At 40.0% G+C, this 72,089-nt stretch overlaps 1 protein-coding gene across 3 annotated transcripts; it reads right to left on the bottom strand.

The window, feature by feature from the left end:
• Positions 1–12,264: 12,264 nt before the first annotated feature.
• Positions 12,265–58,721, bottom strand: ALDOC (aldolase, fructose-bisphosphate C). Of its 3 annotated transcripts, none has more exons than XM_053706199.1 (9): positions 58,703–58,721; positions 17,888–18,008; positions 17,575–17,786; positions 16,482–16,536; positions 15,511–15,671; positions 14,972–15,055; positions 14,717–14,891; positions 13,411–13,610; positions 12,265–12,982 (listed from the first exon to the last, which is right to left on the bottom strand). In XM_053706199.1, exons 2-9 carry the CDS (start codon positions 17,997–17,999, stop codon positions 12,887–12,889), a joined length of 1,095 nt encoding a protein of 364 aa, XP_053562174.1. In that variant the 5' UTR covers positions 18,000–18,008; positions 58,703–58,721; the 3' UTR covers positions 12,265–12,886. The 3 variants fall into 3 exon arrangements, with proteins under 3 accessions (XP_053562174.1, XP_053562173.1, XP_053562172.1); XM_053706198.1 differs by lacking the exon at positions 58,703–58,721 and adding an exon at positions 46,539–47,028; XM_053706197.1 differs by lacking the exon at positions 58,703–58,721 and adding an exon at positions 22,842–22,968.
• Positions 58,722–72,089: the final 13,368 nt, after the last annotated feature.

Below are 72,089 nucleotides of genomic sequence, written 5' to 3'. Positions count from 1 at the left end.
TCTTCCCTTTTACTATGGGGAGAACCCTTACGCATATTAGTATTATGGGGGCTATTTGGGTAGCTAGCTCCGCCCTCTGATTCAATATAATCACTATCCTCCCCCTCTGAAGTGTAGCAGTTCTCTGAGTTTATATCATGAGGTTACTGTCTATTTGGGAAATTTACTTCTGACTCAATACGGGTTCTTTGTTCAAATTCTTCCCTAAATTTCTGTAGTTCAGTCCGGATGTAATCTTTAAGAGATTCAGAATTATCTGTATTATCCTCATTGCTAATAGAGGGGTTTTCATTATAACAATAGTCTTTTAAAACCACTTAATTCTTTCTGGCTTTGTGCGAGTTCCTTATGCAAATCTTCTATCTGGGACACTAAATTGTGATTATATTTTTGTAAGGTGGCCATGTTTTGGGCAAACTCATCAATTTTACTTTCGGCTATATTTAAATTCTCTTTGCATCTGCGTGAGGAGCGAATACTATCTTCTAGCCCCTGTATTTGCAATTCCTTCTCTATGACGTATAGCGACATTTCGTCAACAATGCATATTATAAGGGGCCAAGATTTTAGTATTAGTTCGTGGCGTTTTTTGAGATTTTTGCATTGATTAATTTTTAATAATTCTTGGAATAATTTACTTTTTTCATTCCACCTTCCATCATCAATAGCAATATTTTTAGCCTTAATTTCAAGCATATCCATATAATCATTTAAATCACACGCAATATTACACCTCTTTTTAATGTGGCCTATAATGTCCATCTTAAGGACTTAGCCCTGAGTAAGGGTAATTTCGGGGAACAAATTTCAACACTATGTATAGAATTAATTGATTCACTTCTAGTAACAGACATTATTATATTGGCTTAGTATTTAGTTAAATTAAAAGGCTAATACAATTTTGGCCAATAAGAAGAAAAAAAATTTTTTTCAAAATATTAATTTTATTTTGAAATATGAAAAAATAATATTTTTATCAATTTTTCAAAAATTAATTTTTAATAATATTTTAAGATATTAATTTTAAAATATTTAATAACAAAAAAAAGATAACATTTTTTTAGATTCATTTTTTACAAAAAAAAATTCTTTTTTTTTCTTTTTAATAATTTCTATTTACTACAAATATATCATATGAATGTGATAAATATTAATAATATCTCAGCAGTGCCTCCAAATAATATGTCAGTATATGACCGGGTTATAATAAAATATATTTAATAATAATTCATTAAAATAAACCCCCAATAAAAATGCATATACAAAACAAAAAAATGTATGTAAATTCCTAAATTCTTTATATTAGTTAAAATTTATAGACACATTAAATGATATTTATAGAAAACCAGATATGAATCAAACTATACATGTTTAAACTATTATAATATGCTATGCAAAGATCATAAAAGTTACCTTATTTATTAACCTTATTCGCAATTGAATTTCAATAAAATACCACAATGAGATACCAAGATATGAGCCACTAACATTCAGACTGGTACAATTAAGTTATTTAACCCACAAATGATTCTATACAATGCTAATTAAAACACCAAAAGTATATATATATTCTTAATGTAAACAGCCAGATTATATGCCAATTTATCTAAGATGAAATAAATTCTTTAGCAGCAATAAGGTAAATTCTAAAATATATTTATATGGTTAAAGTTATAAATTACTTGGCAAACAAAAGATTAGTTTTAAACCACACAGAATTATGAATGCAAGCTAAAATACAAAGTACCTTTTTAAAATTACTAACTGCAATTTGATTATAGTCTTAGAATACCTTTGTCTAAAATATTAAAGATAAATAACAGTCATACATCACCCAATTAAACAATTAATGTTTCAACTTCCAGAGTTTCTCCAGTAAATCCAATTTCGCCTCATAAATTGAAAGAGGTAATTTTTGCAAGATGGATAAAAATATAGGCCCAGGTTGCTTTATAATAGACTGGATTGCAGCAATTTGTTTAGTCCAAAATTTTGACGCCAGAGTTCTCTTTTTCTCTCTTGCTTGGGATTATATTTTGCAATATAGTCCCACCCCTTTTTATTCTAATCATCGTGAAATTTGGATAATAGGCCCTTCGGAAGCTGATCTGTGATTCGCCCTTATAGAGCTGAGCATGGATTGGCCCTTCGAGTCAAAACATTTGATTGGCTACTTGGATTTGCATATGTTTTAAACAATCAATTTGTTTGGCTGTCATGCCATTTTAATCCCCTAGGGGGCAGCAAACAACCAGAAATGCAGTCTTATCATCAAAAGTTGTCACAGTTTAATATATCCTTATGAAGTGATTATTTAAACTACTTAACTTCCTTGTATTAATCATTTATAATTTTAATTATAGAAGGGATGATATGTAATTTTTCTGATTATTTTAATATGAAACATCAGTATTATTTCTAACATCATATTATTATCTTAAAATCCATTTAAAAATGCATTTGATTATTTCCTTATATTCATATAAAAACACAGCATATTACACATACAGTACACCTCTTTCTGATTGCGTAAAACATATTACACGATTTATGGGACGCCCACACGTGTATTTGTTAAATGCCTGAAAAATATAAAGAAATAGGTTATTAAAATTGGACATTTGAAATCCTTAATACATTCTATGTTTTGTTTTGTTTTTTAAAAAATACATAGGCTAAGACATGCTAAAATTTGGACTCTGAGGCCCCCAGCCTCCAATATTACCCTTCTTAGGCTTAGACAATCTCCCAGATTCATGTGTTTATATTTAATATGTTGTCTGAATATATATATATATATATATATATATATATATATATATATATATATATATATTCATTTGAGCATCTTACACTTACATGAAGATTAGGCACAATTTCTATATTTGAGATCTAATTTCTCATGTCAGTTGGTAACTTAAGGTCAAACATCCCAGGTGTATTTAGATCTCAGCAGGAATAATTTATCATGTAGATGGTAAATTACAATTATTTGAGCATGTTTGTGTATTCAACCATTCCCACAGACGGACCGTCTATAACTCACAGGGGGCCTGTGAGTTCATTATCCATCTTGGGCAGGAAGCCCATATATAGGCATACACTTCTGAGGCTCCATCATGCTAATAATTACTTTGAAGTAACTCTCTGATCTAAACTAGACCAAATGTCTTTTCTTTGTTCTCACCTGGATGCATTGTAATTTTGCATATTGAGTGGGGAGGGGAGGAAAAGTTCCTTTTGAATCCTGATGCAATCAGCAAGATCTCCCATGTCTGAACCTCAGACCTGCAACCCACAGAATCCACCCAGCAAATGGTGTTAAGCATGCTCAATCTTAATATTTTATCGATTGCATACTGATACATATCTTCTTATTTAGGATATGCATTGTCCACTGATATTTACAGGTACCCTGACACTTTAGAGAATACAAGAATGCCTAAAATCATAATTTTTAGTGAAACCTAGATCAATACCCTTAAATTAATACATAATTATCGATGGAACAGACCTATTGCCAATAGTTGATAATATCCCCCTCTATATTCATACCCAAGGGTCTACGGTTTCTAAGGGTAAATATCCAGAAGGCGTCCCTCTTGTACAGCTCCTGTAGTCACCTCTTGGTTTTTGTATTACCACATCAATTATCATCAAAGTAAAAGTATTCACTTTCTGTTTACGCTCAGAGTTTTGCTGCACCAGTACATGGGTCCCCTATTTCTATATCTCTCAGATGTTCCCTAATTCTAACCTGTGTCTCCCGTGAGGTATATCATATGCATTGTACTTTGCATTCTGTACAGGTAATCATATGCTGTTCTACAGTTTGTGCAATGGTTTATCTGAAAAAGCTTCTGCATGCTAATGGATTGGAAAATCTGGCTGATCTGTGTGAAATCACATTGTATAGATTGCCCAGTTCGTCAACAATAATGTCCCTTGCATTATAACCAGCTACTATTTGATTTTGGTTTCTTAAAGTGAATGTAAAGTTTAATGAATAAGTGCCCGGTATCTAAAAATAGGGGCACTTTCATTCATTAAACTTTACCATGGAGAACTTGCCCAAAATACCAGATAATTTTTAGCATTTTTGCTATCACTCCATTTAAACAGAAATAGGGCCTTGTTTTTTTGTTTTTTTTTATTTACCTGTTAAAATTATATATTTTTTGTTAAGTAGACAGCCTAAGGTATTTATCTTGGCCCAATTTTGTATATTTCACGCCACCATTTCACCGTCATATAAAAAAAATTGTTAACTTTATCACAAACTCTGAGTTTCTCACTGAAATGATTTACATACCGCTTGTGCAATCATGGCACAAGTGATTGTAAAAGCTTCTCTGGAATCCCCTTTTTTCAGAAATAGCAGACATATATGGCTTTGCCATTGCTTTTTGGTAATTAGAATGCCGCTAATTGCAGCTGTGAACCAGATTTCTATTATTCCCGGCAGTGAAGGACATTAATCAGGTAGCTTGTAAGGTTAATTTTAGCTTTAGTATAGCTTTAACCCTCCCACCCTGATCTCCCACACACACACTGGTCACCACCATATTAGGTACTGGCGGACAGTCTGCGAGTATGCAGTTTATTTATATTTTTTTTTCTCCAATGTAGTGGTCCTCTGCTGATCCCCCCCCCCCCAATAGCTCTCTAACCCTTCCCCCTCCTTGCAGCCATCTTTAGTATTACTGGCTGCCAGTACCAATTAAACACACTTTAAAAAAAATCTCTAGTGGTCCTCCCTCCTTTTTTCTGTAGTGTAGCTCACCATTTCTCCATCTCCATTTATTTTTATTCTCTGCAGTGTAGGGCCATCTCACTCCCTTCACTGCTGGACAGTGTAATTGTCTGGCATTCATATGGAACCGGAGCACCAATCGTGCTCTAGTTCTATATGAGGAAAGATGCCATGTGCTCAGGAACTCCAGCTCTCGCCTGTATCTAACAGTCGACGTGTATGTGTATGTATGTGTGTGTGTGTGTGTTGTGTGTGGTGTGGTACAATAAGCAAAATACAGCACAACCTTTTTTTTTTTAAATATATATATATATATATACACACATCGTATTGGCTAAGGGGATTGAGGAAAACAAAGTTTGCATTCGTACTACAAGTGGTACAAAAGTTATAGGGCATAGAAAATGGCAAATAGGATGATTAGTTCATAGACTATTTAAACACACTACATCTGGTTGCAGACAGACGCAGCAGGTTTGAACTGTTTTGCACAAAGCTTGCCTTGTCTGTTGAGGCATGCATCTGCTGGTTTGAACTTGTTACAGTAAATGCTTGCTTTGCAGTTTGGAGTGTAGACTGGCTCTCTCATAAAATGCACCAAAATGTTAAACGTGTTCTTGTGGCTATAAAAACAAAACCTTAAATCGCAAGGAACTTTTTAAAGTATGATGGTTTTTGAAATTACTGAGACGTGCATAATTTCAACTGTGAAAAGTGTCTTGGCATTGTAACAGGTTTGAGAAGGATGTCAACTTATTGATCTTGTCATTTCACTTGAAGCTCTTGTGTATAAGTTGTTAGAAAAGACTTGAAACAGCATCATTACACGAAAACATATAAACAAAATCAGAATATTAAATGCACAAAAAGAAAACCTAAAAGACTAGTACATAACCATGGGTGATTTCATGAAATCCAGTCTTACTACTGGATCAAGTATCAAGCTTCTCCTTTGTCAAGAATTTATCTCCACCCCTTTAGCACGTCAAAAAGGTAAAATAGAAAGTTAAAGCCATTGCATTTTTAGTAAAACTCTTTTTTTAGATTTTTTCCAGTATGTCGTCATCACACTGTGGCATAGTTAAATGCCTTTACTTTTTTGATGGCTCTGTAGCATTGTTTAAAGAAGAAGGGGGGGAACCCTTTATAAACCTTTGGCACCATAAAGCTGACATTGGTTTGAAAGCAGTATGGCACATCTTTGCCAATCCGTATGGCAAAGGTTTATGGGATGGTGTAGGTGGTAAAGTGAAGTAGTTGGTGGAAAAAGTCTGCAGCCTATAGTAACCCCTTTAGAAATGTATTATTGTCTGTCTTGTAAAATTTATTGAGCAAACTAGAACATTCCACAGTTTGGACCAAGAGTTAAACATAAAACTATTTTCCACCTCCCTGGCCCAGGAACTTCCTTCAAGCTGTCAACTAACGGCACTGTACACACCATCATAACTCTCTCCCCAGTGGAGCTCAAGACAGCTACAGGGCAAACACACATCAGTGCAAAAATGATGCAAACAAAAACACCTTGTCAGTTCTTTTGCAAGAAATCTGGTTCTTTAGATTAAAGGAGGTAATCAACATTACTTAGAAACCAATGTTACTAAATTATAATTAGCCATGTGCATCGATTCACATTTTGCTCTATAGATTTGTACCACTTGGTGTAATACCACAAACTTTTTCCTAAAAAAAAAAAATATATATAATATATATTTTATTAGCAGTCCGTCTCTGAATTTTGAAGGCCTAAATATGTAGAAAATTAAGATGTAATCATATTTAGATTAGCCTTATAGTTATTAAAGTTCAAGAAGGCAAAAAAAAAAGTCATGAGCTTTCTAAAACTACAAATGGGGATCTTTATAGCTCTTAAAGAGAAAAATATGCAGGCCATCAAAAAAAAACCATATAATTTATGTAAGAACTTACCTGATAAATTCATTTCTTTCATATTGGCAAGAGTCCATGAGCTAGTGACGTATAGTATATACATTCCTACCAGGAGGGGCAAAGTTTCCCAAACCTCAAAATGCCTATAAATACACCCCCACAATTCAGTTTAACAAATAGCCAAGAAGTGGGGTGATAAGAAAGGAGCAAAAGCATCAACAAGGAAATGGAATAATTGCTTTATAACAAAAAAAAAAATCATATCCATCACAAAAAAGGTGGGCCTCAAGGACTCCTGCCAATATGAAAGAAATCAGGTAAGTTCTTACATAAAGAATGTTTTCTTTCATGTAATTGGCAAGAGTCCATGAGCTAGTGACGTATGGACTAGCAAATACCCAAGATGTGGAACTCCACGCAAGGGTCACTAGAGAGGGAGTGATACAAATAGACAGCTAATTCCGCTGAAAAAATAATCCACAACCCAAATCAAAAAATTGATATTATAAGCAGAAGAATCAAACTAAAACAGCTGCCTGAAGAACTTTTCTACCAAAAACTGCTTCTAAAGAAGAAAAAAAAAAAAAACCACATCAAAATGGTAGAATTTAGTAAAAGTATGCAAAGAAGACCAAGTTGCAGCTTTGCAAAGCTGATCAACAGAAGCTTCATTCTTAAAAGCCCAGGAAGTAGAAACTGACCTAGTAGAATGAGCCGTAATCCTATGAGGCGGGGATTTACCCAACTTTACATAAGTATGATGAATCAAAAGCTTTAACCAAGAAGCCAAATAGCAGAAGCTTTCTGGCCTTTCCTAGGACCAGAAAAGATAACAAATAGACTAGAAGTCTTTCTGAAATCTAGAGTAGCTTCAACATAATATTTCAAAGCTCTTACCACATCCAAAGAATGTAAAGATCTTTCCAGAGAATTCTTAGGATTAGGACACAAAGAAGGGACAACAATTTCTCTACTAATGTTGTAGTAATTCACAACCTTAGGTAAAAATTTAAATGAAGTCCGCAAAACCGCCTTATCCTGATAAAAAAAAAAAATAAAAAAAAAAATCAAAATCAGAAAAGACTCACAAGAAAGCAGATAATTCAGAAACTCTTCTAGCAGAAGAGATAGCCAAAACAAACAATACTTTCCAAGAAAGTAGATTAATGTCCAGAGAATGCATAGGCTCAAAACGGAGGAGCCTGTAAAGCTCTCAAAACCAAATTAAGACTCCAAGGAGGAGAGATTGATTTAATGACAGGCTTGATACAAACCAAAGCCTGTACAAAACAACGAATGTCAGGAAGATTAGCAATTTTTCTGTGAAACAGAACGAGCAGAGATTTGTCCTTTCAAGGAACTTGCAGACAAACCCTTATCCAAACCATCCTGAAGAAACTGTAAAATTCTAAAAGAATGCCAAGAGAACGAGAGGAACACCATGAAATGTAAGTCTTCCAAACTCTAATAAATCTTTCTAAACACAGATTTATGAGCATGCAACATAGTATTGAACACTGTCAGAGAAACCTCTGACTAAGCGTTCAATCTCCATACCTTAAAATTTTATGATTTGAGATCCTGATGGAAAAACGATCCTCGAGATAGGTCTGACCTTAACGGAAGTGGCCAAGGTTGGTAACTGGACATCCGAACAAGATCCGCATACCAAAACCTGTGTGGCCATGCTGGAGCCACCAGCAGTACAAACTAACGCTCCATTATGATTTTGGAAATCATTCTTGGAAGAAGAACTAGAGGCGGAAAGATATAAGCAGGTTGATAATTCCAAGGAATTTGATGATCATTGAGGATCCCTGGATCTGGACAGATACCTGTGAAGTTTCCTGTTTAGATGAGAAGCCATAAGATCTATTTCTGGAAGCCCCCCATATCTGAAGAAACACATCTGGGTGAAGAGACCATTCTCCCGGATGTAACGTCTGGCGACTGAGATAATCCGCTTCCCAATTGTCTATACCTGGGATATGAACCGCAGAGATTAGACAGGAGCTGGATTTCGCCCATGCAAGTTTCCAAGATACTTCTTCCATAGCTTGAGGACTGCGAGTCCCACCTTGATGATTGGCATATGCCACGGTTGTGACATTGAAGAGCGAATAGTTTATTTTTCAGACAGACAAGGCCAAAACTGAAGAGCTCTGAAGAAAAAAAAAAAAAAATCGCATAGAGTTACAAAATATTGATTGGTAATCTTGAGATTTCCAAACCCCCTGCGCTGTCAGAGATCCCCAGACAGCTCCCCAACCTGAAAGACTCGCATCTGTTGTGATCACAGTCCAGGTTGGCCGAACAAAAGAGGCCCCTTGAACTAAATGCTGGTGATTTAACCACCAAGTCAGAGATAGTCGAGTATTGGGATTTAAGGATATCAATTGTGATATATTTGTATAATCCCTGCACAAAATGTTCAGCATACAAAGCTGAAGAGGTCTCATGTGAAAACGAGCAAAGGGGATCGCGTCCGATGCTGCAGTCATGAGACCTAAAACTTCCATGCACATAGCTACTGAAGGGAATGATTGAGACTGAAGGTTCCGACCAGCTGAAACCAATTTCAGACGTCTTTTGTCTGTTAGAGACAAAGTCATGGATACTGAATCTATTTGGAAACCTAAAAAGGTTACCCTTGTCTGAGGAATCAAGGAACTTTTTGGTAAATTGATCCTCCAACCATGTTCTTGAAGAAATAACACTAGTTGATTCATGTGAGATTCTGCAGAATGTAAAGACTGAGCAAGTACCAATATACCGTCCAAATAAGGAAACACTGCAATACCCCGCTCTGATTACAGAGAGAAGGGCACCGAGAACCTTTAAGATCCTTGGAGCTGTTGCTAGGCCAAAAAGAGCAACAAATTGGTAATGCTTGTCTAGAAAAGAGAATCTCAGGAACTGATAGTGATCTGGATGAATCAGAATATGAAGATAAGCATCCTGTAAATCTATTGTGGACATATAATGCCCTTGCTGAACAAAAGGCAGAATAGTCCTTATTGTCACCATTTTGAATGTTGGTATTCTTACATAACGATTCAAAATTTTTAGATCCAGAACTGGTCTGAAAGAATTCTTTGGTACAATGAACAGATTTGAATAAAACCCCAGACCCCGTTCCACATATGGAACTGGCACAATTACCCCAGATGACTCCAGGTCTGAAACACATTTCAGGAAAGCCTGAGCCTTTACTGGGTTCAATGGAATGAGTGAGGAAAAAAAAAAAAAAAACAAAAAAAAAAAAAAAAAAAAACAGGCGGTCTTACCTTGAGAAACAATGTTCTGAATCCAATGATTTTGAATTGATCCAAACATCTTTGAAAAATAGTAGTATGCTCCCTACCAGCTGTGCTGGAATGAGGGCCGCACCTTCATGCAGACTTGGGGGCTGGTTTTGATTTTCTAAAAGGCTTGGATTTATTCCAGACTGGAGAAGGCTTCCAATTGAAAGCTGTTCCTTTAGGGGAAGGGTCAGGCTTCTGTTCCTTATTCTGAACAAAGGAAAGAAAACCGTTAGCAGCCCTAAATTAACCCTTAGATTTTTTTATCCTGAGGCAAAAAAGCTCCCTTCCCCCCAATATCAAGAGGACTAGACTCTTCCATATCTAATACAATCAACACCTCTTTTAGTAAACAAATAAACTCCATCTTAAATAAATATGAAGATTTGTCAGTGTCAATATCTGAGGCAGAATCTTCTGAACCAGATAGATCCTCATCAGAGATAGATAAATCAGAATTTTGGCGTCTAATTTATGAGAAGTTTTTAAAGACCTTTTACGTTTATTAGAAGGTGGTATGACAGGGCCTTCTGAATAGAATTAGAAACAAATTCTTACATTACCAGGAATATCCTGAACATTAGATGTTCAAGGAACAGGTAATGGACTACTACTAATGGAAATATTGTCTGCTTTTGAAAGTTTATCATGACAACTAACACAAACTAGACGGAGGAACAGTTACCAAAAGTTTACAACAAATGCACTTAGCATTCCAGAAGTAGATTCTGATACAGGGTCAGATTGAGACATCTTGCAATATGTAATAGAAAAAAACAAAAACAAAGCAAAATTATCAAATTCCTTAAATGACAGTTTCAGGAATGGGAAAAAATGCAAACAGAATAAGCGTCTGGAAACCAGAAGCAAAAGATACAAAGACTTAAATAATGTCAAAAAAAAAAATTCATATGCATTTCCCAAAAATGAAACTGACAGTCTGTAAGAAGGAAATATACTGATTAACCTGAATTATGGCAAATATAAGTATAAAACATAGTTAGAACTTCACATATAAAAGTGCCAAACCATAGCCGAGAGTGTCATAAATAAAATAAGACATACTTACCAAAAGACACTCATCTACATATAGTAGATATGTAAACCAGTACTGAAACGAGAATCAGCAGAGGTAATGGTATGTAAGAGTATATCGTCGATCTGAAAAGGGAGGTAGGAGAAGAATCTCTACGACCGATAACAGAGAACCTATTAAATAGATCCGATAGGATGACCATAGCATTCAATAGGCAATACTCCTTTCACATCCCTCTGTCATTCACTGCACTGAGAGGAAAACCGGGCTTCAGCATGCTGCGAAGCGCATATCAACGTAGAAATCTAGCACAAACTTACTTCACCACCTCCATAGGAGGCAAAGTATGTAAAACTGAATTGTGGGTGTGGTGGGGTGTATTTATAGGCATTTTGAGCTTTGGGAAACTGCCCCTCCTGGTAGAATTGTATATCCCATACGTCACTAGCTCATGGACTCTTGCCAATTACATGAAAGAAAAAATTCCCTTAGAACAGAGATTTATTGCAGCAAGTAACCTATGTCTCAGGTGAAAAAAAAAAAATGCTCAAGGGTGATAGAAATCACTACCCAACTTTCAGAAGAATCAAAGTCTCTCTCTGGTCCTTTGTTATAAATTAGGTGTATGGCATTGCATGTGATTATAATTTGTTAACTTCCGTGAACCCCTCTGTTGCCTCTTGGCCTGCTATTCAGTTACACTCTGAGACATGTAGGGCCCTGCTTGCTCTGGCCTGACAGAAAGTCATAACCCAAAGTTTTTCCCTTTTCATGATAACACTTTCCAATTGATGCAGCAGTTTATGAGTGACCCCATTACAGTCCACAAATCAAGACTAGAAAAAAAAAAAAAATTAGATTTATATATTCTTGCTAATCTTTGATTTAAGCAAGTTGTGCATGTTTTATGCCCCTTTACAAGCTTTAAATACATTTGCATTCAAGCAATGCAAAATATTTACTTACAAGATAAATCTTTTATAAAGTTATTACAGCCACCAATTAGCAGCTAGCTCCCAGTAGTTGTCCTTTCTTCAAAAGGAAACCAAGAAAAAAAGTAGAGAGTTAAAATTGGATTGACGCATGTTTTATCTGAATCGTTAAAGTGGGGGGATTTAACAAATAAAAATAGTAATTTAGAACCACAGCTTGCTTTTTACCACTGAGTTAACTAAAATCACTCACAGCTGAATTTGGGTGAAAGCCACTGCATTTTAATTTTTCTTAGCTTAGAACACATGTAATGAAGCCAATCACCAGCAAGGTATTCTTCCACACCAATGTAAAGACAAAACAGACAATAGAGATTTATTAGATTTATATTTGGTACATTAGTTGCGTACGACAACACTAGATTTAACAAAAATGCACAGCAGTAAGTTACCTTCTTTCACAATTTCTAAGGTGCAGGACAAAATGACCTCAAAGGAATGTGTGGCTCAAAAGCACTAACACTACAGCAGAGTGCAAACCTTTCACAGAACAGGGCCTGGAGAATTCAATAGGTGTGCCTCAAGTCAGCTGGGCACAATCTGAGGATAAACCCATGCCTGAACTAGGTATATTACCTAAACATTTCATCTGTCCAACAGTACAGCTACCCTTAAAGTGTCAGTCACCACTACTTAAATTTTGCCTGCAACAGATCTAACAGTATGGCTGAATGAGGGACGCTAGTCTGGAATAAGATGTTATACCCTGAATAAAATCCAAGTACTTTTAGTAGCAACAACTCTATTTTGATTAACCATTAAGCACCACCACAGTTAGCTGCAATGACTAACAATAAGTGCTAAAACAAGATTGTGGGTTGTGACGATTCCAGGCTCTGACTGAAGTGATGTCCACATGGAGGCTGCTTACAGGTGGAGTGTAGCAGGTTGGAGGTTCTCTGCAAGTCAGTGATCAGTATGCATGATTAGCCACATACAGAGACTGACCGGCTGCCGATGATCCATCACCACTGTGCTCATACTTGCCACAAGCTGCGAGTCCATTTATCTGCAAGAAAGCATATTAGACATTGAGCAAGTTTATTTGCATTACACTCACTGAGTTAGTTATATTCCCTTTTTTTATATTTATTAGTGTATATTATTTTGGGTTCACCTATTTTGTGAATTACACCCATGCAGGATTTTTTAAATAACGTTTAACACCAATGCCATTATATAAATAGTTTACAAGGCCATGCCTTACTGACAATTCTTCATTATGAACATACAAAGCCCATGCCTGAAATCTCTGCAGCACGGTAAATAAGTCAGCTCTTGTACCATAAGAGAACACAATGGTGCCAATTTGTGTCAGATATGCTTTTATGTCAGTACAACCCTCAGTATAATAAAGTAAAGTTAGTTATTGCAGCTAGCTTTAAGTTTCTTTGCCATGCTAGCTTATAGGAGTGGTCCCTGACATTTGTTGTTTACCTCGGCACGCTTCAGGAACTCCTCAGAAGCTGCACTCTCATTCTCCTTCTTGCCATGCCAGGCATTGAGAGCTGAAGCCTGCAGTGCACGTCCATAGGAGAAAGTAAGAGCCCAAGGTCGGGCTAAGGGGCATTTATTAATTGCATTTAGGTTAATAGAAGCTTCCTCCTCACTTTGACCACCAGAGAGAAAGGTAACTCCTAAAAAAAAAAAAAAAAAATTTATATATACACATACACACACTACTTTGTGAGTGCAAAAAAAAAACCCATTTTGGTAATACCAAGACTAATTGTATTAAAACAATAGTTTGTTACAGGCTAGCTGCCAGGAGCATTGCTTGGTTGTCAGGGGATTAGGATACTGGCTTTCAAATAGCCCTGACCAACTAGTCAATAACAGAATGGAGCCGCAATAGTTTTGAATCAGTGCCCTAGTCTCCACAGCAAGGGACAAAGTGTATTTTACAAGGAGGGATCTCTTAACTGATTTCATTAATCCAATTAATTCCTACATTTTATGCAATGACAATTTTAAACTATACAATCCCATTCTGTTAGCTTAATGCCAGTTACTAGCCTTGTCTGCAGACTGACGCATGGATTGGCTTCTCCAAATAAGGCAAGTAGTGGGTGCAGTTTGGTTATTAAATAATTGCAGCAAACAAGGATATCCAAGAAAAAATAAATATATATAAAAAAAAAAAATTTAGATTAACATTTTATAGCATGACAGGAATCTTAATTACAATACACTTTAGTTGTCTTGCTATAGATCATACCAGTCAAGTCTTAATATTTTGAAGGACTAATTAACATCCTTTTTAGTGCAAATAATTTTTCAATAGCCAAACTTAATCTACCATCTGTTGTACTCGGAAGAGAATCTGGGCTTTAGTCTGCAGACAAGGCTGGCCACGGTCATATGATAGACTAAAGGACACCAAGTTAAAGCCAGGTAGTGAAAGATTGGTAGTAGGGTTAACCCAAGTGGGCAAAATAAATGGATATTGCAAAGATGTTTTATTCTTAACTAAACATTTTAAAAACCTCAAAAAGAGTGAGGCTGTCCTTTAAGAGGAGCAGGGGCTATCAACCCTCTAAGACTCAGAACTTGAGTTACACACCAACAACCCCATTAGTCTGGGTTACCCTATTAAAACACATAGCCCTACCTGTTTAAGGGTATAAATCCTTTATCAGGAGTCTAGTGGCAGATTCCATAGTTTAACTTTAAATTATAGCGGATTCTTTAATTCTTACTAGAAGAGACGTGTTCTTGTGTTTTGTTTAATTTAAAGTGTTACCTGGCACAGCTGGTGGCACAGTGCGGCGCAGGGCAGTCACAGTTGCCATGGCAATCTCATCAGATACGTATTTTGTTGGACAAGCATGTCCAGCAGTTACCATATTTGGTTTAAGTAGTGTGCCTTCCAGATACACATGGTGGTCACTAAGGGCCTTGTATACAGCAGCAAGCACCTGTAAATGTATAAAAAGTTTTATACAGATCCATACAATTAAAAAGCACTGTGTACATGCGATAATTGAACTTTAGACACCTTTTCAGTCACATATTGACAGCGCTTCAGGTCATGTTCTCCATCAGGAAGAATTTCAGGCTCCACAATGGGAACAATACCATTCTGGTGAGGAATAAAAAAAAAAAAAAAATTTTTTTTATAAACGACAGCTATTCAAATATGCTATATTAATGTTCAAAATTAGCTCCCCATAAATGTTTAAATTATGCAATACAGATAAGTTATTTCCCCCCCCCTTCCTATAAAATTTAAGGATGTAAATTGAGGGTTTTCCCCAAATCTAAGAACTCAAAAGGGCTAATCCTGCCACCAATTGGCTTCAGCTGACCAGAGGACTGCAAAACAAACAATGTTTTGCAACAAAAAGGACCTTCGGTGTGTCTACTCCAGAATGGCTCCTCCAAATAAGACAAACATGGCTGTGACAGCAGCAAACAATCCATTCAAAAATAATTCAGCCCCCCAATATACAAATTATATGACTGCAGAAGTCTTGCAATTACAAGGTGTGTACTGTCCCTTAATACATTTCAAGCACAGAATCTTAGACTACTCACCTGTTGGCAGATGCTGGCATAGCGAGCAAGTACATTGGCATTTTCCATAATAGCAAGGGAAGATGGTGTATGCTCACTGATTTTCAGTACAGATCTCCACTTAGCAAAGTCAGCACCATCTTTTTTATACTGAGCACAGCGCTCTGATAATCCATCCAAACCTGTTGTAATATAAAAGAGTCAAACTACAGGAAAAAAAAAAACCCAAAAAACACAAACACTAAATTTTAGATTGGCCGACAGTGTACCCATTAAATAGATCCTGAGGAAAACACAGCTTAGCTCCAAAGCTGTCACACACACTAAGACCATGTAACATTCTTTAGGATTAAATTAAAGATTTTTTTATATATGTAAAACACAGAGCTTTGCAAACTAAGGGAGATTCCACAGAAATTATATTTTCCATATAAAAATCCTAGTTGACCTCAGTGAAGCACTGCAAAGAGATTACAAATTTTGAGCATTGATATGAATCTCCATTATATTTAAGGCTCTGAGCATGTAGCATTGCAAGACACCACTCGTTTGTGAAAAAAAAATTTAAAAAAAAAAAAACATACATAACTACAAAGGGTCCATTTTTTTCAGCCAGGCCACGGCCCAGTACCGGACCTTGACAGCCCTCCTGGTGGGCCATGACCTGAAATGCCCCCAATGCGAACTGTGACAGGCCTGCCACTCCACACCTAAGAAATACTGGGGCAAGCCTGGGTTGTAGTGCTCATGTGCATGGGCCACATTTAGCGGCAGTTCAGTGGGAAAGGAGCAGATAGGACTGAGCATCGGCACTGCAGGTGATACCAATGAATGTATATATTTGCTTCCCCACTTACACTAATGCATTATAATTACGCTGCGGAATCTGTGGGCTCGATAGATACACACTACAGGGCACTGGACATGTCCAGCTAAAAGCTACCAGACTTTGAGAACCACTGCATTAGAGGAATTATAGCAAAGTTACTCACCTTGAGTTGTTGTCTCTCCATCAGTACCAGCAAGAGGGACTACACCTTTATCAACCTTAAGAGAGAAAAAAAAAAAAAAAAAAAAATTTAAAAGTATGTATATGCACAAACCTAGCCATTTCAATTACAAGAATAAACCTAAAAAGCACTTTCCACAATCCCCTTAAAGTGATGTTAAATCCAAGAGTTTCAATAATTATTTAAAAAAAAAAAAAAACCCACCCTCTGTGCCGTTGCAGAGCTAAACTCATCAGCTCCAGCGGTCTATGGCACAGCGGTCTCCTTCAATGAGGAGACGTTTGCACCTCTAAACCAATAGGTGTGCATGTCAACTGACATGTTTCTGTACGCACGGCTAATGGTTTAGAGGTGCAAACGTCACCTCATTGAAGGAGATTGATGCGCTGTAGGTGGCAGGAGCCCCTGTGTTTAGCAATGGCACAGTAAGGGTGAGTTTAGCACCCTCCCATGTTTGATCACTTAAACTATACTTGATTTCTAGTGATAAATCCTAGCATTATCTTTAACTCTCTAAAGCTGTAGTGATTGGGGCCACACTTGGGGGGGGCCCCCCCAATTCACATTAGTGCACTTAAAGTCAAACGCTCTTTTCACTCAACAGCTATGGCTCAGCAATAATGCATATCCAGAGTTTTGACAGATGGCACAAACAAGAGACTAATTGATAACACTATTATCTAGGCAGCCTTCCCCACTATCTATAGCACTCAATAGATGTAGCAAGAGTAACCTCTCCTTCACCCACCCTTCTACAATACCAACATACCAGGATAGAAAGGATACAAGATTCATCATTAATGCTCTGTTAAAATAAATTCATAGGATAAATTATGCAACTGTTCTTACTCAGAAATTCTAGGGGGGGGGGGGGGGGGTAGTTTCTATTGTACCAAACTAATGAGTTGAAGTTCATAGCCAGTCCTGTTTAGCAGCTATGCTCACTTAGATTCTAGAGAAAATATAGGTTCAGGTTATGTGGCATTACTAATACAAAATTCAAAGGCAGAAGTAGGTGGTCACTACAAATACATTAGAGGGGCACTTAAAGGTGTATTGTTCTTCTAGGTCTTACCTTGATGCCTACAAGAATTCCTTTATCTTTAATCATCTTTACAAAATTTGTTCCATAGTCCCCTTGTTGATACATTGTTTCATGGAAAAATATAACACCCCCAATGCATTTCTTCATACGGTCATCTCCCTTAAATAGAATTTGACGGTACAAGCGCCTGTTCTCTTCGGTATTCTCTACTCCAATGCCACTTAGGCGCTTGTCCATACTCCCTATAAATAAAATGGTGTTATAGAAACAATGGTAAAGAACACATTTACCCATTGTTAGACCTCAAGGGCAGTTTTATCATGAGAGAAATACAGATGCTCACCAACAGATTCATCAGCAGCAAGAATTCCCTTCCCACAAGCCACTATCTGCTGTGCAATATCAGATAGCTCCTTCTTCTGCTCAGCAGAGAGTGCTGGGTACTGGTGAGTCATTCTGAAGTTCTGTGGAATAAAGATTGGCAACATTGTTAAATTGTTCTCAGGCTGTTAAGAAAGTTTGCTGTAGAAACAAAACCCTATAACCCACTTTCAGTGGGTAACTGCTTAAAAAAAAAACAAAAAAAAAAAAAAAAAAAAAACACGACATCTACTTAAAAATTGTTATTGTTTAAAAAGATAGATAAATCCCTTTATTACCCATTCCCCAGTTTTACATCCTCTGATTACCTTGTATCTAAGCCTCTACAGACTGCCCCCTTATTTCAGTTCCTTAGAACTTGCATTTTAATCAGTGACCTCTCATAAGTAACTCCACAGATGTGAGCACAAAGTTGTCACATGAACTAACACCCTCTAGCTGTAAAAAAAAAAAAAAAAAAAGTCAAATACTTTGAGATAAGAGGCGGTCTTCAAGGGCCTAGATATTAGCATATGAGCCAACCTATGTTTAGCTTTCAACTAAGAATACCAAGAGTACAAAAGCAAATTTGATAAGTGAATTGGAAAGTTGTATGCCCTACCTAAATTATGAAAGTTAAAATTTTGGCTAAACTGTCCCTTTAAGTCTCACAAAGTTACTGAAATGTTAAAAAGCAGGATGCTAGTCTTTATAATACCTGTTGTAGTCTAAACTAAGTGAGAACAGGAATAATGCACCCTCAGATTGGCTAATCAACTAATGCCTCCTTGAAGTACAATTATAAAAAACAAAACAAATAAAAAGCGCGAGATAATGTAACATGCTATAACTATTTTATGTTCACAATAAGCAAAACCCAGTTTATACCTGCACAAAATCAAACATTGAAGGGACACTCAAGTCAAAAATTAAACTTTCATTATTCAGATAGAGCAGCAATTTTAAACAACTTTCCAATTTACTTCCATTAACAAAATGTGCAGTCTTTTAATATTTAAATTTTTGGGTCAACAGCTGCTACTGAGCATGTGCAAAAATTCACAGAATTTGTGATTGGCTGATGGCTGTCACATGGTACAGGGGGAGTGGAAATAGACAACTTAAAATTGTCAGGAAAAAACAAAAAAAAAAAAAAAATACTCATTTGAAGTTCAGACTAAGTGCTATTGTCTTGATTATGCAAATCTACTGTGTTGACTGGTCCTTTAAGGTTATTTCCAACCTCTCTAATCACGTGTGTCCCCATGTTGATATCTCTCACTACATTATAAAGCAGACCTGTTTGCACATGTGCAGCAACTCCTTAGTGTATCCAAGGTTCCAATATGGCAGCACCATGATTAGAGCGAGGTACATGAAATTTTAGTGCCCCTTTAAGGCAAACTCAATTTCAAACTTTAATTTCAAATTCTCAGCCTCCAAGAATTTTATGAAATCTTTATAGCATTCATGGCACCTTAAAGGGACAGTCTACTCCAGAATGTAGATTGGGGATTATCTGTCCTTTTTACACATTTTCATAACTCCATGGTGGGTGAGTACAATGTTATCTATAAGACACACATGAACTAGCAGTGTGTCAAAATGCACTGAGACAAGAGGCAGTTCAACAGCCTTGAAATTAGCATACAAGCCTACCTAGGTGTAGCTTTCAATACCAAGAGAGCAAAGCAAATTAAAAAAAAAAAAAAATCTGAATCATGAAAGTTTAATTTTGACTAGACTGTCCCTTTAAAGGGACATGAAACCCACAAAAAAAAAAAAAAAAGTTTATTTCTATTATCAAATTTGCTTTGATCCCATAATATTCTGTGTTGAAGATATACCTAGGTAGGCATCTGGAGCACTACATGGCAGGAAATAGTGCTCTTGCAAATGGATAACATTCTTGCAGAACTGCCACCATATAGTGTACCACCGAGATAAAATATTAATCAATATAAATCTAATATTGCCCACTATTAAAAAATTTCCAATTTTTATTGCACAAATCATCAATTACATTTGTGGGGAACTGCATAATATTAGAACATATTACACTGCCCCCACCAAGCTACTTCATAATGCCACCCGGCTGGCAACATTTTCTGCTGAGAACACTACAGATTTACATTACATAAGTGATGTTCCAGAATACATTTGTGTACATTTTAGGCGTTTTATCCTTCACTGTTTAGGAGTCCGACAGCCTGCTCAATGATCATCGCAGTACTGCAAGGACAACCTTACAAATTAATGGTTTGTTACTTCTGCTGATAGCTGTAATCGTGTACAAGCAAAGCCTATTATGTGGCGCTCAAACGAAAACAGTAGACACCTTGTAATTACAAGACATTCATTTCTTGCTATGAAATATATTAGCCAAGTCTAAACTGTTAGAGAGAAATGTCTTGTTCACTGCAATTGTTTTCAATAGCAAAACTCCACCTTTCACTTGCCTTATTGGGAGGAGCCAATCAGGGCTTTAGTTTGTCAAAAACAAGGTCAGCCACAGACCTAGTGTGTTAGTAAAGTGCATGTTTCACAGTTTCTGTTAAAGCCTATTAAAATAACATGAAACCAAAAATGTTTTAGGATCAAGGAAAAAATAAATTGTAATTTACTTCTATTAGAAAATTTGCTTCATTCGCACAGTATCCAACTGAAGGAGTCGCAATGCACTACTGGGAGCTACCAGAACACAGCTGAGCCAACGATATCACATTTGAAGATTATTTTATACACAAAATATGACTATCTGAATCATGAAAGAAAATGTGGGGTTTCATGTCTAAGGATGGCTATGTAGGAGTTTTGGCCTCGAGAAGTCTGCAGTGCACTTTCCAGCTTTAGTAATTAGAAAATGTACAGTTTTTAGAGCCAAGTTACATGAAAAAAGGGGGCCCCAAATAAAAGTATTTTGTGAAGTTTTACTATACACAAACATAACTGTCCCTTGAATGTTGTGTTTACTCTCCCTTTAAAGGAGTTATAAACTATTGAATTAAAGCCCAGGATCAAGTAATCTTAAACAGGGGCACTTTAATTCATTGAAGTTTACAAAGATGCTTTCTTTAGCATAGCGATGAATAATCCAGCAAAGCAGGAGATACGGGCGGAGGATTGGCGTTCTGTTTACCATAACACAAAGGTAAGTATTTAAAAAAAAAAGAAAAAAAAAAAAAAAGCTTCCATTTGTATAATATGAATGTTTGGAGTTTAATGTCACTCAACTACAGGCATTCTACATATAATAAGTCAAAGCAACTTACACCTTCCCTTATTTTGTTGGTTGAGGATGCCACGAATCAGTTTAGCATTTTTACTGAAAGATAGATATACTTACACAGTTATTCTGTGGTGGTACCTTTAGCAGAGGTATGTGATATTCTAATATAATCATAATGGCAAATTGAGTATCACTGGCCTCGTGGATATAAAAACCCAAGATTATTTTGGTCCATAACACCAAGTGAATTGTAGCAGGATGGGCTGAATATTTAAGAACCAACTTGAGCTTTTCTTATTCAATCAACATACAGTCGCTTGTACCATACAAAGCCCATGTAAGGAGAGTTTAGTGCTGCTTCAGCTATATTGTCAAAAAAGGGTGACAATAAAAGAGTCAATGCTAGACACTATTCAGCAGTAAACACAACATTCTGTTTCTCACAAAATGACCACTTTTTAAAAAAAAAAAAAAATCATTCAAACTAGATTTCTTTCCATATGTAAAAAACCCCCACACCTTTCTTGCTTTGGGACACATTAATATGGTCTGATAATGGAGTAACCCACCCACTCCCTACATATGAACACTGCCAAGTAAGTAATGAGGAAAGATGTGTACTGATAGAACAGAGTGAAACAAAGCAGAAAAATCTTAGAAAAAAAAAAAAACAAAAAAAAAAAACCAGAGTACCATCATAACCAGGTTATATTTTTTTTCCTCTCTCCAGGAGTTTTTTTTTTATTTTATTTTTTTTATTACTGAAATTGCATCTCAGTGTATACTGTTGGCGATCCTGATCTCCCCTCCCCCCAGGAATCATAGCAACCTGTCATTCTACTCCCAGAAGGGTAGAATATTCAATATACCAAGGCCTTGCCATCTTCTATCATCCCATGACCTTGCTGTGTCCTTTCTGCAGAAAGTTGGTTATAGAAATATCCACTTGTTTTATGTGTGAATTTTGTATTTTATGAGATTGTGACAGCCATGTGTTCCCAACATACCCTTGTCATTTCCAAAAGCAAATCTACCATCTTATTCTAATGACAAACACATATTTGCACCTAATTATTTAAAGCTAACAATAGGTTCAAAAAGCTTGCTGGAATATATCACAAACAATAAGATGTTTCAATGAAAGGATTTAGCGTAAAATAAAGATGGTGGTGAAATATGGGTGTGGAAAAGCACCTGAAGGTTATTGTCACAATAAGAAGTTTTTACCCAAAAGTCGGTGGGTCAGAGATGCATGAAAGTTACACAGCATAATAGCATATGCAATAGATGGATGTGGTAAAGAAGCAGCTGGGGATGGGAAAGGAAAAATAAATAATCGTGGTACATGGCTGTGTCACTAAGTTATCGCAGCTGTTTTCATTCATGACCAAATAACCACAATTTCTGTACTGTTTTCTATTTAAAAAAATAAAACCAATTACAAAAAATTAAGTCCAAAAGGCTTCAACATATCAGTCCTAACGCAATACCTGTATCATTAGCGGCTCGTCCTGCACAGAGCAGAAGTACATTTAGTGGTCTCTTCTGGCTAATCATAAAATTGTATATTTATTTGTATTAACTGTAAAGTGATGCTACGTAATACGCCAGCTCCCGCAGGCATCGTGTAATTATTACAGCCCTTCAGCAGTTTGCTACGAGGCCTTTCGCAGCAGCGGACTATGCATCCCAGATGGGTACCACTTACCTAGGTGTGCAGGCCGTAACGCCACTGAAATCCGACTGTGCTGCAGAGCTACGTGACTCCGAGGGTCTAATACCCGAGTTTAGCCCGCCCCTGACAGCTGATTGGCGAGTGACGTCACCGATCTATCATTCTCCTTGGAGTTATCTGACGTCACTTGGAAACAGAACATCAGCACCCTGCTGAGATACAGTTATAAACGTAGGTCTCCAGAAAGGCTGCACCAGATTTTACATTGTTTTTACATCGCATACAGTAACGTGCAAGGTCTAACTCCTATTTAGTCATATTCATCTGTGTTAAAGATAAAAAAAATAAACATACATTATTTATGAGAAAGAATGTAAGAAAACAGTAGATTGTTTTACAAGTAGCATATTTTCTTAAATTGGTACAATTGTTCGGCGTAAGCTATACTGTGCGATACTTGCCTTAAAAAATAATTTCCCTGCCAAAAAAGCATGGATTGTGCACGTTGATATTTAGTATATGGAGTTGGAATAAATAAATTATAACAGGGAGTGTTTATATAACATTGCTTCTAATTTATTGTTGATGGGGTTAAGTGATCCATAGCAACCACAGTCGTAGGACAATCTAGAGGTCAAGCAGCAGCTGAGCAAGAATGGAGTCCAGCAGTGTACTGTTATAGTTTATACAGAATACAGATGCATCCCTCCCAACACCTGAAAGGAAATACTGTAGTGTGTCAAACTCTTGTTTGCTGTCATTCTTAGTAACTTATTAATCTTGAAATGTGAATTTTATTGCAAGACAGGAGGCTCCTATTTTGCTTTACTTTCTCATACCTCCCAACATTTCAAAATTCAAAAGAGGGACACCCCCCCCCCAAAAAAAAATTGAAATGTGGTGGGCGGGACTTAAAAAAATCATAAGACCAAAGTAATTTAAATAAAATTCTAAATAAAGTCATATAATTTAATACACTTAGGCAGCAAATCAAACACAAGCTCAAACCACTGGTATGGCTATGTGAGCTATGTATTTAATTATCCTTTGCAAAGACATTGCTAAATATTTTTATCTTAATTGGACATTTAATAATAAATTCTTTAAAACTGCTCTCTGCATTCTGGCCTTTAAAGTCAGCAAAAATGCACAGTAGCACACTACATAGCATACACTTATACAGGCAGATACACACACACTACATAGCTTACACTTACACATACAGATACACACACACTACATAGCATACACTTACACATGCAGATACACACACACTACATAGTATACACTTATACAGGCAGATACACACACACTACATAGCTTACACTTACACATACAGATACACACACACACTACATAGCATACACTTATACATGCAGATACACACACACTACATAGAATACACTTACACATGCAGATACACACACACTACATAGTATACACTTATACATGCAGATACACAGACACTACATAGTATACACTTATACATGCAGATACACACACACACTACATAGCTTACACTTACACATACAGATACACACACTACATAGCATACACTTACACATGCAGATACACACACACTACATAGTATACACTTATACATGTAGATACACAGACACTACATAGCATACACTTATACAGGCAGATACACACACACACTACATAGCTTACACTTACACATACAGATATACACACACTACATAGCATACACTTACACATGCAGATACACACACACTACATAGTATACACTTATACAGGCAGATACACACACACACTACATAGCTTACACTTACACATACAGATACACACACACTACATAGCATACACTTACACATGCAGATACACAGACACTACATAGCATACACTTATACATGCCGCATACACTTATACATGCAGACACACACACACTACATAGCATACACTTATACATGCAGATACACACTTATACATGCAGATACACATACACACACTACATAGCTTACATTTATACATGCAGAGACACACACACACACACTACATAGCATAAACTTATACATACAGATACACACACAGTTATGGATATAGATATACACACACACTACATCATATATGGGTATCTGAAATTCAATGTATGGGGTCCTGGGGTTGGCAAGCACATTAGCTGGCAGTCTGCGGCTGCCACTGATCGTTACCCTGGTATTAGCACTGCTCAATGTATAAAACTGAAGGCATGCTAGTATTATCACCAGGGGTTAGACATCAGCACTTAGGGTTGCCACCCGTCCCTTAAAATACAGAACACTTATAAGTTACACATGCTGCAGGGTGTGCAGGGAGGAATATGAATAGTGCTGTCCAGAAACACAATATATGTTCCTCCCTGCACACCCTTCAGCATGTGTAACTCATAAGTGTCCAGGAAAACATGGCTGAGGTGGCAACCCTATCAGCACTACCAGAGGTAGGTTAGCGAGGTCACCATTACCCATGGTCAGAGTGTATACAGCCTACTTACTCCTGCTTAACCCACACACCATTCCTTTTCCACATTGAATCTAACAGGTATCTAACCCTGTGAGAGCAAAGACAGCTGCTTCTCAGTATGGGCCCAAAAGAATTTAAAAAAAAAATAATAATATTTTTTTATTTTTTTTTAAATGCATGGGGCAAATCGGGACAGATGGCTAGCAACCCGGGACAGGGGGACAGACCCCTAAAATCGGGACTGTCCCGCGAAAATCGGGACAGTTGGGGGTTATGCTTTCTTTACTTGAAAATCTCCAGCAGTAAAGATACATAACATTTGAAACAAAGTAAAAGGAAGCCACTGGAGGCCGGGGTATCGGCCGGAGGTGGCACGTGACCGAGGGGAGGAGGAGGCCCCATTGGTTGTTGCTGGGGAGGGGAGGAGCGAAAGGGAGGAGAGTTAATAAAGGGGGCTGAGCGGCAAAAGTTGCAGTTTAGATTACCTCACACAGGAATCCTAAGAATTTGTCTGCGTTTTTTCCCGCCCACCTTCTTGCATCATTATGGCGCCAGGTGAGGAGATTTTCTCTCTGTTGAGAGCAGCAGCGGAGACAAATGGCCCGGTTTGGTTAGAAAGCCGGGTCAAGGAGTTGTTCGGAGGCCAGGTAGTTCCGGAGAAAGATGTTGGTGCAGTGAAGTCCCAGCCAAGGAGGAGGTCTAAGCCGCCAACACGCGTAAGCCTAGAAAGAGTTTGAGGGCCTTTTAAAGGAAGAAGGAGCCCAGGTGCCGGGAAAGGATCCAAGAGGCCTGGTCCGGCTGTTGCAGGTCAGGTGTTGGCTGTGGGCGCTGAGGTGACGGTAGTCAAGAGCGGCAGTGAGCGGGAGCTGGGGGCCTCAGTAAAGAAGCAGGTAAAGGGTAAGGCTGGGCCTAAAGTTTTATTACACTCCCGGAGGGGCCTGAGGGAAGTGTGTTGAAGGCTGGAGTGTGGCCCTTACAGGACAGGGGTGACGGTCCTACTGGACCTGGTATTTTATTTCATGGGACTGGGGTGACGGCTGGGCCTTCTGCCTTAGAGCCAGTTGGGTGTTTTGAAGCTTTGCGGGAAAGTGCTAGGGTAGAAGGAATATCTGTGGATAATCTTGAAATAGCAGAGGCGGCTTCTCAGGCTAGTAAGAAGGGTATGTGCTGTCACAGGGAATTAGGTACCATTGAGGAGGGAGAGGTGGGGAATGCTGAGGTGTCAGAATAAAAATTGTGGGAGGAGGTGGGGACATGTCTCTTTATTTGCATTCTTCTGAGGAGGAGTTTGTCCTTCAGACTCCTAAAAATCATAGACCCGTGGGTGGGGGTACCCTGTCTGGGCCCTTAATTGGTGCATCTCATACACAGGGTGGGTTGGACTCCACGGCCCTTCATATAGGGCCAGTTAGTTTTCAGGAGAGGGGTGGTGAGGGGGCAGGTTTATCTTCTGTGGGTTTATCTTTTGCAGGAAGAATGGACTCGAGTTCACGGTTGACTGTCCAAGCGGGCCTTTAGAGTGGCACTGGAGATGATGGCCGGTGGGGGACCACCTCCAGCCCGCATTGTTCATGGACAGAGGTCAATGACGACAATGTTACTCAAAAAGTGTGCCTGGATGCAGGAAACCGGGGAGTTATGGTGAGCATGGCCTATGGCTTGGCCCAGGTTGCTAGCAGGGGTGGGCATGGGGGTAAAACTTATACTAAAAAATTTGTAAAGGGTAACAGTAAACGGCCCATCGGGCAAGGTACAAGTGAGGTTGTGGCTATGGGTAGATAGAGGAGAAGGGAAGGCGGATGAGAGTTGGTTAGGGGGGACTGGCGTTTCGGCCCCTAAGAGAGGAAGGGGCGGGGCACAGTCTTATGTCCCCAGGGTTCATGGGGGAAGGAAGTGGGTGACATGTTGGGGGGGGGATTTCATGTGTACATGTTTTACAGGATCATTCACGGCAGCTTCAACAGCCGGATACGGCAGGAATGGTTGCAGTAGCCAGTTGTCCAGGTCTTGAAAAAGTGACGGAGTCTCACACTAGTGGGTTCCAGGTTTTGGATAAACCACCTTTAACGGGAACTCCTATTGAGGGCTTCCAGCAGGTGGATAATTGGACAGGTGAAAAGATTACATTGCCTGTAGACAATAAGGTTGTTGGAAAAGAGGGCGTTAGTGTGAACGTGGGTGACTCTGTGAAGGGTAAGTTGATAGCAGGGTTGAGGGAATTGTTGGGTAAATTTGATGATGTTGGTTCGTCAAGTGTCCCACAAGTGGCTAGGTTGTGGACCTCCAATCCTGAGCAGGTACGCAAGAGCACTAGTGATGGTTATGCAGCACAGGGTTCCACTGGCACCGTCCAGACTTTGGTGACTGGCATTACTTGCCCCCCCAGTAACTCATTCTAGTGGGGTAGTGGCAAGTGGGATTTCCAAGGTGGCCTCAGGGGCTGAAATTAAGGTTGCTGACACCACTATTTCTAGGTCGTGTTTGTGTTCTATCGGCCCTTTGGGTATGCATTTAACGGTTGAAGTTGGAGTTTATCGAACTTTTTTTCTCTCCTTCCCCTGGGTCAGTTGTTTGAGATCCTGGAGGATTCTAAAAAAGACTCAGTTAAAAGGAGGAGGCAGAGCTTGGAAGGCAACCAAGATGGCTGCGTAGCGGAGGAGCTTCGTCTAAAGTAAACACTATTTGGAGGCCTAGAGGCTATTAATAAAGGGGAATTAGCCAAAATAAGTTTTCCCAACAGCAGCAGATAAAGAAGAGCGACTTTATGCGCTGAACTCGGCATCCGGAATAAAGCCGTGGGAGAGCCGCAGCAATCATTTACACATAAGAGGCCTTCGACCTGTAAGATCACACATGGCGGGAGGCAAATACCCGCTCCGTATCATATACTGAACAGGACCTGATCGGAGGCAAGAGACAGGGGATCGGTAGCCATAACACATCAGGTTGGAGGTCGAGACATAAATGCGCCATAACCATGAGTACCCGATGCCCTAAACCCACATGGCCATCAAAGAGACTGAAATCTCCCTTAAACTGGGATCGATAGGTCAGCTATAATGGGAACATATGGCGATGTGAGAGAGGATTTGTTCCTATAACGCACTTTTGTACAAGCCAGCTAACAGAAGCAGCATAGTGCAAAAAGCTGTGATGAAGGGAAACTAGCAGATTTTGTAAAGATCAAAGAAAGGGGCCTAAGTCATGATATACACAGACAACGTCTGAACCATTAAGCCAGCTACAGAGGGATCTCTAATTACAAGCTATTAAAGGGGTATATAGCACATACACTACTTCCAGCAACGGTACTACTCTGATATCAACAAATAAATAAAAGAACTCTTACAGAAGCACCTTTAACAGATACTGATAGTGCGATACCACCATATGCCTGGGATTGGACTGCTGACATCTTCTAAACACTAGGCAAGCTGTCTGTGAACTAAATGTGCTACTCTGAATACCCCACAACAACAAAATGTCAGCAAGAAAACTGTCAAAATCAGAAAAAGGGAATAAACCCTCTCCAGTCAATGTATTTTTCAAAACTACAAAAACAGACAAGCCACATCCTAATACAGCAGTGGATACAGATGAAGATGCAGAATCCGTTATTGAGTCTCAAGCAGCAGGGGAAGAACAAACCCTGATCACTAAAGTGGATCTGGAAAAGCTAGTATCTAAACAAGATATAGCTTTAAATTTCGAGAAGCTATGGAACAAAATGGATACGATGCATACTATAATAACAAACAACCTAGCAGAAATCTGATCTGATATAGCTGAGCTAGGAAACAGGTTGGAAACCTTAGAAGAAACCAGAGACTCAATGGTTGATGACATGACTATGATGCCCTTTACCGCAGAAACTTATCGAAAGACAGAGGGTAAGCAATCAATAATCTTACTACCTGAGAACTAACAATAAACTTTACACTGAACTGTGTCTAAATTGTTTTAACTTGTTCAGGGACGCACATATATATAAACACAGGGATTGTTTTGTTGTGCTTTTATGACTATGATGGCTCAAACTATTTCCTCTCAACAACTTCAGTTAATAGAGGCCCAAGATAAACTCGAAGATCTTGAGAATCGGACAAGGAGATGCAACATACGCTTGAAAGGGGTGCCTGAAACAATCACTGCAAAAGATCTACTATCATATTTTATACAACTATTTACAGCCATCACTGGGAAAGGTGAAGAAACACAATGGTCAATTGAAAGAGCACACAGGGCGCTAAAAGCCAAACCCAGAGAGAATGCTCCACCCAGAGATGTGATAATCAACTTCCTCAGATTTAATGAGATAGAGAAGATCCTATCAGCAGCAAGAAACCAACCTAAGACTCTCCAGAGACAGGCATCCTTCAAGCCTTTTACCATGTTGCTGAGGAAACATAGCATCCCATATCAGTGGGGTTTTCCTTTTTCACTCAATATCAATAAGGAGGGCAAAATAATTTCTATCAGGGACATTCAAGACATGACTAGAAGAAGATACCACAGAGTCATCACACATACGACTATCATCTAAAAAATCCTCCTGGTCAAAGGCCAACAAAAAGAGACAGAAGCTAACGTGACTGATCACAACAAGAGAAGGAAATCTTGAAACACCAACTCTGGGATAAAGTTCCAGAGCACCATACCTATGGACTCATCCTCACGTGAGACTCAATAACCTATTCTTTATACCCCATGCCATTCCTGCTGACATAGACCCTTAATTTGCTCTAGCAGATATAGGTAGAATGGGATGGTAGGATCTAGGCCCTTAGAAATCTTGATTACTAATTACTTCCCCTAAAAAATGGGAGACACAATCGACAAGGATTACTATTCTACCCAATAGGTATCTTCCTCGATTTTGCTAAAATTAGCTATGTCTAATCACATTAATAGTTTGAATTTAGCTGATAAATCCTCCAAAAGTGTTTTACTATTGTTAGATGCATACTATAATGTGCCTTGTTAGTTTAGTTAGTACTATTTGTAATGTACAGTTTTGTTTACAATGTAAAATTGTTATGTTTTTTTGGTTACTGATTCACATTGCTCACATATGTATACTAAATGTGTCACACAGTTTGAGAGGGAGACTGGGATCCAACCTCAACAAAGATAGCTGCCATCCACACTCCAACCTGACAGAATCTAAGCAGAATTATACTCTCCCCATTACATACCACAATAGATGGATTCTTTGGTGATTAATTTGATTTCTCATAATGTTAGAGGTTTGAATTCTGACATTAAACGTAGGACCGCTATCACACAATACAAAAATTTAAAAGCAAATGTGATTTTTCTTCAGGAAACACTTTCTAAGGTCACAAATACCTAAATATTGGGCTAAAGAATTCCACCAACACTACCATGCTACAACAGACACTAAAAAAAGAGGAGTCTCGATACTCATACATTCCTCATTAGTCATTACCCTTTATACACAAAGAGACAATAGAAGACAGGGAGGGCAGATACTTGTTGGTAAGAGGTCAGCTACAAGATACAGACATCTTATTCTGCAACATATACGCTCCCAATGAAAGGCAAGAGACCTTTTTCAAACAAATTGCACATTTGCTAACTGACTGGTCCCAAACCAGGATTATACTAGCATGAGATTTCAACGCAGACCACAGTGGAAAACAACTTCATCCGATATCTAGTAGACAACACAAACTGATTAAAACAATACTTGATCATTTAGCTCCACACTCCCTAATCGACTCCTGGACAACACTATACGGAAACACTACAGACACAACATATTTTTATGCGGCACACAAAATTTACACAAAACTTGACTACATATTTGTCAGCCAAATCTTGCAATTCACCTTAAATTCATCTTCAATTCACACTTGTGTATGGTCAGACCACTCCATTGTACAGCTTAAATTAGGCAATCTTCAAAACGTAGACAGGACCATGTCCTGGACATATGATCCATCTTGTTTAAAAGATCCTATAATTAAAAAATAATATAATACAGAATATGACGGAATAATGGGATATTCACACAGGTACGACAGACAACCCCATATCAATGTGGGCAGCTCACAAAACATACTTAAGAGGCCTACTAATAAAAGAAAAATCAATTTTCAACAAAAAAGTAAATGCACATAGAATAAACCTACAACAGGAAATAGAACTATTGGAAAAACAACATAAACTCACACTCAGGAAACATTTTACAACTACTAGATAAACACACAAAACTAGCAAACATTCTCAATGATCATTCAATTAGAGCGGCATTCAGACTAACAACAAACTATTACATTTATGCTAACGAACCGGACAGATACTTGGCAAACAAAATCCGCGAAAAACTCAGGCTCTCAGCAATACCCAGAATTCAAAAACCAGATAACACAGAGACTTCTCACCCACAAGAAATAGTTGACTGTTTTGCACAATATTACAGCACTCTTTATGACGGAACTAAGGCGACTTATGCCACACAAACTACGACTGCATTAACAACATTTTTAGACGAAGCCCAATTACCTCTATTATCTGATCAAGACAGGGATGAATTAAATCAAGCAATCACCCCAAGTGAGGTCCAACAAGCCATTAAAGATTTAAAACCAGGAAAAGCTCCAGGCCCTGATGGCCTCCCTGGAGAATATTATAAGCTATTTAAAACTTCTTTAATACCTCACCTAGTCAAATTCTCAAATTATATCATGGAAGGATATGAAATACCCTTAGATCTTCTAAGAGCCAGAATAGTAGTGATACCCAAACCCGGAAAAAAATCGAAATGGTGCTCCAGCTACAGACCCATATCTCTAATTAATCAAGACATAAAAAATTTCACCAAAATACTAGCTAACAATTTTTTTTTAAAAAAAACTACCAGGTATAGTGCATCCGGATCAAGTTGGGTTTGTGGCGGGTAGAGAAGCGCCTGATAATGTCAGGCGCATGATTACAACAATTGCTCTCCTGGTTGAGATGAAAGCGCCTTCTCTGGTCCTCTCATTGGACGCAGAGAAGGAGTTTGATATAATTGATTGGGTATACATGTTTGCAGTTCTAGAACAAATGGGATTTAGATGCCCTTTTGTAGATGCTCTCAAAGGCATATATTCCAGACCCACCACGACAGAGCTATGGGTCACTATTCCAAAATTATAAATATCAAAAATGGCACCAGGCAGGGATGCCCACTGTGCCCCTTGCTGTTCGCTCTATGCATGGAGCCCTTAGCAGTAAAAATTAGACGATCCACAGACATTACTGGACTAAATATAAAAAACACTGATTATAAGATAACCCTTTTTGCAGATGATGTCTTACTAACGCTGACTAAACCTCTGATTTCCCTCCCACACCTCTATGAAATTCTCCAGCGGTTTTCTGCCATATCGGGATATAAAATAAACATGGATAAATGCAAAGCCATGGCGATAGCACTACCAGCCCAAACTAATAGAAACGAAATACACATTTTCATGGGTTAAAACACATATCAAATACTTAGGAATTAACTTACCCACTAAATATGCAGATTTATTTATAGTAAATTATCCTCCCCTTTTCAAGGAATTACGTAAAGATATTGAGAAATGGAAACACTTTAATTTCTCCTGGTATGGCAGAATATCGGCCATTAAGATGAACATTCTCCCGAGAATACTCTATTTGTTTTGAACCCTACCTGTCCCAATTCCCAGACAGGACTTAATCCCCCTACAGTCAGAGATCATCCACTTTATCAATGGTAAGAAGCAATCGAGAATACCCTCCCGAATCCTAACCAGACATAGACAGCTAAGGGGAATCGGTGCCCCTAATCTAATTAGACTACTATGATGCATCCAGACTAGCCCAAACTTCATTATTAGGATCCATGAGAAAAGATATAATATGGACTAAGTTAGAATCAGACTTGGGAAACCAAAATTCACCAGAAGACTTTATATGGGATAGATCTACATATCGACACAAAACCCAAAACTACCCCCAAACCATTAATTTCTCAATTGACCACTGGACGATATTAACAAAAAACTGCTACCAGCATTTTCCTCTAAAATGCCCCTACTGTATCTTATCCCGGTGGAGTATAGGAAACAAATCAATAAATGGAAAAACAAAGGCCTTTACCGAGTGGGGGACTTTCTTTCGCGTAACAAACCTTTAACTTTCACTCAGGTACAGGACATTATAGCACCAGATACCCTTCAACGGTACTTATATTTACAACTTACATCTGCTCTCAACAAGTTTTCACCAAACATACCTATTAAACTTAGCACATCCCTAGAAAAACTATGCAGCACTGATAACAGACCTAAAAAACAATTACAATCATAATTATGCATAACACTACAGTCTACATTATGCGATACTAAAACACCCATCATGCTTAGATGGGAATCAGACACAGGAACAACACTAAATACACACAAATGGAATGAGGTGTTTCACTCCTCCTGTAGAGGCCTGATTAGCGCCAACCTCAGGGAAAACTGCTTTAAAACCACCTTTCGTTGGCATCTAACTCCACTAAAAACATCACATTTCCTGAAGTGAGGTACTAGGAACTGTTACAGAAGTTGCAAAATGGAAGGCACTTATGTACACATGTGGTGGGAGTGTCCCAAGGTTAACTATATTTGGACAACCCTGTCCACCTATATCAGCACAATGTTGGATGAGCGGTTATCAACTCTAACCATGTCTCAAGGTTTATTAAACATACCACTATCAAGCTACCACAAGCACATCAACACCTTCATTAAGATATCATGCACTTTTACGAGAATCTGCATTGCCAGACATTGGAAAGAAGGCGCACCAACATGGCAGGAAATACTAGACAAAATTAAAATGACATATTTACTACATGAATCAGCAGCAACGATAATGGCCACGACGGATATATTTAATAAAATCTGGATTACTGGCTGATACAGACAACTCAAAATACTATATGGGAAACCTAGCCAGAGATGGGATAGGCAGCCATAGGGTTATACTGAGGAAGATGGAATGGAATGGCACTTACCCCCTCTCATTGGAGATATAAGAGTAAGCAACAAACTAATATAATGACACATTAGGTTAAATTTCAGTAACTGAAATTTATTTATATTTTTTGTTATAAAGTAAAGTTGTATGAAACTATATATATAGCCAACATTCTTCTAAAATATCATACCAAGTATTATTAATTCACTGTACTGAGCGAGATGAACAATGCTTCAAGGACACGGACTATAAGTACGAGTGAAGAATAAACTAAGCCAAGAAATGAAATGGGATTTTGACTCAAAAGGACATCTAGATCTTGATAACCAGCTAACAATATTGTATGTCTCATTATTATTAGTATGAACCACAAATAGTGTTAAAAAAGACTGAGCTTGATTTTCTGGTATCATACAAATGTAATTCTTGGTTATCGGCATGTAATATGTTTAAAGTTGACGTTAAAAATATTTTAATTTTCCAGAGCAGGGTGCCCCACTTTTTTGCTACCTCGACGAGATAGCAGTGGCGCAGAGGATGTATGGGGGTATGGCTTGGTGGGCTTATGACGAACATTTTTGTCAGAGGCTGGCGGTCAGGCCTGACATGAAATGGGACGACCAGGATATGGGGCTCTGGTTAAAAATGATGAGCCCTCTCAGGAGCTCTCAGCCCTTTCGGGGTGGGGCCGGCGTTCAATCTATCGCAGGGTCGCCGGCAACAGTTAAAAAAGGTTTTTGTTTTGCATTCAATGACAAGGGGTGTAAATTTGGAGCTTTTTGCAAATTCAGGCATGAATGCTCTGGATGTGGTGGATCACACCCTTATGCCAAGTGTTTTAAGAGGGGCAAGCCAGCTGGTGGCTCAGATGGTTTTGAAAAGGGGGGTAACCCCAGTGAAGTTAAAGGAGATGGAGCAGTGGCTCGTGCGATACGCTAGGCGTAAGGGGTGTATGGAGAAGGTTATTCTTTTGATGCATGGTTTTGAATTTGGTTTTAGAATTCCTTCTTCTGGGGGGGTCGAAAAATTTAAAGGTAATCTAAAATCGGCAAGGCAATGGTCTGGGGTTTTAAAAGAGAAAATAGAAAAGGAAGTTAGTTTGGGACGTATGGCTGGTCCTTTTAATACCCCCCTTTAGCTAATTTGAGAATTTCACCCCTGGAGGTGGTCCCCAAAAAGGAACTGGGCAAGTTCAGAATGATACACCATTTATCATTTCCGAAAGGGCAGTCGGTGAATGACGGCATTCCTGAGGACTTGCCGTCTGTATCGTATGCATCCTTTGATTAAGTGATTAGTTTGGTTAGGGTGGCTGGTCGATTTGCTCTATTGGCTAAAGTTGACATTAAGGCTGCTTTCAGGTTGTTACCGGTTCACCCATCTCATCATTTGCTGGGGTGCTATTTTGATGGCTCGTATTATATTGATTTATGCTTGCCCATGGGGTGTTCCATTTCCTGTTCGTTATTTGAATGCTTTAGTTCTTTTTTGGAGTGGGTAATCCGAGTCCAGTGTGTTTTACAGTCTTCAGTTCACTACCTTGACAACTTCCTTTTTGTTGATCCGGCAGGTACGGAGGTTTGCAAATCGTTGAGAGTCGTGTGTTGTCAGGTGGCTAGGGATTTTCGGGTTCCTATTGCAAAAGAGAAGTCGGAAGGCCCGACCACGTCTCTTAGTTTTTTAGGGATCATCATTGATTCTGTAAGAATGGAGTGTAGGCTTCCTGAAGATAAAGTTATGGACTTGGTTTTCATTATTCATCATTTTATGGCAGTTAAAAAGGTTACTCTGAGGGAACTGCAGTCTTTGTTTGTAAAACTTAATGTTGCGTGCAAAATTATTCCTATTGTGCGTGTGTTTTGTAGGCGGTTGTCTATGGCTACAGCAAAAGTAGCGTTGACTCATCATTTTGTTACGCTAAACAAGGAGCACAGGGATGATTTGAAGGTCTGGATTATGTTCCTGAGGCAGTTTAACGGGTCATCTTTGATTCAGGAGAGGAAGATGTCCAATACTGAGCTGGGATTAGTAATGGATTCTGCTGGGGCTCATGGTTTTGGAGCCTATTTTCAAGGGCACTGGTGTGTGGCTCCATGGCCAGACTCTTGGGTTTCTGGTGGTTTGGTGTGGAACCTAGTGTTCTTGGAGCTTTTTCCTAATGTTGTCTCTTTGTATGTGTGGGAGTTGGAATTGTGTAACAAGTTGGTGGTGTTTTATTCAGACAACATGGGTGTAGTGTCCGCGTTAAACAGCCTGTCGGCTTCGTCTCCACCTGTGCTGCATCTGTTGAGGTTGATTGTGTTTAAGTGCCTGAAGTTGAATGTGTTAATTAGAGCCAAACACATTGGGAGTGTGTAACTCAATTGCGGATGCTTTGTCTCATTTTTAGTGGCAGCGGTTTCGAGACTTGGCTCCGCAAGTGGATGCAGAAGGGTTGCAGTGTCCGGAGCAGCTTGGGACGGAGGATTGGCTGGATTGGTGAGGTCTTCTTTAGCTCCTGGTACATGGTCCTCGTATTCTAGAATTTGGAAGGAATGGGATATGTTTCTGAGGTTCAGGACAGGCTTGAAGGGGTTTTGCTAGAATGGATGTGGCACTGGAAATGCGTAGGGTTGTCAGCCTCAGCTATGGATCGTAAACTAGCGGCATTAGCGTTTCGCTTTAAACTTTTAGGATTTGAAGATGTGACCAAGTCCTTTTGCGTGAGGCAGGTATTGAAAGGCATTAAAAAGAAGGGCCCAGTGAGGGACAACAGAAGGCCTATTACTTTTGTTTTATTGGAGCGACTTTATGAGGCACCAGGGGAGGTTTGTGCATCAGAGTTTGAGGTTTGTTTATTTCGCATGGCCTTTGTCTTGGCCTTTTTAGGGGCATTTCGTATCTCTGAGCTGATAAGTGCAAGTAAGCGCAGGCCAAGTGGTTTGAGAGTGGAGGATGTGTCGTTTTCAGAGGCAGGGTGGATATTTTGTTGAGAGGAAGCAAAACTGACCAATATGGTAAGGGAAAAACTGTTGTGCTACTTGCAAGTGGAATGGGGGTTTGTCCTTGCAGAATGCTAGGGCAGTTTTTGCAGTTGCGCCCGTAATTGGGAGGCCCTTTATTAATTCATGGGGATGGGAGTTTCTTATCACATTTCCAATTTAGGGCAGTACTTTCTAGAGCTCTTGAGATAGTGTGTGTGCCGTCTTCGGAGTTTGGGTCCCTTTCCTGTAGGATTGGGGCCGCTACGGAGGCGTCAATGTTGGGTTTGAGTGAAAATATTTTGAGAAACATTGGGAGGTGGGGGTCTAAAAGATATAAAATGTATGTCCAACCAGAAATGAGAGTGTAAAAGGTTATATTTACTTGTTTTGTTCTAGGTATCAAGCGAATTTGGTTGGTGGGACATTCATTTATTTATTGGGCAAGGAGAGCAGCGGCAATGAAGGTAGACGGTCTACAGTTCGGTTTTCCGGCTTCGGCCTGGGAGGTAAAATGGTTGGGGGTGAGGGGTCTGACATGGGGTCGTTTTTTACCCCTAGTTGTGGACTATTGTAGAAGGTTTACACCCCCGGATGTTTTAATAGTACATGTAGGTGGCAAAGATTTGGGGTTAATGCCCCAGAGGGAACTGGTGAGAATAATTAAGCGGGACTTAGGTAGACTGCAGGATTTGTTTCCTGAGTTAACAATTGGTTGATCCGATATTATTCCTAGAATGGTGTGGAGGGCGGCATGGGACCCAATTAAACTAGATAACAGTAGGAAGAAAGTAAATACATTGATTGGTTCCTTTATTAGAAGGATTGGAGGGGTAGGGATTTGGAAGAGGTTGGTGAAGGGGAATTTTACTTGAAAGATGGGGTCCATTTAAATGATTTTGGCCTGCAGCTATTTATTTTGGATTTTAAGGAAGTTTTGAAGGTTATATGAGGTGGTGGCGGGCCTGGGCTGATAAATAAGGCCAGTCGTTGGCGGGGGTGCTAGTTGGGGTATAGATGTAGTATATGACCATAAGGATATTTTTGCGTCCCCACGGGGTGGGAGTGCATGGGTGTACTTATAGGGGCAAGGGGTCCTCTCTAGGTAAATTATTAGAGGTGGAGTTAACGGACTCAACCGGGAAAGGTTGTGTCCAGAGGAAGGACGGCCAGGATACGTATAGGAGAACTAGCACCGCTTACTGGTTTCAATAGAAAATAAGGTTTTTATTAAGAACAGTGTGTTTAATGTATATTTTTGTTATACTGTTATTTATATGGTTATAAAAGAGTTTTATTTATCTAATAAAGTAGGCTGCGGCCAAAGATTTTATACCAAGAAAGAAGTCTTGTGTTTTCTTTAAGTAATTTTGAATGGTGGGATTGTTTATAAATGTGTTGTGGTGTTAAGGGAGGGCCGGAACTCAACGACTCTTTAGGTGAGAAGGAGGCCACTGGAGGCCGGGGTATCGGCTGGAGGTGGCACGTGACCGGGGGGAGGAGGAGGCCCCATTGGTTGTTGCTGGGGAGGGGAGGAGCGAAAGGGAGGAGAGTTAAAAAGGGGGCTGAGCGGGAAAAGCCGCAGATTAGATTACCTCACGCAGATTAGATTCCCTCCCGCCCACCCAATTTTCTTTTATTTTGGGGGAATTTTTCTTTAATGGGGGGAAGTTGGGATATTGTCGCAGCAGGCAGGGGGTGCTAGTTCAGGTTTAGATGTAGCATATGGCCATAAGGATAAGGATATTTTTGCCTCCCCACAGGGTGGGAGTGCATGGTGTACTTATAGGGACAAGGGGTCCTCTCTAGGTAAATTATTAGAGGTGGAGTTAACGGACTCAACCGGGAAAGGTTGTGTCCAGAGGAAGGACGGCCAGGATACGAATAGGGGAACTAGCACCGCTTACTGGTTTTAATAGAAAATAAGGTTTTTATTAAGAACAGTGTGTTTAATGTATATTGTTGTTATACTGTTATTTATATGGTTATAAAAAAGTTTTATATATCAAATAAAGTAGGCTGCAGCCAAAGATTTTATACCAAGAAAGAAGTCTTGTGTTTTTCTTTAAGTAATTTTGAATGGTGGGATTGTTTATAAATGTGTTGTGGTGTTAAGGGAGGGCCGGAACTCGACGACTCATTAGGTCAAGCCCCTCAACCAATGGGGCACAGCAACCATAATATATACATAAGTCAGTCACTTTCACTTCCTCTTTCTTTACTGTTCCAGCAGAGAAGGTGATGTAAATTTATTGGTTCACTATTTTCTATTACAATTACAGTTTTGTCTAAATCTGTTTTTTTCCTTTTCCATCCACTCATTCAATGAGAGTGGATCTGCTATCTGTCATCTTATTTTCTTTCTAACTTTCGTTTGCTAAATTTATTGCTTTTACGGTTTTACTAATACAGTTTTTTCCATTTAACTCCTTATAGAATTTTCCGTATTTCTTATATATTTTTTCTGAATTCATTTTCTATAACCTATTATTATCTATATCATATACCTTTCATTATACTATGTGTGTTATTTCACAGCGCTCATTGCCCTCTGGGGATGTCATATATATTAGTGTGACATGAGCAGCCATCTTCTTCTTCTTTTCTAAGTAATTATGGCCGCCATCTTGGATCACATGACGCGGCGCCATAATGGGGATCCTTATCCACGTAAGGTAGAAAGAGGGGGGGACAAAGTGGGGGGGGGGATGCACCTATATGGGCGATCTGTTTCAAGTGTCAAATCTAATAAGCGTATCTCAGGACATGCTCCAGCAGTACCCCAAATCCCGCCCCCCCCAAATAAATATGGTTGCGTGCACCTCCAGGAGTCGCAACTGAGTGTAGACCGAATCAACTCTCATCATGTAAAACTGTTATAGGCTCTTATCCTCCCATATCAGAATCATGTTCATGCATTGCTAATTTCCCTGCTCTAAGGTAGTGATACCTCTCCAGACCAAGCAGATCACCGACACCATGTTTCCATTCACTTAGGCTCGGTACATTCAATGATTTACAATATTTTGGGATTAGACCTTTGGCACAGTTCAACATCAGAAGAAAAAGTCTGTATTTTGCCTCCACCACTATTTTGGGGAGGGCATGATATAGCAAGTAATGCAGATTCGGAGGCAGGATGATACCAAGAAGTCAGCTGCTCTCCAAGAACACTCTCTACCAAAACACCTGTATTAGCGGGCATGTCCACCGAATATGTAAATTTGATCCCTCCTCTCCGCTGCCTCTCCAACACTCTCCACTTGTCTGTGGATAGATTTTGTTTAATCTCTGAGGAGCCAGATACCACCGGCTTAAGAATTTATAGTGCATTTCATGGAGTCTCATAGAGACTGAGGCTCTCTTAGCTTTATTAAAGATAATCAACCAGTCTTTTGTGCTGATATCAGAATCAAAGTCTGCCCGCCACGCATCTACATAGGAGGGCAAGGTCTTTCCACCTCCTGCTAATAGCAACTTGTAAATGCGGGAAATCAAGTGTCCAGGTGGATGCGCCATCGTGCAGATAGACTCAAAGGGTGTTTTTTCTCTTATGAAGGGAGCAATGTTCTTATGACCATTAACATAATGGTGGAACTGTGCCACCCTGAACCATGAGGAAAACAGCCAGTGGTCCCACTTTTTTAGATTCTCCTGAGTCTGAATCTTCCCCTCGTGGAAAGCATTATATATGGCTGCTTCAGCTAGAGTATATATGTGTCTCAGGGATTGTTCTCTATTTGCGAGGCCATTGTCTGGGTTCTCGAAAACCGGGGTTACCGGAGAATGAATGGACGATATGTGTTCATCTTGTTTGACCAGAGTATCCCAGACACGGAAGACGTCTTCCAGCAGGGGATATTGTTTAATCAACGGGTTCCGGTTTTGGGCCAAGATCCACGCAAGCGAGCCCACATTACCCCTTTGCAAAATTTCGCAATCTAGCTCAACCCAGGCTCTATCGGCCTTATTGTGACACCAGTGCACCAAGCGCTGGATATTTATTGCCCTAAAATACGTTTTCAACAGTGGAACTCCTGCTCCTCCCCTGTCTCTAGGCAGAAACATTGTTTTTTTTCCTGATTCTTGGCCTTATCCCATTCCATATATATGCTTCTATCTCCGATTGAATCTGATGGATGAGAGGCATTGCCAATAAGAGAGGGATTGTCTGCATCACATAAAGAACCCTGGGCAAAATATTCATTTTGACCACATGAATTCAGCCCATCCAAGAAATGGATTTATTTTTCCATTTGGTCAAATCATCCATCACTGCGTCTCTAATCTGCTTGTAATTTGTGTCAACAATATCTGAAACTGCGGGAGTCAAGGAGATTCCAAGGTATTTCAGATGATGCTTCGCTACCCCAAGTGGGCAATGGAAACGCATATCCTGGAAAGCATCATCCGGTATAGATATGTTCATGATTTCAGACTTGGATAGGTTGAGTAGGAAATCCGAGACCTTTCCATACTCTTCAAATTCTGCCAGTAGTGTCGATAGTGAGGTTGATGTATCAGATAACATAATAAGAATGTCATCAGCATACATAGCTAACTTGTGCTCTTTTTGGCCAACTACCAAACCTGAGATGTTGGGGTTGTTGCGAATTTTACAAGCCAAAGTCTCTATCACCAGAGCGAATAACAAGGGGGAAAGGGGGCACCCCTGTCTCGTCCCGTTAGTAATCCGGAAAGGTTTGGAGAACATGCCATTAACTCGCACCTTAGCACTCGGTGTAGAGTACAAGGAGAAGATCGTACGTATAAAGCCATCCCCAAATCCCAGCTTAGTCATAGTATGGTGCATGAATAGCCAATTGACCCGATCAAAAGCTTTTCCTGCATCCATGGAAACTAAGGCCAACGGTGCAGAATTATTGTGAGCATAAGATATCAATTGGATTACTCTGAGGGTATTATCCTGAGCTTCTCTGCCCGGAACAAATCCCACCTGATCGGTAGAGATTAGTTGCGGTAAAAGCTTGGAAAGGTGATTAGCTATGGCCTTGGCTAGGATCTTTACGTCAGAATGCAATCCTCTCTTATTTTAATGAAATAACCTAAAAAGAAATATAAAAAGACACACAATCTGGAGAGCAACCCCTCCTCCAGTGATAATTTGCCTGCTATGAACCCCATCCCTGGGTAATAATAAGGGAGAATGAAACCTCTATGGAGGAAATATCAAATAATTCACCCCCCCCCCATGGATAGAGAGTATTACCCAGAGGACTATTTGTCCGATGAGTGGGACCACGACCAATATAATGAAATTATTCCCATACCTGATAACACAGAGGTCATAGAAAATGCTATTTTGGATCCTCTTGGCCAACCCATGTTCGATCCGGATAATTTGAGGCACCCTAGGTCCTCTGAATGGTCCCCTGCCCCACATATTACAAAATTTTTACAGCATTGGTTAAGTAAACCGCTGTCCAATTCTGCCAGAATTAAATTGTGGGCGGAATGCCCCATCCTGTCCTCCCAGACAAGGAAGCACATACACCCAGAATTTGACCCTAATACCGTCACTTTCATGACCCGAAGTGGTAGGGACCCTAGAAGGGGCATTGGCAAGTCAGTAAAGTCCACTCAGGATAAACTCCTGGACCTGGTAGGACCACTGACACAGATCCTTCAGTTAGAGGATAATGCTATAATATCCTCACAATCATTGGACCCCTCCCAAATTAGAAAGTGGACGCAAAGAGCAATATGTCTTCTGGGAAATACAAACATGTCTTTATCCATAGAACACCGCAGGGCGGCCCTCTCTTGGCTCGACCCTAAATTGGCGGAAATGGCCCACTCGGAAGGAGGTTCCACAGGAAAAGGGTTACTGTTTGGCTAATCTTTTATCAGGGAACTCAGCCGCTATGTATTGGCTTTCACGACTCTTGATAGGGCCCAGTCTAATGTCAGAAGGGTCCTATATGCACAATGGTGTGTTTTTGCCAGGGCTGGCAGGTTCAGTGACCAACTGTCCAGCCGTGCTAACTTCAGAGGCTCCTTCAGGCAGACCTACACAGCACCACAGATTAGGCCTCTCTTCCCCACCAGGGGTAGAAATTTCAGAAGCAGAGGTTCCCCTCGCCAAATACAAGTACCCCCAACAGGACCCGAACCAGGTGAGCACCACTTTATCCCTTCTTGTTTTCCACAAAAAGTTAGGGGGCAGACTTACACATTATATTTCAACATGGTCCACGATCACATCAGACCCATGGGTACTTCAGACTATACAGGGTTTCCACATAGATTTCGTACATTTCCCTTTCCAACCCTGTCCTCCGACCCCTATACCCTTCCCTTCTCAAATGCAGCATCTGATAGATTCAGAACTGTTTCAGCTCTGCCAGAAAGGGGCTATTGAGGAATCCCATTCACAATGTTTCCTCAGCAACATGTTCATAGTAAAAAAGAAGGATGGGGAACCGTCCGGTCATAAACTTAAAAGAACTCAATCGTTTCCTGGTATACAGACATTTCAAGATGGAAGGCATCCATCTCCTCAGGGACATCCTCCAATTGAACGATTGGATGGTTCGCCTAGATCTAAAAGATGCCTATCTGACAGTCCCCATGCGCCAATCATGTCACCACTATCTCCAATTCCTATGGCAAGGACGGACCTGGCAATTCACTTGCCTTCCCTTTTGGCCTCAGTTTGGCACCCTGGTGCTTTACAAAGATCATGAGACCGGTCGCAGCCTTCCTCAAATCCAGGGGAATTCGCCTGATTATATATCTGGACGATATTCTCATTCTAGCTCAGGAAAAATCCATCCTTCTGCAACACCTTTCCACTACAGGCTCTCTCCTACAACATCTAGGGTTCACCTTAAATTTAGAAAAATCTTGTACTTGTCCTTCCCAGTCCATGGAATTTCTGGGGTTTTCAGTGGATTCCCAGCTGGCTTCTCGGGCTCTCCCAGAAACCAAGCTCCAAACCATTCGCAAGGAACTTAATTCTACCCTAAAGAAATCACACATTTCTCCCCGACAACTAGCCTGAATCATCGGTCTTCTCTCAGCCTCAATCCAGGCAATTTTCCCTGGCCCTCTTTATTACAGAGCTATGCAGAGACTCAAACACTCTCACCTCACTCTAAACCCCTCTTATTCTCAGTCCATTACCCTGACCCAAGAAGTCAAACTTGAAATGTCATGGTGGCTTCACAATATGGAGGCATGGAATGGCAGGGCTATTTTCGGATCCCTTCCAGACTTAATAATAGAATCCAATTCCAGCCTTCTGGGCTGGGGAGCGTCCTGCAATTTCCAATCCATGGGAGGCAAATGGACCCCGGAAGAATCTTCCCTCCACATCAATTGTTTGGAACTCATTACAGGGTCCTTTGCAATACGTTCCTTCGCAAATTCTTTGGTGAATTGCTGTGTCCTTCTCCGCATGGACAATATATCTGCAGTCCAGTACATCAACTGCCTAGGCGGCACCAGGTCTCAGACCCTGTCTTCTTTGGCAAAACAGTTCTACCAATTCTGCTTTGATCATAGAATATCAGTGATTGCGGAATACTTGCCGGGACAAGACAACTTCATAGCAGATTGGTTTTCACGCTATTGGAGGGACGTGAGCGATTGGCACTTACTCAAGTTGGTGTTCCTCCGCATCCAGTCCTTCAGAAGCCCCCTATCTCTGAACTTCTTTGCCTCCAGGACCAAAACCCAACTTCCAGCCTACTTCAGTTGGCTTCCGGATCCAGGAGCAAGAGCCTCGGATGCCTTCCTCCAAACCTGGCCACTCATGGGGGGTTATGCATTTCCCCCTTTCTCCATGATTCCAAGGGTCATTCCACACACTCGGAGGCTACAAATTAAATAAATTAGTCCTAATCACTCCTTGTTGGCTGTCCCAAGCTTGATTTCCGGACCTTCTGGAACTCTCAGTCCTTCCTTTCCTGGCCCTTCCTCACCAGCCTCCAACTGCTAGCATGGACAATTTCCGGGGTTCCTGGGAGTCCGCAGGTCTTTTGATCCCAGCTTGAGACCTCCTCCAGGACTCTTGGGCTCCCGGAACTAGGAGATCTTACCTGGCAGCCTGGTCAGTATGGCTACGTTGGTGTATGGCAGAACGGTCCGATCCCTATTCTGCCCCTGTTACCTTGGTAGCAAATTTCCTGCTCATCTTTTTGCTCTATTAATCTTTACAGATCAGCTATTTTGGCAGCTCACTACCCGGTAGACAGTTTCCCTGTAGGTAAGCATCACCTTATCTGCCGCATTATGAGGGGGGATCAGGCTAAAGATCCCTCCCAAAACTAGGTACAAATATCTTTGGAATGTATCCCTCCAATTTTCCTTGTTCTGATCCTGGCCTCAGAATCCTCAACTTTCTCTTAAACAGTTATCAGCTAAGCTGGATGTTCTCCTCTGTCTCCTTTCTTTTCGCAGAGTATCAGATGTACAAGCTCTAGACAGAGACAGATTTATTTTCTCCCTTGGAGGGGTTCTTTTTTCCATTCACAGACATACTAAAACCTTTTCCACTGAGGTTTCCTCTCCATACTTAGAGGAAGAACCTCAATTGTGCGTAGCAGCATGTCTCAAAGAATACCTATCTCGGACAGCTTCCCTGTCTGCCTCTACCTCTGACCCCCTCTTGATCTCTTATGTTCACCCTTTCAGGCCAGTCTCCGCTCCTACCATAGCAAGATGGGTCAAATGGATTATGTCATTGGTCTTAGTTCCTTCGTCTTTTGGAGCTCACTCATTAAGGGGAGCCTCGGCTTCTAGAGCCTTCCTTTTGGGATGCTCTCTCCAAGACCTATTAATGGCTGCTGATTGGTCATCGGACTCCATTTTCCGAAAGTTTTATTTTAAGCCTATTTCTCATGCAGCACTGACTCTATTAGATGTGTAGCTTTAAAAAAGCAAAATAGGAGCCTCCTGTCTTGCAATAAAATGAGGATTATGTTAGCCTTGGTGACACTAAAGTCACAATTTTATTAAAGACAGGAGGCGAGTATTTTGCACTCCCCCTTTTTGGCTCCCATCCCAAGAATAAAGTATTAAAAAAAAAAAAAGTGTACATTTGTGATATTCTGTGTATACTCTGTTACAATTATGAATATAGTTTTGGATCTCAATTGCAGTGTTGCATAAAATGAGTTTGTTCCACCTGAGTTTCTGTATTCAATGTGGATGAATACAGATTAACTTTCAGTGAAAAGTTATTAAAGGTTAAAGTTAAACTGGGCACAATGTAACAACACAAAGGCTCTGGTGTTATAGTAAACAAAGTCTCTGTTAGTTAGTTCAGGCAAGGTGTTACCTTGTATCAGATAGTGTAGAGATGGAAACAATCCTTTTCAGACTTGCTGACAGGCTGCTGACACACTGAATCAGAGTAGGCTGTACTGAAGCTGAATGAACAGAGAGTGATGTCACTAAAGGGGGTGTGGCTAAGTTCCGGTTTTACAATCCAGTTTTCCTCTTTGTAATTGCTTTGGTTTTCTTCTGGTTAGTTGACTTGTCCTCAGGAAACAACCACTAAGTGCCAGTGGAGTTGTGGCAAGAAGGGAGCACAAGATTTTGTAATAGGAAGGTGTGCTGTGAAATATGTTGCGGTCCAATGTAGCTTCAGAAACTGCAGGGGCAATAAATACTGCAGTAGTAGAGAGGAGTTTTAATCCTTAGTTCAGATGTCCAAGTGGCTTAGAGAAAGGAGATTATGTTAGGTTTGTATCCTAAGAAACAACTGCACATACACCTGCTAGGAAGCAGTTTCAATACTAAGCACCTGTTTACAGGAAACAGGATACTCTTAAAGACAAAGTGGGAAGGGCTATGAAATGACTCACAGGAGACCTGACATGACCCCCCACCTAAGCAAGCTGTCCCACAGCTTGAGGCCGTGGACGATCCGGATTTCGCCTATGGAATTGTGCCACCAACTTAGGAGCAGAAAGATTAGAGGAGGGTTCCCAGGTGTCATCTTCCTCGGTGTAGTTCTTCCAGCGCACCAAATACTGGAGTTCGCCCCTGGAAATCCTAGAATCCACCAGACTTTCAACTTCATACTCCAGCAAATCGGAAGGAACTGAAGTAGATGAAGCATTTAGAGTAGATACTCTAGTTGGTTTTGCCAGTTTCAGTAGTGATACATGAAAGGTTGGATGAAGTTTTGATGATGGAGGCAATGTCAAAGTGACTGCATTCTGGTTAACGACCTTGGCAATAGGAAAGGGTCCAAAAAACAGACTACCAAGTTTTTTACTGGGTACTTGCATTTTTAAATTCTTGGTGGATAACCAAACAAGATCTCCAACCTGATAGTTTGGTGATGGTCTTCTACGCAGATCATAGTATCGTTTTTGGGTCTCTTGTGCAGCAATTATGTTGTGTCGGATTTGTTTGAATATTTCAAGTAGTGAATTATGGAACTCATCGAACAATGGTGAAGGTGATGGAAGTGAATCAGTCAGTAGTATTTGAGGATGATATCCATAATTCGCAAAGAACGGAGATAATTTAGTTGAAGAATTGGTATTATTGTTATAAGCGAATTCTGCTAGATGAATGTGTTGGAGCCAATCTTGTTGATTTTGAGAACAATAGCAGCGAATGTACTGTTCAAGCCATTGATTAAGTTTCTCAGTTTGGCCATTGGTCTGAGGATGGAATGAAGTGGAATATCTATGGTCTATTTGGAATGAAGTGGAATATCTATGGTCTATTTGGAGTTTGTCACACAATTTTCTCCAAAATTGAGAGGTGAATTGAGTTCCACGATCAGTGGTGATTCTACGTGGGATCCCGTGATATTTGACAACATGTTTCATGAATAAATCTGCAGTTTCTGTAGATGTAGGTAATTTGTGGAAGGGTATAAAGTGACCCATCTTCGTAAAGAGATCTATGACTACCAGAATGGTGTTCTGTTTGCCAGAAGGAGGTAAGTCGACAATAAAATCCATTCCGATATGTTCCCAAGGTTTGGTAGATGGAGCGATAGGCATTAAGAGTCCATAAGGTTTCTGTCTTTCTGGTTTGGTAGTAACACATACATATCCATAATTCGCAAAGAACTGAGATAATTTAGTTGAAGAATTGGTATTATTGTTATAAGCGAATTCTGCTAGATGAATGTGTTGGAGCCAATCTTGTTGATGTTGAGAACAATAGCAGCGAATGTACTGTTCAAGCCATTGATTAAGTTTCTCAGTTTGGCCATTGGTCTGAGGATGGAATGAAGTGGAATATCTATGGTCTATTTGGAATGAAGTGGAATATCTATGGTCTATTTGGAGTTTGTCACACAATTTTCTCCAAAATTGAGAGGTGAATTGAGTTCCACGATCAGTGGTGATTCTACGTGGGATCCCGTGATATTTGACAACATGTTTCATGAATAAATCTGCAGTTTCTGTAGATGTAGGTAATTTGTGGAAGGGTATAAAGTGACCCATCTTCGTAAAGAGATCTATGACTACCAGAATGGTGTTCTGTTTGCCAGAAGGAGGTAAGTCGACAATAAAATCCATTCCGATATGTTCCCAAGGTTTGGTAGATGGAGCGATAGGCATTAAGAGTCCATAAGGTTTCTGTCTTTCTGGTTTGGTAGTAACACATACATGACAGGTGTCTACATATTCTGTAATGGACCTCCTCATAGCTGGCCACCAAAACTGTCTTGCTATGATTGCTATAGTTTTATTCACTCCGAGATGACCAGAGATGGGAGAATCATGGTACATTTTAAGTATAGGTTCAACTAATATGTCAGGTAGGTAAAGTTGTTCACCATGATAATATAATCCATTGGTATGCTTTGCTACCAAAGAATGTGGAATCTCTTTGTCATTGGTAAGCGCTTTGCGTAAAGATGTTATGAAATCCTGTTGTGTTGACAGATGGATAAAACGTTCTGCTGGAATGATAAAAGATGGATTTGTGCTTTGTGTTGGTTTGGCATCCTTTCTTGACAAAGCATCGGCTTTGCCATTCTTACTGGCTGGTCGATACATGATATGAAAATCAAAACGTGAGAAGTAAAGGCTCCATCGAACCTGTCTTGCAGATAGTGTTTTGTTTTTTTGAAGAAACTCTAAATTTCTGTGGTCTGTGTATATGATTATTGGAGTAGAAGTCCCCTCAAGCAGGTGTCTCCAGTGTTCCAAGGAGTTTCTTATTGCCAAAAGCTCCTTGTCTCCAATGGAGTAATTAATCTCAGCAGCAGTCATCACCTTAGAATAAAAAGAGACTGGATGAATGGGGGAATCTATCGTTTCTCTTTGCGAGAGTACTGCACCAACTGCAAAGTCAGATGAATCCACTTCTAGGATATACTGCAGCTTTGGGTTTGGAAAACGTAATATAGGTGCAGATGTAAAACAATGTTTTAGGTATGAAAATGTTTCGGCAGCGCTAGGTGTCCAACGGAACGGAGTATTCGAGCTGATAAGTTGTGTGAGAGGTCTTGCAATCTTGGAGTAGTTTTTTATAAATTTTCTGTAATAGTTTGCAAATCCCAAAAAACGTTGCAATTCTTTTTTAGTAGCGGGTTCTTTCCATTCTAAGACTGTCTGGACTTTGTTGTCTTGCATTTGGATCCCAGTTGGACTGATATGGTATCCAAGAAATGACACCTCCTTAGTATGGAACAAACACTTCTCTGGCTTAGCGTATAATTGATGAGATCGAAGTCTTGTCAAAACCTTCCTGACATCTTTAACATGTTGCTCCATAGTGTCTGAATATATAAGGATGTCATCAAGATAAATGACAATGCATACATCAAGTAGATCTCTGAATATTTCATTGATGAAATGCTGGAAAGTGGCTGGCGCATTACATAAACCAAACGGCATTACCAGATACTCGAATAAACCGTATCTGGTTCTAAATGCCGTCAGCCACTCATCCCCTTCTCGTATGCGGATTAAATTATATGCGCCACGTAGATCGAGCTTTGTGAATATTTTAGCATCTTGTAGGCGTTCTATGAGTTCCGGTATCAAAGGTAGCGGATACCTGTTTTTGATTGTTCTTTTATTGAGTTCTCGATAGTCTATGATAGGTCTTAAAGACGAGTCCTTGTTCCTTACGAAGAACATTCCCGCTCCCGCGGGTGAGGTAGACGGTCTGATAAATCCTTTCCTCAGATTTTCTTCAAGATATTCTTTCAAATGTGCCAACTCTGGCAGGCTGAGTGGGTATAGGTGTCCAAACGGTATGGATGACCCTGGTATTAACTCAATTGGGCAATCGTACTTGCGATGAGGTGGTAAAGTTTCTGCCATCTTTTTGCTGAACACGTCCTGAAAATCAGTATATTGAGGGGGTAGTGTCGGAATAGGATCTGGAATTTATATTAGTATATCCCTTGGGTAACAGGTTTGTTGACAATAAGTGGAGTTTAGTTCAACAGCTAGAGTTTTCCAGTTTATGCCAGGTTGGTGTAGCCGCAACCAATCTAAGCCTAGTACAATGGGAAACAAAGGTGAAGGCAATACATCGAAAACAATATACTCTGTGTGACCAGTGTGAGTTGTAACTAATAATGGTATAGTACTGTGTGTTATAGGACCTGTGGATATTGTAGTACCATCAATAACTCTAATTACAACAGGAGTTTGCTTAACCACTAGTGGAATTTTATTATTTACAGTGAAAGTCCTATCTATGTAGTTTCCTGTCGCTCCTGAATCTATGATTGCATCAATCCTTGTTCGGTTTTGGTCCCACTGTAAAAATAGAGATAGATGACAGTAAGTTGGTTTTAGATCTTTAGGCATAACAGAATGTATATAAGTAAATTTACTTCTCTTTGTACGGATAAGTAGTGGGCAATCCTTCACACTGTGATTAGGGTTAGCACAGTACATACATAATTGTTGTGCTCTTCGACGGCTCCTCTCTTCTGACGTCAGGGGTCCTCGAATAACCCCGATGTCCATTGCTTCTGAATTACTTTTTGATATTGCTTGGGGATTAGGAGACTCTGAATAGTGAAGTCGAGGTAGCCACGGCGTGTACTCTGAGGATTGACGTTCTGCCTTCCTCTCTCTGAGACGCCTATCTATTTGCACAACTAACTTCATTAAATCTTCTAGCGTCTTGGGAGGTTCAATGCGAGCTAGCTCGTCTTTTATTGGATCAGACAACCCAAGCCTGAATTGATTTTTCAGCGCTACTGAATTCCACTGTGAATCTGTGGCGTAATGTTTAAATTCAGTGAGGTATTCTTCTGCATTTTTCTTTCCTTGTTTTAATGCTCTCATTCTTGTTTCAGCTGTGTTCTGGATGTTGCTATCCTGATACAGATCATCCATTGCTTCATAGAATTCATCAAGAGAGCTTAAAATAGGATCATCATTTTCATAGAATTGGTCGGCCCATGCCCTGGGTTTTCCACGTAAAAAGGATATTATCGTTAATACCTTTATTTTATCAGTATTATATGTTTTATTTCTTAAATCAAAAAACAAATTGCAAGCATTTTTAAACTGTCTATAGAGCTTCTTGTCACCATGAAACATATCTGGTTGAGATACTAATGGTTCTGGGATAGTTTCAGTATGACCTGATTTTTGTTATATTGAATCCTTTATTATTTTATGCAAAGTTTGATTTTCTAGCTGAATTTCCCTTAACCCTTGATTAAGTTGATCCACACGTTGAGAAAGTGAATAAACATACTGAGGCAGCTCTGCTGGATCCATTTCACTGTTTGGCTTAGTATTATGTGATATTCTGTGTATACTCTGTTACAATTATGAATATAGTTTTGGATCTCAATTGCAGTGTTGCATAAAATGAGTTTGTTCCACCTGAGTTTCTGTGACCTTTTATGTCGTCAAGCTCCGGCCCCTTAAACCCCACGAAACACCCCCATACCATCCTTCCAACAACCACCCTCATAAATAACAGACAACAGACTTAGCTTTGGTACAAATTGGCCGCAGCCCTTTATTCAATAAAACTTTGTAAAAACTTCAATAACTCGATAAATAAAAGTGCAAATAACTGTAAACATTTTACACATCAACCAACAGCGGTGCTAGTCCTTCTTGATTTCCATATCTTTTAACTATGGCCGTAATTCCTTTTACTGGACCCAACCGTGCAAGTGGTTGGGCCCGTCAGCGATCATCCATATAAGTTTCTAAGGAACCCCGTGCCCTTAGAAACCCCCATCTTGAATTCCCCCATGGGAATGCAAAATACCACCACACTTAACCATTGGCCATAATTGTTCTGTAATTTAAGGGCTAGCACCCCCGCCTTCCAACTGCGACAAAAACCTAAAATGACAAATATAAAACACGCCTCTCACACAAATATCAGGGACGGGTGGGAGGGAGATGTTTTCTCAACTCCTACAAATATCAATCTGCTGGTTTTCCCGCTCAGCCCACATCTTTAGCACTTTGCCTACAGCTCCTCCTATAGCACCTCCTACCCCATACAGGGCCTCTTCCTCCCCAGGTCAAAGCTCCCTCTATCTATGCTTCGCCCCCGCCTCCAGGAGCCACTTGACCTTTTATGTCGTCAAGCTCCGGCCCCTTAAACCCCACGAAACACCCCCATACCATCCTTCCAACAACCACCCTCATAAATAACAGACAACAGACTTAGCTTTGGTACAAATTGGCCGCAGCCCTTTATTCAATAAAACTTTGTAAAAACTTCAATAACTCGATAAATAAAAGTGCAAATAACTGTAAACATTTTACACATCAACCAACAGCGGTGCTAGTCCTTCTTGATTTCCATATCTTTTAACTATGGCCGTAATTCCTTTTACTGGACCCAACCGTGCAAGTGGTTGGGCCCGTCAGCGATCATCCATATAAGTTTCTAAGGAACCCCGTGCCCTTAGAAACCCCCCATCTTGAATTCCCCATGGGAATGCAAAATACCACCACACTTAACCATTGGCCATAATTGTTCTGTAATTTAAGGGCTAGCACCCCCGCCACCGACTGGCCTGACGCCTCAGCCCAGTCCCGCCAACCCTCCAACCGCACACAGTGCCTCCTTAAAATTAAAGATAAACAGCTGCAGACCACCGTCATTCAAATGCACCCCATCGGGCAGATAGAACTCACCCAATCCAACCTCAGCTAAGTCTGAGTAGTCCACCACCACACCAAGTCTCTGCACAAATGCCCCCATGATCCTATTTACTAGACCCCATGAGCCGTCGATTAACATCCCCTTGACAAATTTTTAAGCATTCAACACTTAAAGAATACACAGACACCTTATGTTTGAAAAAAAATACTGGCCACAGCCCGTTTAGTAAATAACAAGTTTAAAAGACACCAAATACATAACTCCTTAACCATGTAAACTCAGCCAACTATGAAGATGCTAGCTCCCAAACTTAATTCACTAACCTCCATTTACTTGTTGACCGGGCCGTATATAAATTCACCTGGACTTAAATAAGCCCGTTATTTCTTTACAAACCCCAAGCTCCAAGGAACCCCGTGTCCAAGAAGCTACTTAACCTGCTCGCCCACCCCATGGGGAGGCTAACCCACCACACATTGCACTCCACGCATAAGGCTGCAACCAGCTTGTTCAGCTCCTGCCTCCTGGTAAGGCCATAATGGAGCCATTCCATCCCCCAACCAATCTCGTAACCATGGTAGACCATACAACGGTTAAAACCCTGGAAAAGCTCCCAAAAAACTTCCCCACACCACCTTAATCTTACTCACCAGGCTTCCCCGAGTCAACCAAAATCATTACCCTGGCCTGGACCACTAGTACCCCCCTATACTGGAACAATTCAGCGTAAACCACCACCGGCGGCAACATGCAAGCCAATATGGGGGCCCCGTACTCCAAACCCTCCAATAGTATTGCTGCTTATCAAAAACCCAGGCTGGAGGCCCTCCTTCTCAACCAGAGCCACACACCAGGGACAAATAATAATAAATCGGCCCACTACCCACATGTTTACCAGAACTACGACAATCTGAACGGAACAACCATAAACAAATGAAACACCCAAAATACTAGACACCCTCCAACAAAAGAGCCTAGAATAACCTCCACTTACCCACACCTTTTGCCACCAAACTCCCTACAGCAGCTTCAGTGGCTGCCCAAATTCTCAAGGAAAATGAACACTTTGAAACCGTGGTAGCCACGTGCCACATAACCCAGCCATATATCCCAGGTGACAAATCAGCAGGAGTCCCATCCTCCACAACCCTTGTAGCAAAAAACCCCAACACCTGAATTGACACCATCTCCAATGCCCCTAACTTAAATCAATCCATTCCATTCCGCTCAAAATTTTATCATAGGTGAACCCCGTTTTCGTGCTACTGAAGCCACACCGGGAATACTCTCCCTACTCCGTTCACCCATGGCGAGAACTCCAAGGAGCGATGCCACCAGAAATTCGAAAATGCAATGGCCAGTGAGTTATAAAACCAGGGATGTGCATCGCTCCCATCAACCCATGGAAACACAGCCATAGCAATCCAACTGCCCTCAACAATTCAATGACCGTGTGATTAGGGGTGGGGGGGGAGCAGATACTATGTCCCTGCTGACACCACCCCCCAGCCACAATCTTCAGCCATTCTATAACATCATCCCTGATGCATGACAGGCAAGGGTATTGGCAGGCCAGGCAAATAGAAACCCATACAGGATAACAAGTATCACCTTTGCTCCTTTATGGCTCATTCACGTACATGAACCAGCTGATTCCATGTATTAAAGTGGACATATACCGGTGACTTTATCTTATCTGCAGGTATAATCAGATCTCATTACTGTATCACATTGTGTACATATACATGTGTCTGTATCTTATATCTGTAGGTATAATCAGACCTCATTACGTTATCACACTGTGTACATATACATGTGTCTTTTTCTTATATCTGTAGGTATAATCAGATCTCATTACTGTATCACATAGTGTACATATACATGTGGCTTTATATGAGATCTGTAGGTATAATCAGATCTCATTACTGTATCACATTGTGTACATATACATGTGTCTTTATGGTATATCTGTAGGTATAATCAGATCTCATTACTGTATCACATTGTGTACATATACCTGCATCTGTATCCCATATCTGTAGGTATAATCAGATCTCATTACTGTATCACATTGTGTACATATACATGTGTCTGTATCTTATATCTGTAGGTATAATCCGATCTCCTTACTGTATCACATTGTGTACCTAGTGGCCACAAACTGATCCCAATACTTGTATAGAACAATGTGAAATTAACACTTTATTACCCCATCTCCTCCTTACCCCACTGGGAGTGCAATGTCCACCACAAGCTATGTCAACACAGTTTGGCCTTAAAGCCAAATCTAAGGATGGTTGGGTATACTATAGTGGAATAACCCTTTTACATCAACCTATATAAGGGTAATTGAAATACTTGTGACAATTCAATACATCCCACCAGGCAGAGTGGACCCCTGGGAAAACCACAGGTGGAAAACACCCTGAGTAAAAATGTCCCTTCAAGATAAAAGTATGTTAAATACTACCAATAGGACCCGACGCCGACACGGAAATCCCCTCACCAGAGGAAATACCACAATCATATTAGTGATCTCAAAACAGTAAATTCATAGTTGCAATGCAAGATCCGAGTATCCTCCGAAAGAGGGCGATATCCAATCGCCATACACATATATATATCATAGTATCCACATCATCAGGCATATGCAAAGCACCAACAGAGCTTGCAATGCTATAAAGTTAGTCTGAACCCAAGGTAATTTTTTAGAGATCAAAACTTTTAGAGGGTCTGCACAAAGTTTTACTGCTGCAGTCTACCCTTAGGAAGATGATGTACAACCCTCTTGGCTTATGCTAAAACTGTACCCTATTAGTGTCACATTATACTACCTAACATAAGTAATGGTGCCACCGACAGTGCTGTGACCCCTTTTGTAATGAAAGAGATTGTAACATATGAACTCCCGTACAATGAAAGAATACCCACCATATCATGACACACATCCTTCAGAGGAATAAATTGGAAAAAAACCCTAGAGAATAATTCTCAAATGATAAATGATTGCATGGACCATTTGTCTAATGTACATATTAAATCCTATAAATTATAGAAATACATTTATATGACAACACATACACATGATTATATCCACCAAAGGAAAGAAAACATAAAATTATTTTAAAGGCACAGACTACATCATAATTTCCATTTTTTTTAAAACAAACTAGATAATCCCTTACTTGTTCCCAAGTTTTGCAAAAATGCCAACTGAATAAAATGTGTTACCTTTGTGATTATCTTATATCTAAACCTCTGCAGGCAGCTCCCTTATCTCAGTGCTTTGCCAGACATGCAGGTTGGCCACTCATTGCCAACTCCTAAATACCTCCACGGGAGTAAGCGCAATGTTATCTAAATGAAACCCAGTATGTAGGTCTGTCTAACTGTGTCAAACTTTCAAATTGCTCTGAGCCAAGAGGCGGTTCCAATAGTTTATAAAATTAGTTTGAGCCTACTTAGGTTTAGCTTTTCAACATTACCAACAAGGGAAAAAGGCAAATCCAATGATAAACTTCCACTAGAAAGTTGTTTAGAATTTCAAGCCACATCCAAATCAAGAAAATGCAATTATTTTGGCAAAACTGACCCTTAATGAGATTATAAGCAACATACAGTTAACCACCACTAGATGGCAGACAAACAAATGAAATCTTAGAAAATAAGCAAAACTGTTCCAAGCCCTGAATGCAGAGCAGAGAGTGAAACCAGCACACCATGACAATAAGTAATAAAGTTAAACTGACATTGTATATAATATGTATATCCCCTTATTGGCCCAAACCAACATGGAGATAAAACAACAAAACGAAAAACTTCCCATCTGAAAGAGAAAACCTCCTGGTAGCATAGGGTAGCATATCCCATAAGGAATATCATCCACCTCCCCTTAATCAGCCACTGTTTTTATTTTACTAACTAAATGCAACAATATATACCCCCCACTGATCCAGCACAGAGCGATATCGCGCCAAAAAGGACCAGCGGCGGGAAGGTTAACCCCCGCCCCTGGATCTCACATAGCAAGTGCTCCCCATACAGTCAAGCACAATAAACCTGAAATATGTCCCATAACATTTAAGACAGCATGCAGCACCATGCCCAATGTAAAGAAAATCCCCTACGACACGCACCCACATGCACAAGTATAGCAGCCAAACTAATAAAAGCACTACAATGGCAGCGAGTGTTTTTTATGTCACCCTGAGAATAAAAGGGGGCATGTATCCCACGTGTCAGTAACCAAACTGTAAGCTAGTGAGTACCAGGCAATCTAAGGGAAAAGAGGGGAGTTCAAGCATACTCTAACTGTAACAACAAACAGAGCTGCATGAAATCAATTAGGAGCCGTTGCAGTCACTGGCCCCTCAGTTAAACTGCTCTGTATCCCCATAAAGGCATATGGTCTGTGCAGCCCTAATGCCCCCAGAGTCACTACTGCAAATACCGGTGTACCTCTATCACATATTCAAACACCCAAAAAATCCTCAGACTGCAAATACCGGTGTACCTCTATCACATATTCAAACACCCAAAAAAAATCCTCAGACTGCAAATACCGGTGTACCTCTATCACATATTCAAACACCCAAAAAAATCCTCAGACTGCAAATACCGGTGTTCTATGTCCCAGCACTAACAACCCCATGCACGCCACTAACATTCTCTTACCGCTCTCAGTCTGCTGCTCCAAACTAATCCTGTGAGACACAAGACAGACTCTCTAGTGCTGCAAAGGCTGACACTGCAGATTGCCAGATTCAAGCACGGACCCAGTGCAGGGAAAACCCCCTCCTCATTAGAGACAATAAATACCTCGCATACCAACTCAGCAGTTGAATGGAAGCAAACTGTCAAATGTCCCCTTATCAGTCAGGCAATAAAGGCAGAAAATACATTACTGCCGTGCCTGTGAGGGGAATAAAAGCCAGTCACACTAATCTAAACTCTTCCAAATCAGATACTGTCCCCGAGCTCAAGGAGTGGGATTAACCCCTAATGTGCTTAAACCCTCTACCCATGAAGGATAAGCAATTACCTTAAGGGCTCCAGCTGCAGGGGCAGGACAGACAAGACAAAGCTTCTTGCTGTCATGAAGAAGATGTTTTCTCAACTCCTACAAATATCAATCTGCTGGTTTTCCCGCTCAGCCCACATCTTTAGCACTTTGCCTACAGCTCCTCCTATAGCACCTCCTACCCCATACAGGGCCTCTTCCTCCCCAGGTCAAAGCTCCCTCTATCTATGCTTCGCCCCGCCTCCAGGAGCCACTTATTCAATGTGGATGAATACAGATTAACTTTCAGTGAAAAGTTATTAAAGGTTAAAGTTAAACTGGGCACAATGTAACAACACAAAGGCTCTGGTGTTATAGTAAACAAAGTCTCTGTAGTTAGTTCAGGCAGGTGTTACCTTGTATCTGATAGTGTAGAGATGGAAACAAATCCTTTTCAGACTTGCTGACAGGCTGCTGACACACTGAATCAGAGTAGGCTGTACTGAAGCTGAATGAACAGAGAGTGATGTCACTAAAGGGGGGTGTGGCTAAGTTCCGGTTTTACAATCCAGTTTTCCTCTTTGTAATTGCTTTGGTTTTCTTCTGGTTAGTTGACTTGTACTCAGGAAACAACCACTAAGTGCCAGTGGAGTTGTGGCAAGAAGGGAGCACAAGATTTTGTAATAGGAAGGTGTGCTGTGAAATATGATGCGGTCCAATGTAGCTTCAGAAACTGCAGGGGCAATAAATACTGCAGTAGTAGAGAGGAGTTTTAATCCTTAGTTCAGATGTCCAAGTGGCTTAGAGAAAGGAGATTATGTTAGGTTTGTATCCTAAGAAACAACTGCACATACACCTGCTAGGAAGCAGTTTCAATACTAAGCACCTGTTTACAGAAACAGGATACTCTTAAAGACAAAGTGGGAAGGGCTATGAAATGACTGACAGGAGACCTGACAACATTTGACTTTAACTTATGGTTTGCTTGATTTTATTCATTCATTTTGACAAGAATATTATGCAGTGTTTCTCATTTCATTTTCAGGTCTAATCGGTCCATTTGGATACGGACGGAGTTGTCTGGAATTCCTGAGATATTGTCCTCCGTCCTGGTTCCGCTCCACTGTTGCCATTTGGCCATTGTTTGGATCATCAGTTCTAGATGTCATTTGGATCCAGGAAAGAAAGAGGAAGTGAAAGTTACTGACTTATGTATATATTATGGTTGCTGTGCCCCCATTGGTTGAGGGGCTTTTACTTTGTTTCAAATGTTATGTATCTTTACTGCTGGAGATTTTCAAGTAAAGAAAGTAAAGCAAAATACTCGCCTCCTGTCTTTAATAAAATTGTGACTATAGTGTCACCAAGGCTAACATAATCCTCATTTTAGCAATATACCTGTATGCACAATGAAGCATGTTGCAAACTTTCAGAGAAAATGTTACACACTCCTGGCCTTTATCTTTTCTCTCTCTCATGAAAATAACAACACACTTATGGAGAGAGAAAAAAAAATTGTTTACAGAAGATATAGCATGAAGACAAATAGACAATAGAAAAATGCAAAGTGAAATAGAATAACCTAATTCTCACGTTGATATAACAGAGACCATGTGAAATACAAACAACACTAGTGCATGCAAAATATGGCGCCAGTTTTCTGATAGTTTAATCTCTTTTTGCAGGTAATATTACTTAAACATTCTATCCAGTGGCGTATTTATGTTTTGTTCTGCTCTAGTCACTCAAAATCCTGCTGCCCCCCCTGTAAATCTACAGCTTCAAGTCTATACTGTCTGAGGGATGGAGCGCAGCGGATGTAGTGACAGGGTAGGCACACATTAGGAATCAGAGCACTTAAGGAGTACACATGAGGAGACAGTTAATTCTTTACAAAGGATCCAATAAGTGCCGCCCCAAGTAAGTGCCTTATTTGCCTAGGCAGTAATACCCTCTGACTCCATCTTAGTTACTAAACATGAGAAACAATAATTAAATAAGTAAACAGAAAAGAAGGCGCCCATAGCGTAGTATGTTCAAAAAATATTATGGGGTATATAAAAGTGAATAAGATGTACTCACATTTAAAAAAAGCATATAGAAAAAATGCATAGAGGACAGCGCCAATTATTTAGGAATGTATACAAGCTCACTTCATAGGAGAACAATTGCCTAAAATAAACATTCAGAACATATGTAACAAATGGAGAGGTGAAGGAGCGCCTATAGCTAAGGGTTAAGTATACTGTAGAAAATGGTGTAGTGCAAGTAAGATAGAGGGGGGGGGGATTAAATTAATAATGGAGACAGTGAATCTGGTGTAGTAAGAGTAAGTGCAGAAGGAGTAGGATAATATATAATATAGTTTATAAGGCAGTAATTCCGACAAATATTGCAACAAATGTAGCTGTGATAAGTGTGTATGAATTAGATACTAAGGGGCCTAGTTATCAACGTGTCTACTTTTCCTGCCTTCGCCAGCCCAATACGCCCGCCTAAGCTCGCCTCACATCGCCGCCGTGGACCTGCCAAAATTCGCCTAAGTTATCAAAAAAGCTGTCAAAAAGCCGCGCACCAAGTACGGGGCGATGAGCAGCGGACTGTGAGAGTTATCACTCATCCGATCTCGCTGCTCTTCGGCTTTTTGACAGCTTTCTTGCTAACCTGTCACTAAGCACTCACACTAAACTACACTGTTCTACCCCCTATACCGGCGCCCCCGGAGCCCCCCGCAACTAAATAAAGTTACTAACCCCTAAACCGCCGCTCCTAGACCCCGCCGCAACTCTTATAAATGTATTAACCCCTAAACCGCCGCTCCCGGACACCGCTGCCACCTACATTATACCTAGTAACCCCTATCCTGTCCCCCCTATACCGTCGCCCTCTATAATAAAGTTATTAACCCCTATCCTGATGATCCCACACCTCGCCGCAAATAAATAAATAGTTTAACCCCTAAACCCGCCGCTCCCTGAACCCGCCGCAACCTATATTAAATTTATTAACCTCTATCCTGCCCCCCTACACCGTCGCCACCTATAATACATTTATTAACCCCTATCCTGCCCCCCACTACACTGCCGCCACTGTAATAAAATTATTAACCCCTAAACCTAAGTCTAACACTAACCCTAACACCCCCCTAACTTAAATATTAATTAAATAAATCTAAATAATATTTCTCTTATTAACTAAGTTAATCCTATTTAAAACTAAATACTTACCTGTAAAAAAACCCTAATATAGCTACAATATAAATAATAATTATATTGTAGCTATCTTAGGATTTATTTTTATTTTACAGGTAACTTTCAATTTATTTTAACTAGGTACAATAGCTATTAAATAGTTATTAACTATTTAATAGCTTTACCTAGCTAAAATAAAGAGAAATGTTACCTGTAAACTAAAAACTAACCTAAGTTACAATTACACCTAACACTACACTATACTTTAATAAATTATTCCTATTTAAAACTAAATACTTATCTGTAAAATAAACCCTAAGATAGCTACAATATAATTAATAATTACATTGTAGCTATCTTAGGATTTATATTTATTTTACAGGCAACTTTGTATTTATTTTAGCTAGTTAGAATACTTATTAAATAGTTATTAACTATTTAATAACTACCTAGCTAAAAGAAATACAAAATTACCTGTAAAATAAATCCTAACCTAAGTTACAATTAAACCTAACACTACACTATCATTACATTAATTAAATAAATTAAATACAAATAACTACAATTAAATACAATTACATAAACTAACTAAAGTACAAAAAATAAAAAAAGCTAAGTTACAAAAAATAAAAAAAATAAGTTACAAACATTTTAAAAATATTACAACAATTTTAAACTACTTACACTTAATCTAAGCCCCCTAATAAAATAACAAACCCCCCCAATATAAAAAAATGCCCTCCTACCTATTCTAAATTAAAAAAGTTCAAAGCTCTTTTACCTTACCAGCCCTTTAAAAGGACCTTTTGTGGGGCATGCCCCAAAAGAGTTCAGCTCTTTTGCCTGTAAAAGAAAAATACAACCCCCCCAACATTAAAACCCACCACCCACATACCCCTAATCTAACCCAAACCCCCCTTAAAATAACCTAACATTAATCCCCTGAAGATCATCCTACCTTGAGTCGTCTTCACTCAGCCGAGCAGCGATGGAACTGAAGTGGACATCCGGAGCGGAAGAAGTTATCCTCCAAGCGGCGCTGAAGAAATCTTCCATCCGATGAAGTGATCCTCCAAGCGGCGCTGAAGAAGTCTTCTATCAGGGCGATGTCATCTTCCAAGAGGCGCTGAAGAAGTCTTCTATCCGGGCGATGTCATCTTCCAAGCCGGGTCTTCAATCTTCATCCCGCCGACGCGGAACATCCTTCTTTACCGACGGACTACCGACGAATGAAGGCTCCTTTAAGGGACGTCATCCAAGATGGTGTCCCTTCAATTCCGATTGGCTGATAGGATTCTATCAGCCAATCGGAATTAAGGTAGGAAAAATCTGATTGGCTGATTGAATCAGCCAATCAGATTCAAGTTCAATCCGATTGGCTGATCCAATCAGCCAATCACATTGAGCTCGCATTCTATTGGCTGATCGGAACAGCCAATAGAATGCAAGCTCAATCTGATTGGCTGATTGGATCAGCCAATCGGATTGAACTTGAATCTGATTGGCTGATTCAATCAGCCAATCAGATTTTTCCTATCTTAATTCCGATTGGCTGATAGAATCCTATCAGCCAATCGGAATTGAAGGGATGCCATCTTGGATGACGTCCCTTAAAGGAGCCTTCATTTGTCGGTAGTCCGTCGGTAAAGAAGGATGTTCCGCGTCGGCGGGATGAAGATTGAAGACCCGGCATTGGAAGATGACATCGCCCGGATAGAAGACTTCTTCAGCGCCTCTTGGAAGATGACATCGCCCGGATCGAAGACTTCTTCAGCGCCGCTTGGAGGATCACTTTATCGGATGGAAGATTTCTTCAGCGCCGCTTGGAGGATAACTTCTTCCGCTCCGGATGTCCACTTCGGTTCCATCGCTGCTCGGCTGAGTGAAGACGACTCAAGGTAGGATGATCTTCAGGGGATTAGTGTTAGGTTTATTTTAAGGGGGGGTTTGGGTTAGATTAGGGGTATGTGGGTGGTGGGTTTTAATAGTTAATAACTATTTAATAGCTATTGTACCTAGTTAAAATAAATTGAAAGTTACCTGTAAAATAAAAATAAATCCTAAGATAGCTACAATATAATTATTATTTATATTGTAGCTATCTTAGGGTTTATTTTACAGGTAAGTATTTAGTTTTAAATAGGATTAACTTAGTTAATAAGAGAAATATTATTTAGATTTATTTAATTAATATTTAAGTTAGGGGGGTTTTAGGGTTAGTGTTAGACTTAGGTTTAGGGGTTAATAATTTTATTACAGTGGCGGCGGTGTAGTGGGGGGCAGGATAGGGGTTAATAAATTTATTATAGGTGGCGACGGTGTAGTGGGGGCAGGATAGGGGTTAATACATTTATTATAGGTGGCGACAGTGTAGGGGGGGCAGGATAGGGGTTAATAAATTTAATATAGGTTGCGGCGGGTTCAGGGAGCGGCGGTTTAGGGGTTAAACTATTTATTTATTTGCGGCGAGGTGCGGGATCAGCAGGATAGGGGTTAATAACTTTATTATAGAGGGCGGCGGTATAGGGGGGGCAGGATAGGGGTTACTAGGTATAATGTAGGTGGCGGTGGGCTACCGGGAGCGGCGGTTTAGGGGTTAAGACATTTATTATAGTTGCGGTGGGCTCCGGGTGGGAGCGGCGGTTTAGGGGTTAATATGTATAGAGTAGCTTGCGGTGGGCTCCGGGGAGCGGCGGTTTAGGGGGTTAAACACTTTATTAGTTGCGGCGGTGTAGGGGTGGACAGATTAGTGGTGTTTAGACTCGGGGTACATGTTAGGGTGTTAGGTGTAGACAGCTCCCATAGGAATCAATGGAATGTCTGTCAGCAGCGAACTTGTACTTTCGCTATGGTCAGACTCCCATTGATTCCTATGGGATCCACCGCCTCCAGGGTGGCGGTTTGAAAACCAGGTACGCTGGGCCGTAAAAGTGCCGAGCAAACCTGCTAGTTTTTTGATAACTAGCAAAAGTAGTCAGATTGTGCCGCACTTGTGTGCGGAACATCTGGAGTGACGTAAGAATCGATCTGTGTCGGACTGAGTCCGGCGGATCGAAGTTTACGTCACAAAATTCTACTTTTGCCGGGATCTAGCCTTTGATAACTAAGGTGAATCAGCCTCGCCACAAATACGCTGCGGAATTCCAGCGTATTTGAGGTTGAAGGCTTGATAACTAGGCCCCTAAGGATTAAAGTAAAGGAGATTGGACAATCATACAGAATGTGTAAGTAAATTTGCGGGTCCCCCAAAAAGAAAAAAGTGAAAAAAGTTTCTTATATATGAGGAGGGAAAAAATACAATGTCCCTAGAGAAAATCCAAAATATCCAAGAGATGGTGTCCTTAATATAGTGGAAAAAATAAATAGTAGAATCCAAAGTATATCCAAGTGTAGAGATCCAAAAATAGGTGGTAGTGAGACTTACCAGCCCAAGTAACTGTTTTAATATGGTGAGCGCATTTCTAATCTCAGCTTTCTTATTGTGAACGCTTTGTGCAGTATTTTTTGCTCTTTCTTTACAGGATACTACTATTTTTTTTTCACTATATCAAGGACACCATCTCTTGGATATTTTGGATTTCTCTAGGGACATTGTATTTTTTCCCTCCTCACATATAAGAATCTATTCATGGGACTCTATCCGTAAACCTTTTTCACTTTTTTCTTTTTGGGGACCCGCAAATTTACTTACACATTCTGTATGATTGGCCAATCACCTTTACTTTAACAACTTGCAGTCGTGTTTGTATTATATGTATACATTGTATTTGTCTGTCTTACTATTAGGCATACTTAAGCCGTTTTTTGTATATTAAACATCTTCTCTTCACTTGTAAATTAGTCTCTTGTTTTTCACACAGGGAAACATCCACACTCCATATATGTTTAGTCATTTTTAGCTCAGATCGCTAAATCTACTGCATCTTAGGATATCCCTTTCCCCTGTTCTAACCTTCACTCTTTCAATGCCTAATCAAAGGTTGTGCATCACATAGGATAATAATCAATACACATAGCTAATATTAGCGATATCCACATTTTGTTTTTGTTATTTGCTTTTCCCTTAAAGGGACAGTATACACTCATTTTCATATAACTGCATGTAATAGATACTACTATAAAGAATAAGATGCACAGATACTGATATAAAAATCCAGTATAAAACTGTTTAAAAACGTACTTAGAAGCTTTCAGTTTAGCTCTGTTGAAAAGGCAGTTGGAAAGCCCACTGCAAGTGGCAAATAAGACACTCCCCCCCCTCCCCCTTCTTTTGCACATGAAAAGACCCTTTACACAAACAGGAGCAAGCTGGAAAAGGTAGCTGACGGTACTCAAATAATACTTTGGGGCTTGGTTATGAGTCTGAAAATCAGAGCAATGTTCTTTAAAAATAAGCAAAACTATACATTTATTTAAAAAAAAAACTTTATGGGCTATATAAATAGATCATCTACAAAACATTTATGCAAAGAAAAAATGAGTGTATAATGGCCCTTTAAGTTTTTTTCTCTACTCAGCTCTTACTGTTATATCCTTAGTAACTAATTCATACACACTTATCACAGCTACATTTGTTGCAATATTTGTTGGAATCACTGCCTTATAAACTATATTATATATTATCCTACTCCTTCTGTCTCCATTATTAATTTAATTTTTCCCCCTCTATCTTACTTGCACTACACCATTTTCTACAGTATACTTAAAGGGCCACTAAACCCAAAATGTTTCTTTCACGATTCAGGTAGAGCAGTGTTTTTCAACCAGTGTGCCCTGGCACACTAGTGTGCCGTGAGAGATCCTCAGGTGTGCCGCTGCAGATTGCCAACAGTGCAGGGGTGTCCCTCTTTCAAATTTTTACATATTGGGAGGTATGTGACAGGCTCATCAGGCATCATTTACAACCATGACATTGACATTCATTCACAGACAATCATTATGATTGTTTGTAAAAGAATGTCAATATGTCATGTATAGTTTGTAGGAGGCATGGCAGGACAGCACAGTACAGTGTGTGTGTATATACAGTATATATATATATCCTGTATTAGGCTATAATGTGTCATTTTGTAAAAAATTGGTTTTTTTTTAAGTAAGCTTTATTGAAGTGTAAATATTCAAATACAGCAAGTTGATATAACATAAAGAAAGTGCAAACAAAGTTAAATAAAACACTTCTTACAGATAAAGACTCCCGCGTCCCGACAAATGACGGGAGTGAGAGTTAACAAGCTTAAATTCTTTTTACAATTTAAAGATATTCATATAATACCACAATATTTAGAGTATTTTAAAGAAAAGAGAAAGAGGTGACCGGATAGCAAGGGGAAAAAGGAAGAGGAGCTGGATTAGCTAAATCAAAGAGAGAAAAAAAAAAAAAAAAAAAAAAAGGGGGGGGGGGGGAGGGAAGGGAATGCCACTCATGATTCCAATTATATTGTACCGTTCCAAATTGCCAGCATGAGCTCATACTTATCTAATTTGTGTTTTTTAAAGTAGTAGTATCTCTCCAAAAGTAGAATGTTTTCTACTTGTGAGTGCCACTCTTCCAGAGTGGGAGGGTCCTGCTTTTTCCACTTCCTAGGAATCAGCTTCTTAGCGCTAGTAATCATGATTAACAATAGGGTGAGGTGCACCTGACTTTGTGTTTTAGGGAGCGTCAGGAATAATAATAACTCCGGCGTGTTTGGGACTGGGAGGTGGAGTATTTCTGACATCTTATTTAAAACCTCCGACCAAAAGGGTGTTAAAATTGGGCATGACCACCAAATGTGCAGAAGGGAGCCGCTTTCACCGCAGCCCCTCCAACACATATGACTAACCGCTGGGAATATCTTATGGAGTCTTACTGGTGTCAGATACCACCTGCTCAGGAGCTTAATATGGTGTTCTTGGATAGTGGAGGAGACTGAAGATTTCTTAACCAGGTTAAATGCCCTCAACCATGGCTCAACCTCGTTATCTAATCCCAAATCCTCATTCCAGCGTATAGTGTATATCGGAAGTGTGTCAGTCCCTTGTAAAGCAGCTATCTTGTATAGGAGGGAGATTAGATGTCTTGTCTGGGTATCTCCCACACAGAGTTTCTCAAAAGGGGTAAGTGATCTACCAAGTTCTTGTTTATGTTTATGGCTAGAAATGAAGTGTATGAGTTGATTGTAGTGTAACCAGGAGGAGAAAATCTTGGGTTGGAAGTCCCCCAGTGAGGTCTGCGGGGCCACCTTCCCATTATCCACCACCCCAAAGACCGAGCCCTCTCTTAGTTTATAAGGTGTGATTTTCCGGTATCCCACTTTATGATATGGAATCTCAGGATTTTCAAGAATTGGCGTTAGTGGGGAGTGCCGAGAGGAAATGTGAGTTGTGGTCGCTATAGTCGAGTCCCAGTTATTAAGTGTTTCTTCAAGTAAGTGATATTTGTTAATTATGCTAGGATGCTGTGCAGATGGCAGCCATGCAAGTGTGCTCACATTGTTTATTTTAAGGATTTGCCTGTCCAAGGCTATCCATGCTTTATGCTTTGGATTTTGTGCCCATTCGACTATCCTTTGTAGGCCTATGGCCCTTTTGTAAAGAGAAATGTCTGGTAAGCCAAGTCCCCCTCTCTCTCTTGGGAGGTACATAGTGCGCCTCGGGATTCTAGGTTTAGTATTAGCCCATATATATTGTTCTATGAGTTTCTGCAGCTGAGTGATGTATCCTCTAGGTAGAGTGATAGGTAATGTCTGGAAGAGGTATAGGATTCGAGGTAAGATATTCATTTTAATAACTCCTATCCTGCCTAGCCAAGAAACATATTTATTTTTCCAGGAGGAGAGATCGGCAGCTATATCGTTTTTGAGAGGGATATAATTGTATTTGAATAGATCTGAGGGGTTAGATGTTAAAAAAATTCCAAGGTATTTTAATTTGTTCGTAGCTACGGTGATCTTGTATGAATGTTGTAGGGTTTGTATTATTCTAGGGCAAGTGTTAATATTTAAAAGTTCAGATTTACTCAGATTGAGGGAGAAGTTAGATGCTTTACCATATTCTCTGAGTTCATCTAAGAGTACAGGGAGAGATTCAGAAACATTCGTTAAGGTATATAAAACGTCGTCTGCATAAAGCACTTGTTTATGCTCAGAGTCCCCTACTTTTATACCCCTAATTTGCTGATTAAGTCGCACCTTATGAGCCAGGACCTCTATAGACAAGGCAAAGAGAAGGGGAGACAGGGGGCAACCCTGTCTAGTACCATTTCTGATGTTGAAAGATTCCGATAAGGTCCCATTAACTCTTATTTTAGCGTTAGGGTTTGAATAAAGCGCCATAACTGAGTGTACAAAGGCCCGACCGAATCCCAACCTCTCCAGAACCCGACGCAAGAAGACCCAACTCACCCTATCAAAGGCCTTCTCTGCATCTGTAGCGAAGAGCGCTAATGGGAGGCCTGAGACTCTGGCATGATTGATTAATTGTAAGACCTTGATAGTGTTGTCCCTGGCCTCACGACCAGGGACAAATCCAACCTGGTCATTACAGATCAAATCTGGTAGGAATTTGTTAAGTCTAGTTGCCAGAATTTTTGCTAAGAGCTTCATGTCAGAGTTGATCAGGGAAATAGGCCGAAAGTGACCCGGAGAGTCTGGTGTTTTTCCAGGCTTAGGGATCACCGTAATGTGCGCCTCTAGGAGGACCCTGGACAAAGAGGGATCCTCTCGAAGGCCATTAAACAGGTTAAGGATCGGGTCTGCTAGGATCTCTTTGTATTTCTTGTAATAGGTTGAAGAAAATCCATCGGGGCCTGGGCTCTTACCCCCTGGGCTATTTTTAATGGCGTCAAAAAGTTCCTCTACCGTTATTGGGGAGTCTAGAAATTCTGAGTCTTCCCGTGACAGGGAGGGGAGGTCGATATTGCTCAGATATGAACTAACAAAGGTTTCATGTTGTTGGTTGCTGGTCACCTGGGCTGAGTCTGGGGAGTGATCCTGTATGTTATATAAAGAGTGGTAGTACCTGTGGAACTCCTTAGCTATTTGGTCGCTACTGTAAAGTAAACGATTATCTGTGGATTTTAGGGAGAATATGTGGGAACGGAGCTGTTTTTTTTTAATGGTTCTAGCCAGGACTCGGCCTGGTTTATTACCCCCTTCATAATAATGCTGCTTCAGATGAAGTGCAATCTTTTGGTGGGATTCCGTCAAATGTTTTTGGAATTCAATTCTTGCCTCCCTCAATTGAGTTATAGTGTCGGGGCACGAGGGATCTTTTTTATGTTTGGCTTCTAAAGTGCCAATCCTGGTTTGTATGTCAAGGTATTTAGCTCTAAGTTGTTTATTAAGAAATGCCTTGTGTTTGATAAACGCACCCCTTATAACACTCTTGTGGGCCTCCCAGATAGTAGCATGTGAGGAGGAAGGGTATGTATTTATCTCAAAGTACTCCCGATTTTAAGTATGTCATTGAATATTATGGGATTATCTAATATGGTTTCGTCCAATCTCCATGTTTTTTGTGTCACAGGGATATCTGGCCATAAAATTGAGCAAGAAACAGGGGCATGGTCAGACCATGTGATATGGTCAATAACACTGTGATGCGTTATCGAGAGCCCGCAGGAGTCTGTGTAAATGTAGTCAATCCTGGAGTAACTGTTATGTGGGGTGGAATAAAAGGAATAGTCTCTGGGTGTAGAGTCCGCCATACATCATGTAGTGTTAGTTTTGTGAGTACGTCATTAACCTGATTAATCGTGGATGTGGGGGTACAGGAGGTCCCTCTCGAGGTGTCAACTAAGGGGTCAACTGCAATGTTAAAATCTCCAGCTAGGTATGTGATTCCTCTGGAATGTTCCAAGAGGAGATCAGAGACCCGATTGAAGAATGTCTCCTGGCCTTGATGGGGGGTGTATATGGAGGCCAGAGTGATGTAATGTCCATAGAGGGTACCCACAAGAATCACGTAACGCCCATCTGGGTCTCTCTCAATATGTGTCATGATAAATGGAACTGTTTTGTGAAAGACAATACCCACACCTCCTTTTTTGTTTGGGCCCGAGGCGAAATAAGCTATCGGGAACTGAGGGTTGTACCATTTAGGTTCTTTACCCTTTCTATAGTGAGTTTCTTGTAGCAAGATTATATGACTCTGTGACTTATTCAATTCTCTAAATGCAATGGAGTGTTTTCCTGGGTTGTTCAGGCCCTTTGCGTTAATAGTAGTGAGATTAAGTGAGTGGTCAGAAAACCTTTTAGATTTGTATGGCGTGGTCATGGCTACGCTTTCACTTTCTATTACTACTACGGGGGAGAGGGAAGGGGAGAGAAAAAAAAAAAAAAAGAATTGGACAAGGGTAAAGAGTTAAAGAGATATGAGGGTCACCAGAATGGGAAAGTGTGAGAGAGAGAGAGAAGAGGAGAAGTTCAGTACAGTAAAATAAATACAAGGAAAAAAAACAATATAGCAGTGTCTGGAATAAGCAAGTAAACCAAGACACTCTCTGGTATAACAATATAAATAAAACCTTGTAAAACACAGAGAACACTAAGTTAGGGGATAAGCCCCTTTACTGACGTAAGTTATAATTATTCTTAAGCATACATTTAGCATATTCTACTATGAGTGCAGTTTAGCCTAGATAACCTCATATAAGGTTCGTATGGGTTAGATATTTTCTTCAGATCAAGCCAAAAAAAACAATTTAAGGCACCAAGCGTAGCCTGCATAGAGGGGTTCTAGAATGCTAGTGAGAGCTACCTGTATTAAAATATAGGCGATGGTATCCAGACCCATGTCCAGAATGCCTAATGGTGAGGAAGACTATAAGGTAAAGTTCCCAAGACCCCCGCTAGCAACTTACGGCAACTCGATGTAGGTCAGTGCAAACATTAATAAACTATTGGATAACCTAGGGCAAGTGGGCCCAACCTTACATAATACATTCTACATTAGGTAAACATTAAATTATGATATATAAATTTAGGGCAGGGTGAAAGGGTGAGGTAAAAAATGCAAGTATACACAGATTAGTCATATTCCAACATTTCAACTTATGAAGATCATATTAGGTTGCCATGCTTGTATAATGCAACTAGATTCTGGCAATAGGTAACTAATAACCTTCTAGGTCAGATGGTTCGAAGCTAAAATGGGGTCTTGTAACCTGTAAAGGGATATACGCATTAAGCAAAGAAAAATCCTTATAAGTGTCTAGAATAAACATCAGTCCCTAGCCCTATATAGCTGTGGTCAGAACCAATATAGGGGAAGTAAGCGCCAGTCTAGACCAGTGATGGCCGAGCATTAAGTCCCAAAGTGAAACATGTGACAAAGAATTTGCAAAAAAACAAAAAGCAAAAAACAGAACAAAACAAGGGATAATCAAATACTAGAACAATAGCACTGATAAGTCATGTCATGTAGTTACAATGCCTTACTAACACTTAAAAAGAACAGGAGTAACTTTGAACACAGTTTTTAACATTAGTATATAGATAGGAGCAGTCTCTTTCACATTGGGCCAAAGAGAAGACTTTGCAGGGGCTCAAAAAGTCTACTAGTACATTACCCAACTGATTCAGCTTCTGGATGATCCCTTGAAGGCCGTGTGGATAGAGGCGGTCTACCCAGC

The sequence above is a fragment of the Bombina bombina genome, chromosome 3 (assembly GCF_027579735.1).
Source record: "Bombina bombina isolate aBomBom1 chromosome 3, aBomBom1.pri, whole genome shotgun sequence".
NCBI lineage: Eukaryota > Metazoa > Chordata > Amphibia > Anura > Bombinatoridae > Bombina > Bombina bombina.
Note: the sequence above shows the minus strand (reverse complement) of the source record. Positions and strands in the feature narration are given on the sequence as shown.

Bases quoted from the DNA above. Each gene is read 5' to 3' on its own strand.
- ALDOC (XM_053706199.1), bottom strand. From the start codon at position 17,999: ATGACTCACCAGTACCCAGCACTCTCTGCTGAGCAGAAGAAGGAGCTA. The intron at 15,056-15,510 runs GTGAGTAGTCTA...ATTCCTCACCAG, and splicing joins ATGCCAGCATCTGCCAACAG to AATGGTATTGTTCCCATTGT. The intron at 12,983-13,410 runs GTAAACAACAAA...GCTTTCTTGCAG, and splicing joins AGTTCCTGAAGCGTGCCGAG to ATAAATGGACTCGCAGCTTG.